Below are 60,948 nucleotides of genomic sequence, written 5' to 3'. Positions count from 1 at the left end.
AGGCTCAAATCGATCAACAAAATACCACAGTGCATACTCAATTGCTACTCTCATATAGAAGGGAACAGATCTAAACCCTCAGGGCAGTTACCAAGTGAGCACCGGACTTGCAATGGTCAAAATTCAGCAGCCCCTGTAATCACTATGCGAGATGGAAATTTCGAGCCCCAGCAGTTTACAGGTTTCTGAACAGCAGTATGGCTGTGCCCATCTTACTTTACACCCAAAATTCCACTCCCTCCTCTCCCCATAATACATCTGAATGAGTAAGCGCACACATGTCCATGCACATGCGCTCACACACACGGAGATGGACATGCATGTATGCAGGCAAACATGCATGCACGGATAGAGAAAAGCTAATGAATGCAAAACACCGTGAGAAGCTCTCAACTACTAGTTGTGCTGTATATTAAACAGTTCGTGAATGAATCTGTGTGTGGCCCGTGATCTGTTGCTAACAATCTTGCAATACTCTCGATCCATGACCATTAAGGAAACCACAAAACTCACTAAGTAACACAAGGCATGAGAGATGTCTGAATCTTGCCAGGACCCAAGTCAAGCAAGAGCTAGCTATTATGAACAAACCGGAGGTACAAACGACTGCCGGCAAAGGCAAATTTGCTCTTATAACTGTGTACCTTGTACTGCTTTTGTTTTTTACAGGCCCATTTCTGTGGAGTACAAATAGATCAACATTATGTAGCACCAACCGTTATGCATATGGCATAAGAAGGGATAGCTCACGTTGACACAAAACAAAGACTGACAATGAGGTGAAAGTCCTTTGTCAGGCATAAGCACCTTGTCAACAACTAAGCCCAGCATCCTGATGCTTCAACATCAACAAAGAGCTGACCCCTACCTGCAGCCAGCTTTTCTGTTGGATGAAGGATTACACTCTTGATCAACTGCTTTGCCTTGGAAGTACATAATTCAACGTACTAGGAGATTGATCCGCATACAAGTATCGCCGGTTTATTTATTCACGGGCCAATTTGGTATCGAAGCTGCTTAGACATATAGAAAATGCTTGAAAGGCTGATAAGGGGTACCGGTAATCCATAGTGAACGTATCCTTCCCAATTTTCCCAAATTGTAACAAAACCTTCTCCTGGTCGGTTTGCGTAGGTTCAGCAGAAGGCTCTATTGCAGCAACAAGTTGAAAGTTTTTCACTGAAGCCACCGTCACACGCCCTTTGAAGTTTAGGCACCAGCACTGAAGTTGTTCATGCCAACGAGGTGACTTGTTCTTGAGAGTCAGCGGTGCATCTTTCCCCTTCTCCTCATTGATCGCCTCAGCTTCTGTGTTGCCAACGTTGCCAACAGATGGAGCAGTTACTTGGGATTTAAGATGCGATATTGAACGAACAGCCTGATCGTTAGAACCCAAAGACTCTGTCGCAATTGTAGCACTTCCACCATCAACTACTGCAGACACCGGAATAGAGTGAAGAATACACTGCATTCGTCTAGGTCCTCTTGTTCCTAACATGTTAAGCTCATAAGATATATGAGCTACATCACAAGTTCCTGCTGGCGTCTGAGGAAGTGGGTTTTGCTTAGGCCCAACCCTCTTGCTTGGCCGACTGATCGACGCAACTGCACCACAGTGACATGGATTGCTTTCATAGATGGTGAACTTTGTGCCCAGAAAATTAGACCTGAATATCGCATTGCAGATACTCATGATCTCAAGAAACAGCTGATTAGACCCTCCGACAAAGTCAAACAGGATAGTATTTACCTCAATTTTCCCACATACGTTTCACCCCCTCGAGACATATCATCAGCATCGAGCGATATGATGTAGTCTGAGCTGGTCGCCCGCCTAAATTTCCGTGCAGCCAGGACGAATTTCCCATTATCTACCAGCGCTGGGAAAAACAACAGCTCGGAAAAATAGTCAAAACCTTAAAACTATGAATGTCCTGCAGCAAGGATGGCCCCAATGCAGTCTTAAAAATCAACAACATGTGTGTGAATGTAACAACAGGTAGAAGTAGCTAGTTGACGCAACATGTAGGAAGCATAATTGGTAAATTTTGGCAACTCTCCTTGGCACCAACCTGTTCAAAACATTCAGTACAGGTTGCAGGCAATGGAGGAAAAAATCAAAGAGAAGGATTTAGAACTTACCAATAGATGCTTCCATGGCGCACAGAATCATCGTTAGGATGACATAACAGTGGGCTACAGTTCGAGATTATACGGGCCATGCTCTAATAGCAGGAAATTTGTTTCAAAATCTAAAAATCTGATAGGAGGTGGCCATTGGAAAGTTGAGCATCAAGAGCTGTAATGTCCTAAATTGTACCTGTCAATCTTTCGTTTTTCTACCTCCTGGGTACTGAATAAGTTATCCGCTGGTCCTTAAAGGAGTGTTAGAAAAGCAGTAGTATGTACTGAAGAGTTTATATCAAGAGATCTAAAATATTCGTTTAAGCTCAAGAGCTTCTTCACAATATGATGTCCTTGACAAAATGAAGCTCTCTTTTGAAATCTAGACTCTGAGCATAGTGCTTTACGAGATATTCAGATGCTTCAGCAAGAAGTAAAAAACCATGAAAAATAAAAAAGAGCAGAGCTTCTCCACAAAATAAAGCTCTCTTAGCAAATCCAGACACCTAATATGCTTTGGGAGATATTCAGACGCTTCAGCAGGAAGTTAAAAACCATGAAAACTAAAACAGAGCTTCTTCACAATATGATGTCCTTCACAAAATGAAGCTGTCTTTCGAAGTCTAGACACCTGATATGCACTTTTTGTGCGATTCATGAGAGCATCGTGCTTTGGGGGATACTCAAGATGCTTCAGAAGGAAGTAAAAGACTATGAAAGCTAAGTGGCAGCGTACCTCACAAGCCAACACCTAAAAAGGGCATGAAAGGTGTAAAGATTGACACTTGCAAAACAGGAGGAATCTTATTGGCAGAGCCAGTAGCCTGTTTGACACAATCTCTCTTCCAAAAAGAGAAAAAATATATGCTTCATAGGGCAATTTCTGCATACTACACAAGAGTCCAAATTTTTGAAAACATTCATCATCCAATTACTGCTTATCCTCATTCTCAATAACACCCTCAACATTGAAGATCATCCTCTAAGTAAGGTTTGTCCTCATTTTCAGCAATTTATTCAACACTCAAACCACTTGAAATTATTGTAGCCAAGGATAAATAGCCCTTATTCTTACTTGAAGTTAAACTTAGATACAGGTAGTATGTTGAGGAAATCCTGTCCCGCTTTATAAAACACTGCATGGTGGTGTCTCTTGGTCCAGGCTGTGCACAAGCAAAAACAAGTTAACTCTCAGAAAGGGCAACAAGTCGTACTCCAAAAGCGTAATGCACATCAGCATATCTAAGTCAAACACACATTGCCCAATAAACCCTACTCTGTGAGTGAAACGCACTAATTTGTCTAGCTTATTGATTTCTCTTTCTCTAGACTCCTACATGATACTTGCTTTCCTTTTTTACGTATTTTCTCACAGAAATTACAGGGAAAAAAAACAATTTCAGGAACTTTCCTTGCACATGAACCTTAGACCAAGAAAACAGAAACTGCTTCGCAACCTCTATATGAAACATTAGATTGAAAGTGATGTCCCAAAACATGACCTTACAAAAAAAATCATTGGATAGATAATGGCAGAGGAAAAGGATTCCTACTAATAAAACGTACTCATAAAACTTCTCAAAATGTTGAAGTTAAGTGCGTGCTTGACAAGCCTGGTCTCTTCTTGTGCATTTATTGCTGGAAACACCCGGAGTAAATTTATCATCTAAAGAAAGACACTATTCCAGTAAGGAAGAAGTGCTTCCGCTATGCAAAATGTTTGCTACACATTGAATAACTCATGAGTAAATTTACCATCTAAAGAAGACAGAAGAAGCCCATCCATTGCTAAGTTTGCTACACATTGGATTATGATTTCTCTATTGCAGCTTCATAGATCTCCATTAGAGAAAATACCGATCTTTAACAACAAAACAAAGGGAAAAATTTGCCATCATCTTCATGATGTCCACTAATAGCATATGCCAAACAAAGCAAAACAACTATTTCTCGCTATGGATGACATTTTGGTTAGAATGGGAAACAAGCAACAAGCAGAACAAGAGCTTGGGAGGTGGAGTCATTTGTGACTGCACTCTTACCACAATTAACGCTAGCTGGGACACTAGCTTTTGCTATACTAGCAATAAGATGTCTCTATCCACATGCAATTGTTTTAAGAATTGTTCAACTTTACCTGAGCACTCAGAGACCCCAACAATACGAAGGAATGAAGAGAGGAGACACAAAAAAATTATAAATGGAAGAGAATTGACCCCAGAGCAATAACTCACTTCCTCAAAAGAGTGCTTATACAGCTGGATAATGAGTTTCAGGGGTAGAGAGAGGGTCACATTTCTATACAATATAGGTGACCTAGAGTCAGACAGAAGGTAGTAAACCAGGCTGTCGCAAGCTTGCTCTGCCAGCCAATGACAAATGCATTAAGGACCAATGGCAAAGCTTCCTCTTAATGGACTGTAAGACTGGCTCAAACTGCTACTCAAGCAATACATCAATACACACATGAAAACCACGATATATGCAGGTCTAGCCTCGTGCCAATCAAGTGAAATGCTCCTATACTCCCCACAACTGACAATCCTCACATCCCACCAAAAAACAAAAGGACTTGTGCCAGCTGATAATAGCAACCACTTGACAAGCAGAAGGTAGCGAGAGCAGCCTGAACCTGTCCAAGATATGTGGAGCATAATGAGTAAACAACGAGCATCTGCATACTCTAATCTAGAAAATCAAGTTGTGTTTACAAGGGCATACGGAGACCACATAGCTGAGAAGTCCGACCTCTCAAGTAATGGGACATGACCTCAGCAAAGAATAAGAACAAAAACAAAGCCAGCGGGCATCCCTGACATACAAAATGAGACACATGAAAACAACCTCCAATATGACCCTGAGAGTGACAGCACTAGAGGCAGACCCTATATAGCGAGAGGCAATTCCCACAATCCACTGCTCTAGAAGACCTATCCGCTGCATGGTGCCCTCTTAAGAAACCCGTGTCCACCCAATCATATGCCTTCTCAAAGTAGAGAAGTATAATAGCCATTGGCTGTCCTGGCTGTTTCTCCCACTCAATAGCCTCGTAAAAGGTGACGATATTGCCCAAGATGCATTTGTACAGAACAAAACCAGTCTAAAAGGCCTGAATGAGATCAGGAAAGAAAGATATATAAGTGTATATCCAAGTGAGAGAAATCCCTGCCCTTCGTATATGAGAAATTAGCCCGGAAACCATAGGAAACATCAGTGCATCACTCAGATAGGAAAAATATACTACCGATCCAATAGAAGTCCTCAATCACGAGAGGCCAAACATCAGACCAAACCTCTCCCTTAGCCTGGAGAATGGCATTTTGTCATCGGCTCAATAGAAAATAGTACATCAATGTAATCAAAGGCCATAGCAAGAGCCTCATCTTGGTCTATAAGCAAACGTTTGTCAAATCACGCTAAGTCTAAATCGAACTCCCAACGGGTCGCTCTCGAAAATGTGCAAAAGAGATCTTTATTCACTCTAACAACTTTGGAATTCCATGCAAATACCGAATCGTGATAGGAGAATTGGAACCGGCCCGTAGGGCGGTAGACTTTAGCTTTCACCCGATCTTTACACTATTAAACTTTATGACACACAAGAACTTTACGAATAAGCCTGTGACTGGAAACTACACTTCAAACATAACATGGCCTGAGAACTAGAGTGCTTCCAAGCAGACAGTGACACCTCATTGGCCCCAAAGATTGGCGCCCCTCTCGGTATTTCTTTACTCGGTTAAAACTTTGGGGAAAACCTGTAAATTCCTACGAGTTGTCCCACTTTTATCGGGCTGAAAAGACCGACTCTAGCCCAATTTCGGCAACATAACCGCAGTAGGAGGCTTCACAGACAAACTCCCCAAGCAAAAGGTGACTTTCCCTACGCATTCGAGCAATTTTCCAAACCTGGCGAGATTTTACAGCACGCTGAATTCTCTGTTTTCTGCCCAAAAATGCACCAAACTGCCACGTGCACATCTAACCCTATGTGTACGTGGACAAGCTACTTCATGACATGAGTTCAGTTCAGTTCAGTCAGCCTAGATTAGGAAGTGATATGGCACTTTTGTGAGTCTGTTCGCAGACCGTGCATGTCCAGACACTTAGATTAGATGTGTATCCTCTGGTTGCACACAACATGATCATCAGATTTCCATCAGGAGCATTTTTACAGTGCATAGACCAATCCTATTTTTGACATTTTTCACTTATTATTTTTAAGTGACTTTTGTTGGGAACTAGGTAGGGCAATTTTGATAGCCAAGTATATAAGAAACCCTAGCGCTAGCACTTTCTGGCAGAAGAGGCAACAGGAACCGAGTGTTCAGCAGCACCTTCTCAGAAAGACTCCCCTAGCGTTTTCATCAAGAACCAAGCCTAGCGTTTTTGCATGACAGATCAGCCCCGGCATTAGCAGAAGCAACAGATCCATAGTGTTTTTGCAGCAGAGCCCAAATCAGCCCTAGCCTTTTTGTATCAGCCTGACAAATCAGCGTTTTGCAGATTCGCCGCGACGGAACCATCAGAAGCATCAGCGTTTTCAGTTTTCACGAGTCAGACACCGCATTAGAAGTCCCGAACCTCGCAGATCTCACCTTCCCGCAACAGATCCTCGCCGCACGGTCAGATACAGCGTAGTTTGCAGTTTCAGCCCGGAAAACGCAAATTACAACATCTGCGTTTTCAGCACGTCGTCGTCGCATCGTCGCCATCAACATCATCACCGACATAGAGTCAGAATTCAGCAGACAAAGATTTGCAGATTTCAACCCTTAGCGTTTTCACATTTCAGCCTGTCTCGTCGTCATCCTCATCGTCGTCGACATCGTCGGGAAGTCCAAGCATTGTAAAGATTTGTGCAACCAATAGTAGACCGCTCTCGCAATAGAGAGTGGGGCCTTCAGAAGAGGGTTTGACAACATTCTGGTGTCGTATTCTTCTCTCTCTATCTCTCAGTCTTATGCACCTCATTCACAGTGTTCACTTTGTTTGTGTCCATTGCACTCTCTCACTAAGTAAAAGGAACCTTGAGCACAGTTCGAAGCACTCATCTTGAGCAAAGTTCAACATTCACGACTGCTGCACCTTACGTTGGTATCAGAGCTTTGGCAGTGTTCTGTATCACTCAAGGAAAGAACCATAGAATATTTTTTGCTTCTTGAGGTCGCACTAACCCAAGTCCACTTGGGCGTGTCGATTCCTGATCGTGTTTTTGAAGAGTGACAAGAAACCCAAGAAAGAAGGGCTTGTCCAACCTCCCCTTGTTCTCTTTTTACTCATTGAGAGCGGACCATGCACTTAGCGGCCGGCCAATCGACGTGAGGTGGGAAAAAGCAACTTTGGTGTGAGCGCAAGGCCGCCAAGGGGTGCGCCCGCGGAAAGAGAAGAGCTCGGGTGAAGAGAAGATCCTTCTCCAACACAGATTGCAAGCGAAAGAAGAACCTCAAGAACTGTCACGTTTACATCTAACCCTATGTGTACATGGACAAGCTACTTCATGACATGGGTTCAGTTCAGTTAGATTAGAAAGTGATCTGGCACTTTTGTGAGTCTGTTCGCAGACCGTGCATGTCCAGACACTTAGAGTAGATGCATATCCTCCAATTGCACACAGCATGATCATCAGCATTCCCATCAGAATCCATCAGGAGCATTTCCAAGTGCATTAGACCTATTTTCCCTATTTTTGACATTTTTCACTTATTTATTAAGTGACTTTTTTGGAAACTAGGTAGGGCAATTTTGCTAAGATAATATAAAAGCAAACCAGAGTTAGCACTTTCTGGCAGAAGAGGCAACGGGAGCATTGCTCAACAGGCCAATTCTCAAGCAAGACCAACACAAGGACCTGGAGTTTAATTTCAGCCCTTCCCTTGGCGATTCACCAGCAGCATACCAGCGTTTTTTATCAACCAGATCAGCGTTTTTACAGCTTGCAGTTTCAGCCATTCAGCCTGGCGTTTTTCAGCCGTGCATTTGGCGTTTTTCAGCAGCGATTTCAGCAAGGGCCTGCAACAAAATTCAGCCTTTGGATGATGCTCAGCAGCCCCACTCAGTAGCGTTTTCATGACCAGCAGGATCAGTGTTTCTTAGATAGCCACATCCAGCGTTTTTTTGCAGCAGTGAACCAGCGTTTTCAGCAGCATGACATCATCAATTTCAGCGTATAAGAAGTAGCAAAAGGAAAGTCAGTTCAGCCATCACAGTCGTCGTCCCGTCGTCTGTACAGCACTCAGTTTTCAGCCCTAGTCTTGTCCTCGTCGTCCACACCGTCGACCTCGACATCGCAAGCATTTAGAATCATCGCATCAGCCATTGTGTCAGATTGTGCAATCAATAGTAGACCACTCTCGCCAACGAGAGTGGGGCCCCTTGGAGGAGGGTTTGGCAACTTCCCGGTGTCGTATTCTCTTCTATCTCTATCTCTCAGTCTCATGCACTTCCATTCACAGTGTCCATTCACTTTGTTTGTGTTCATTGCACTCTCTAACTAAAGGGACAGACGGCTCTCCCTTCCGTAAGTAAAAGGAACCCTTGAGCACAGTTCGAAACACTCATCTTGAGCAAAGTTCAACATTCATTCTGCTGCACCTTACATTGGTATCAGAGTTTTGGCAGTGTTCTGTATCACTAAAAGAAAGAACCAAAAGAACCACAGAATTTTTTATGGTTGTTGCGGTCGCACGTAACCCAAGTCCTCTTGGGCGTGTCAATTCCTAATCGTGTTTTTGAAGAGTGACAGGAAACCAAAGAAAGAAGGACTTGTCCAACCTCCCCTTGTGCCTCTTTTCACTCATTGAGAGCGGACCGTGCACTTAGCGGCCAGCCAATCGACGTGAGGTGGGAAAAAGCAAACGTTGGTGTGAGCGCAAAGCCGCCAAGGGGTGCACCCGCGGAAAAGAGCAGAACTCGGGTGAAGAGAAGATCCTTCTCTAACATAGATTGCAAGCGAAAGAAGAACCGCAAGAACCTCAAGAACTCAAGACCCTCAAGAACCAAGCCCCCAAGTTCCTCGTGAACTTAAGAACCCAAGACCACAAGAACCCACGACATCAGTGAATGGTCATCACTTGAAGTGGAGTGGATACTTCGCTTGGAGGTGATGAGCATGCGAGAGACGAAGAAGAATTTTCCCGACCAGGAGGTTTTTCAAACCCTCCCCCTTCCCCATCTACGCCAAGGATTGCACTAACTCCTACGGAGGAGTTGGGAGCAGATGTTTATGGAAAGAAAGTTAGAACGCGAAGAAAGAAAAGCAAAAAGAGAAGTAGAAAGAAAGGCCTATGAAGAAAGAAGGGCAGCCATAGATCGTGAATACGAAGAAAGAATGGCAGCCATAGAGCGTGAGCACGAGCGCGAGAACAAAGAAAGAGAAGCAGAGTTTGATCGCAAGAACAAAGAAAGACAAGCAGCATTTGATAGCGAGAACAAAGCAAGTCAAGCAATGAACGACCAACACATGAAAGAGATGTTGTCACGTGACACATCCAACCCTATGTGTCCGTGGACAAGCTACAGCATGATCAGGGTTCAGTCAGTCCAGTAAGTCTAGATTTAGAAGTGATCTGGCACTTTTGTGAGTCTATTCGTAGACCGTGCATGCCCAATCACTTAGCATAGATGCATATCCTCTAGTTGCACATAGCATGATCATCAGTATTCCCATCAGAATCCATTAGAATCAATTAGGGGATTTTTCCAGTGCATTTAGCCTATTTTCCCTATTTTTGACATTTTTCACTTATTAATTTAAGTGACTTCCCAACAAAAGTAGGTAGAGCAATTTTGATAAGTTTGTATATAAGCAAACCAAAGTTAGCACTAAATGGCAGAAGAGGCAACAGGAGCTCCACCGCTCAACAGGCATCTTCTCAGCAAGAACCAACGCTACAAGGCACATCAGCATTTTCTATTTTCAGCCCATTTTGCCGCAGATAGTCAGTGTTTTCAGCATGCATGAACAGCAGCAGATTCAGCCATAGAGATTTGCAGAAGATCCCCATTTTCAGCCCTCAAAAACGCAGCCAAAACTGCGTTTTCAGCCACCCCGAAACAGTCCCAGATTTTCAGCCATAACGTTTTTATGGACAGCAGATAGAAGACCACAGATTTCAGCCCTTAAGTCGTCGTCGTCATCCCCGTCGTCATCACTGACATAGTCCCAGGTTGCATTAGTCTCGTGCATACAGTTTGTACCAGATTGTGCAATCATAAGTAGACCACTCTCGTCGACGAGAGTGGGGCCTTTGGAGGAGGGTTTTACAACGTCTCTGGTGTCGTATCTCTCTTCTCTCTCTATCTCTCAGTCTCATACACTTGCACGCACAATGTCCATTCACTTTGTTTGTGATCATAGCACTCTCTCATTAAGAACGGAAGGCTCTACCTTCCATAGGAACAAAAGGAACCTTGAGCACAGTTCAGAGCACTCATCTTGAGCAAAGCGCAAACAATCATTCCGCTGCACCTAACATTGGTATCAGAGCTTTGGCAGTGTTCTGTATCACTCAAGGAAAGAACCACAAGAATCGCAAGATTTTGTTTTGCTTGTTGAGGTCGCACGAACCCAAAGTTCGCTTGGGCGTGTCGATTCCTAATCGTGTTTTTGAAGAGTGAAAGGAATCCCAGGAAAGAAGGGCTTGTCCAGCCTCCCCTTATGTCTCTTTTCACTCATTGAGAGCGGACCGTGCACTTAGCGGCCGGCCAATCGACGTGAGGTAGGAAAAAGCAACCTTGGTGTGAGCGCAAGGCCGCCAAGGGGTGCGCCCGCAGAAAGGAGTAGAACTCGAGTGAAGAGAAGATCCTTCTCAAACGCGGTTCGCAAGCAAAAGAAAACCTCAAGAACCTTAAGACCCTCAAGAACCCAAGTTCCTCGTGGACTTAAGAACCAAGACCCCCAAGAACCCAAGTTCCTCATGAACTTAAGAACCCAAGACCCACAAGAACCCACGACTTCAGTGGATGGTCATCACTCGAAGCGGAATGGATACTTCGCTTGGAGGTGATGAGCATGAGAGAGGCGAAGAAGAATTTTCCCCACCATAAGGTTTTTCCGACCCTCCCCCTTCCACATCTACGTCAAGAATTGCACTAACTCCTATGGAGGCTTTGGAGGAGTTGTTTCTGAAACAGAATTTAGAACGCGAAACAAGAAATGCAGAAAGAATGGCAGAATTTGATCGTGAATGCAAAGAAAGAAAAGCAGAAATGGAACGCGGACACGCAGAAGACAAAGCAGAAAGAGAAGCCGAAAGACAGGCAAGACAAGAAAGGCGCGACCGACACATGCAAGAGTTCTTGCGACTCTTGTCTCAAGTGCCGGCACAGATGCAAGAGATTCGGGAAAAGGAGACTCTCTCAGTCTCTTCTTCTCCCAAGCATGACACACAGGATTTGCATGATTATAAGAAGCATGATGATTTGAATGATAATGTTGAGCATGATGATTGGGATGATAAAGACAAGCATGATGATTTGCCTAATCAAGATGTGAATTTCTCACAAGCATGATGAGTTGCATGAAGAAGATGTGATTGTTCACAAGGATGATGTGTTAGTTGATGCTTTTTCTAGCGAAGCTAACCTCGTTGCAGATAATGTTAGGTGCAGCGGAATGATTGTCTGCGTTTTGCTCAAGATGAGTGCTCCGAACTGTGCTCAAGGTTCCTTTTGTTCTTATGGAAGGTAGAGCCTTCCGTTCTTAGTGAGAGAATGCTATGATCACAAACAAAGTGAATGGACACTATGCGTGCAAGTGTATGAGACTGAGAGATAGAGAGAGAAGAGAAATACGACACCAGAGACGTAAAACCCTCCTTTGAAGGCCCCACTCTCGTCGGCGAGAGTGGTCTACTTATGATTGCACAATCTGGTACAAATGGTATGCATGAGACTGATGCAAGTCTAGGCTATGTCGACGATGACGACGGTGATGACGAAGTCAACCTACGGGCTGAAATCTGCAATCTTTCTACTACTGTCCAAAAACGCTATGGGCTGAAATCTGCGATTGAAAACGCTGATTCGGGGGCTGTTTTCGGTGGATCTTTTCGGTTTAGGGCTGAAAACTGAGGTTCCCAAATGCTGAAAACTGATGTCTTTACGGCTGAATCTGCTACTTCTTGTGGGCTGAATCTGCAAGTCTTCTATTGCTGAAAACGCTGCTAAAATTGCAGCCTTCGGATGGTAATGGAAACCCTGCAAAGCTAGGGCTGAATTCCAAAAACGCTAGGTGTGCTGAGAACCAAAAACGCTAGCAAGCTGAGGTTGACCAAAAACGCCAAGCATGTGATAGTCTTTCCGGCGACGATCTGATGCAAAAACGCCAAGGGCTTGGCTTGCCAGCGATGAAGGCTGTTGAAAACGCTAGGGATATGAATCTGCTGCTTGGAGAAAACGCCAAGGCTTGGGACCTTGCTTGGAGGGAATCCACCAAGGTTCTGCTGAGAAGTTGCCTGTTGAGCAAGGTGCTCCTACTGCTAGATGCATATCCTCTGGTTGCACACAGCATGATCATCAGTATTCCCATCAAAATCCATTAGAATCAGTTAGGGGATTTTTCCAGTGCATTTAGCCTATTTTCCCTATTTTTGACATTTTTCACTTATTAATTTAAGTGACTTCCCAACAAAAGTAGGTAGGGCAACTTTGCTAAGTTTGTATATAAGCAAACCAAAGTTAGCACTAAATGGCAGAAAAGGCAACAGGAGCTCCACCGCTCAACAGGCATCTTCTCAGCAAGAACCCCGCAGCACCCACAAGCACTTGGCGTTTTCAGCTTTGCCGTCATTGCCAACATCAAGCCTAGCGTTTTGGTATCAACAACAGTCCCCCTAGCCCTTGGCGTTTTCAGCCTGGCTATCATTGCCAACAGTCCCCAGAAACCCAACGTTTTTCACTAACGCTACAAGGCACATCAGCGTTTTCTATTTTCAGCCCATTTTGCCGCAGATAGTCAGCGTTTTCAGCATGCATGAACAGCAGCAGATTCAGCCATAGAGATTTGCAGAAGATCCCCATTTTCAGCCCTCAAAAACGCAGCCAAAACAGCGTTTCAGCCACCCCGAAACAGTCCCAGATTTTCATCCATAGCGTTTTTATGGACAGCAGATAGAAGACCGCAGATTTCAACCCTTAAGTCGTCGTCGTCATCCCCATCGTCGTCACAGACATAGTCCCAGGTTGCATTAGTCTCGTGCATACAGTTTGTACCAGATTGTGCAATCATAAGTAGACCACTCTCGTCGACGAGAGTGGGCCCTTTGGAGGAGGGTTTTACGTCTCTTGTGTCGTATCTCTCTTCTCTCTCTATCTCTCAGTCTCATACACTTGCACGCACAATGTCCCTTCACTTTGTTTGTGATCATAGCACTCTCTCATTAAGAACGGAAGGATCTACCTTCCATAAGAACAAAAGGAACCTTGAGCACAGTTCGGAGCACTCATCTTGAGCAAAGCGCAAACAATCATTCCGCTGCACCTAGCAGATGTTGCGACTCTTTTCTCAAGTGCAAGCACAGATGCAAGAGATTCGGAAAAAGGAGACTCATTCGGAAAAAGGAGACTCTCTCAGTCTCTTCTTCTCTAAAGCATGACACACGGGATTTGCATGATGACAAGCATGATGGATTGCATGATGATCAAGATGTGATTTCTCACAAGCATGATGATTTGCATGAAGATGATGTCACATGTGATTGTTGATGTGTTAGTTGATACTTTCTCTAGTGAAGCTAACCTCATTGCAGATTCAATCCCTCAGGAAGAACCGATCTTGGCTCTCGAGCCTAGGTCTAAAGAACCCTTACAGGAAGTACTATGAGTTCGAATGATTAGTCAGAGGCATTGTTCGAGTGTTTCATTCGTGATCGTTTTCTGTATTTTAGTCAGCGTCTTTACATGATCCCTTTTCCTAGGCATGTCATATTGTATGTTGAGCACGATTCACTCATGAATGAGCACGGATGTATGCGGATTTCTCATGAAAAGCTAAAAAGTATGCATTCAAGCAAGTCACATGTCTCTTCCTTGGCACGACATAGTCGTAGAAAGAGCACGAAGAAAGTATGAGCACCAAGCATGGACATTTCCATTGTGAATTGCCACAGTTGATTGATTTCGATCAGAAAGAAAAGATTCAATCTCATTGTTTGCGTGTGTGTGATGAACGGTTTGGCACTCCGTCTATTTGTTCATCGACATTGCAAGCAAAGTCTTTAAGGAAGACTAGAATTTTTCCAGTCACTTTACATGGAATGGGTATGTTCATGTTTTTTGTGTTGGAAGTGGTTTCAGGAATTTTCAGCCTCAGAGATTCTTGAAGAAGTTAGACACATGACTCTAGACGAAGTGGAAGCATTGAAGGTGACTTTGTGTTGCTTTCGGCACGGCCCAAAGAAGCAAGCGTTGCAAACCTTTATGAAATTCAAGTATCGCATGACCCACGCATCAGAGTGGGCCGGCGAAGAGTCCTTTGCAGGATTCCAGACGCTGTTGGCGATCTCCCTCGACGCAATACAGTTCGGTATTAGTACCTCGCTTTGAAAAGGAGGGGATGTCACGTGCACATCTAACCCCATGTGTACGTGGACAAGCTACTTCATGACATGGGTTCAGTTCAGTTAGATTAGAAAGTGATCTAGCACTTTTGTGAGCCTGTTCGCAGACTGTGCATGTCCAGACACTTAAAGTAGATGCATATCCTCCGGTTGCACACAGCATGATCATCAGTATTCCCATCAGAATCCATCAGGAGCATTTCCCAGTGCATTAGACCTATTTTCCCTATTTACATTTTTCACTTATTTATTAAGTGACTTTGGTTGGAAACTAGGTCGAGCAATTTTGCTAAGATAATATAAAAGCAAACCAGAGTTAGCACTTTCTGGCAGAAGAGGCGACCGGAGCATTGCTGAACAGGCCAATTCTCAAGCAAGATCAACACAAGGACCTTGCGTTTTCAACAAGGGAAACTCCCCTTGGCGATTCACCAGCAGCATACCAGCGTTTTTGATCAACCAGATCAGCATTTTTACAGCTTTCCAATTCACCCATTCAGCTTGGCGTTTTTCAGCCCTTAGCCTGGCGTTTTTCATCCCTGCATTTGGCGTTTTTCAGCAGCGATTTCAGCAAGGACCTGCAACAAAATTCAGCCTTTGGATGATGCTCAACAGCCCCACTCAATAGCCTTTTCATGACCAGCAGGATCAGTGTTTCTTAGACAGCCACATCCAGCGTTTTTTTGCAGCAGTGAACCAGCGTTTTCAACAGCATGACATCATCGATTTCAGCCTATAAGAAGTAGCAGAAGAAAAGTCAGTTCAGTCATCACAGTCGTCGTCCCGTCGTCTATACAGCACTCAGTTTTCAGCCCTAGTCTAGTCCTCGTTGTCCACACCGTCGACCTCGACATAGCAAGCATTTAGAATCATCGCATCAGCCATTGTATCAGATTGTGCAATCAATAGTAGACCACTCTCGCCAACGAGAGTTGGGCCCTTGGAGGAGGGTTTGGCAACTTCCCAGTGTCGTATTCTCTTCTCTCTCTCTATTTCTCAGTCTCAATCTGCGTTTTCCAAGCTAAAACTGCAAACTGCGCTAGATCTAACCGTGCGGAGAGGATCTGCTGCGGGACGGTGAGATCTGTGAGGTTTGGGGGTGCTACTGCGGAGTCTGACTACTGGAAACTGAAAACGCCGAGTCTACTGTGATTTTGTCGCGAAGATCTGCAAAAACGCTAAGTCTCTTGCAGATGCAAAAACGCTAGGCTGATTTGGGATCCTGCTGCAAAAACGCGAGGTCCCTTGCTGTGCAATCTGCTAACGCTAGGGCTGATATGTCTTCTATTGGTTCTGCTACCGCCGATTTGGATCTGCAAAAGCAAAACGCTGGCTGATCTGCTTGCAAATGAAAATACTGACTGATCTTTGGTCCTTGGCTGAAAACACTAGGTTTACCGCCGGTGGGGAGGTCTTGTTGAGAGGTGTCTGTTCAACAAGTTGTTCCTGCTGCCTCTTCTGCCAAAAAGTGCTAGCGTTGGGTTTTCTTATATACTTGCTTGCTAAATTTGCCCTAACCAATTCCCAACAAAAGTCACTTAAAAATAATAAGTGAAAAATGTCAAAAATAGGAAAAATAGGTCTATGCACTGTAGAAATGCTCCTGATGGGTTTTGATGGAAATTTGATGATCATGCTGTGTGCAACCAGAGGATATGCATCTACTCTAAGTACCTGGGCATGCACGGTCTACGAACAGACTCATAAAAATGTCAAAACACTTCCTAAGCTAGGCTAACTGAACTGAATTGAACCCAACCCAGGTCTTGTAGTAGCTTGTCCACGTACACATAGGGTTAGAAGTGTCACGTGACATCCTCTCCTTTTCAAAGTGAGGTACTGATACCAAACTGTATGGCGTCGAGGGAGATCGCCAACAGCGTCTGGAATCCTGGGAAGGACTCTTCACCGGCCCACTCTGATGTGTGGGTCATGCGATACTTGAACTTCATAAAGTTCTACAACACTTGCTTCTTTGGGCCGCGTCGAAAGCGACAAAGTCTTCTGAGGCTCCTTCAATGCTTCAACTTCGTCTATAGTCATGCGTCTACCATCTTCAAGAATCTCTGAGGCGGAAAATTCCTGAAACCACTTCCAACACAAAAACATGAACATACCCATTCCATGTAAAGTGACTAGAAAAATCCTAGTCTTCCTAAAAGACTGTGCATGCAATGCAGATGAACAAAGGGACGGAGTGTCAAACCGTTCATCAAACATACGTAAACAAAATGGGGTCGTGTTAGGTGCAGCGGAATGAAGTTGTATTTTCTCAAGATTAGTGATCTTTATTGCTTAAGGTTCCTTTTAGTTCTTAGGGAAGGAGAGAGCCTTCCATCTATGGAGAGTGCTATGATCACGAACAAAGTGAGTGGATATTGTGCGTGCAAGTGAATGAGACTGAGAGAAGGAGAGAAAAGAGATTCGACACCCGAGAGGTTGTAAAACCCTCCTTCGAAGGCCCCACTCTCGTCGGCGAGTGGTCTACTTTGATTGCACAAAGGTGTAAATGCATATGCAATGGACTGATGCGACTTGGACTATGCCGATGACGACGACTTAGGCTGAAATCTGTGATCTTCTATTGGCTGAATTTCGTGGACTGTTTTGGGGCTGAAATCGACCGTTTTACTGCTATCTTAAGGGCTGAAAATGGTGGGGTTGTCGGGGGTCATGCTGATGGTAAAAACGCTGATGATAAAGCAGGTTCATGCTGCATTTTGCTGATATGGCTGAAGGCTGCAAAAACGCTGATTGTGGCAATGGGTTCCATGCTGAAAAACGCTGAATGACACGCTTCTGCTAGCGTTAGTAAATCCCTGCATTGGCTGCATTTTACCAAGGCTGAAAGCTCCAATAAAAACGCTGAATCTGCTCCTTGGCTGGCGATCAGAAAAACGCAAGTGAATGGGGTTGTTGGTCGCGGGTTGTCACAAACGGGAGCGCATAACAATATAAAATATACTCGGATAAATAGAATTTATCACTTAATACTGAAGCCAAAGGATATAGAGAGAAATAAATAGAGAGAGAGAGAGAGAAGATCGACACAGTACTGGGGACCAGAAGATGGGCTAGTCCCCCCCCTTAAAGAGTATTCTTTATTAGGGAGAATCTTTTTACAAGCACATGAACCGGAGAAAACCCCTCCGTTCTAATTCTTTGACTCGATGGTCGTTCCTTCCCGTAAGGGAAATCCGAGATACAAGCTCTCAATCCTTTTTCTGTCTGTACTCGAAGTTGAGACTCCGCAGACAATTTCCGAATTCCGTTTCCAGAATCGGAATTCCGGAATTCCCAAGCGTAGGCCGAAGCCTTCTCGCTTCTCCTTCGCGATGAAGTATCTACAAACACACACGCAAACACACGACAACAATTCGTATGGCGAATCCACAATAGGTACCTATCGCTCTTGCGCGAGAAAAGCGACTTCCGTGCTTCGTAGTCTCGCGATCTCTCGCGTCTTCTGGCGACAGAGTCTTCTCTTCCTCGCGCTGGCAACCTCTCTTCAGTGAGGGCATGTGGTGCTTTTATAGCTCCTTCACCACGGCACGAATAGCTGCTCGCGGAGAGATCGCAACCGTTTTTTTTTTTTTCTTTTCTTTTTTTTTTTTTTTTTTCTTTTTTTTTCTTTTTTTTTCTGTTCTACCCGAAATAGAGAGAGGTTTTGTTACTTTATTTTCTAAGTGGCTGCCCACTTATTAAGTGGACGACTGGCATATTTTTAAAATTGATCTGAACCTGCCCACAAACTCAATAAAACCTTATAAGTTAAAATCAATGCTTTCACAACACTTCCCAGGCGTCCCTGGATGCAACCACATGCACGAATGCAATGCAAACATAGATTCCTCGCGAGAAAGCGACTGCTCTTCCCGAAAAACTCGTTAAAATATTCCGCTTTTTAAGAAAAGCTTCTCAGAACCCATCTTTATTCTTGTGCTTGCATCTTTACGCGTATTCCTCTTTCCAGTTCAGATTTCCTCTTGACTATGGATATCCCCTTTCTGATGCACCTGTCACCCACCTTGTGACGCATCAGGAATACCCATCACCTAGTCCTTTCCTACCAAACTTACGGTACAATCCCCTTCACGATGCTCTATGTCACCCATCCTATGACGCATCAGAGATGTCCGTTCCCGGATGGTCGGATACTTCTTCCCGATGCTCCCTGTCACCCATCCGATGTGACGCATCAGAAGTATCCGTTCCTGGTGGCCTTACAAATATTCCCGTTCACAGTGCTCCCGTCATTACTTTGAATGACGCACTAGGAATACTCTGTACTCGGATGTCTCCAGTGAGAAAAACCCTCTCACTTAAAATTCCAATAATTCATTTAGAATTAGTTTCTTGGTGTTCCAAGCGAGAAAACCCTCACTTATAAATCCAATAATTCATTTAGAATTATTTTTCTGTCAGATAAAGCTAATTTAGCAACACGAGGAAAACACCAGGAAACGGGAGTTTGCTGGCGATGGCCTGCTGTGGTAGAAAACGCCAAAGGAAGGGGGAGGTTGGCGATGGTAATCTGCTGGGGGTGCTGAGGGGAGGGTACTGCTCAGAAGTTGCCTGTTGAGCGGGAAGCTCCTACAGCCTCTTCTACCAATTACTGCTAACTTGGGTTGCTTATATATTAACTAGCAAAATTGCCCTACCTACTTTTGTTGGAAAGTCACTTAAAAATAATAAGTGAAAATACCAAAAATAGGAAAAATAGGCTAAATGCACTGGAAAATTCTCCTGACTGAATCTGATGGATTCTGAAGGGAATACTGATGATCATGCTGTGTGCAACCGGAGGATATGCATCTATGCTAAGTGACTGGGCATGCACGGTCTACGAATAGACTCACAAAAGTGCCAAATCACTGCTAATCTAGACTGACTGGACTGATTGAACCCTGCTGTGGTGTAGCTTGTCCACGGACACATAGGGTTGGGATGTGTCACGTGACATCCCCTCCTTTTCAAAGGGAGGTATTGGTACGGAACTGTATGGCGTCGAGGGAGATCGCCAACAGCATCCGGAATCCTGGAAGGGACTCTTCGTCGGCCCACTCTGATGTGTGGGTCGTGCGGTACTTGAACTTTATAAAGGTCTGCAATGCTTGCTTCTTTGGGCCGCGCCGAAAGCGACTCAAAGTCTTATGTGGCTCCTTTGATGCTTCAACTTCGTCTAGAGTTCTGCTTCTTCCGTTTTCAAGAATCTCCATGGCTGAAAATTCCTGAAACCATCTCCAATCCAAAACCATGAACATACCCATTCCATGTAAAGTGAAGGAAAAAAATCTTGTCTTTCTCAAAGACTGTGCATGCAATGTAGATGAACAATTAGACGGAGTGCGAAACCGTTCACCATATACACGCAAACAATGAGATCTAATCTTTCTCTTATGATCTAGAGCAATCAAATGTGGCAAAACATAATGGAAATGCCCATGCTTGGTGCTCATACTATCATGTGCTCGTTCAGAAACTGTGTCATGCCAAGGAAGAGACATGAAATGTGACTTTCTGACATACAAACTTTTCAGCTTTTCATGAACAATCCGCATACATTCGTGCTCATCCATGAGAGAAACGTGCTCAACATGCAATATGTCATGCCTAGGAAAAGGGATCACATAACGATGTTGACTAAAATACAGGAAACCGTCACGAATGAAACACTCGAACAATGCGTGCGTATCAATCATGCGAACACATAATACTTCCTGTGAGGGTTCTTTGGACCAACGCTCGAGAGCCAAGATCAATCCTTCGTGATTGATCGAATCTGCAACGAGGTTAGCTTCGCTAGAAAAAGCATTCACAGATACCTCATCCGTATGAACAATCACATCATCTTCATGCAACTCATCATGCTTGTGAGAAATCACATCTTGATCATGCAAATCATCATGCTCGTGAGAAATCACTTCTTGATCATGCAAAGCATCATGCTTGTCATTGGCATTGGCATCCAAATCATCATGCTTGTCATTGGCATCCAAATCATCATGCTTAGCAATATCATTCAAATCATCATGCTTATCTTTGTCATCCAAATCATCATGCAAGTCATTGTCAATCAAATCATCATCATGCTTCACACAATCATGCAAATCTTGTGTGTCATGCTTTGGAGAAGAAGAGACTGAAAGAGTCTCCTTTCCCCAAATCTCTTGCATCTGTGCCTGAACTTGAGAATAGAGTCGCCAAAACTCTTTGTTGTGGTGGTCGCTCTTTTCTTTGAGGGCTTTGTTCTTGCGATCAAATTCTGCTTGTCTTGCTTTGTTCGCTCGATCAAATTCTGCTTCTCTTGCTTTGGCTTCCAAGCGTGCTTGCTCGCTCTCACGCACTATGGCTGCCATTCTTTCTTTGTACTGGCGCTCTATGGTTGCCATGTCTTCTTCGTACGCTTTTCTTTCTGCTTCTCGTTCGGCATCTCTTGCTTTGTCTTCTAACTTCGTGTCCATCATTCTCTTGTCGAAAGCCTTCATAGGAGTTAGTGCAATCCTTGTCGTAGATGGAAAAGGGTCGGAAAAACCTCTTGGTGGGGAATATTCTTCTTAGCCTCTCTCATGCTCATTACCTCCAAGCGAAGTATCCATTCCGCTTCGAGTGATGATCATTTTGAAGTCGTGGGTTCTTGTGGGTTCTTAAGTTCACAAGGAACTTGGGTTCTTGAGGGTCTTGGTTCTTGGGTTCTTGAGGTCTTGAGGATCTTGAGGTTTTCTTTCGCTTGCAAATCGCGTTTGAGAAGGATCTTCTCTTCACCCGAGTTCTACTCTTTTCCGCGGGCGCACCCCTTGGTAGCCTTGCGCTCACACCAAGGTTGCTTTTTCCCACCTCACATCGATTGGCCGGCCGCTAAGTGTACGGTCCGCTCTCAATGAGTGAAAAGAGACACAAGGGGAGGCTGGACAAGCCCTTCTTTCTTGGGATTCCTGTCACTCTTCAACAAAACACGATTAGGAATCGACACGAGCAAGCGAACTTGAGTTCGTGCGACCTCAACAAGCAAAAAAAATTCTTGTGATTCTTTCCTTGAGTGATACAGAACACTGCCAAAGCTCTGATACCAATGTAATGTGCAGCGGAATGAATGTTGTATTTTCTCAAGATTAGTGATCTTTATCGCTTAAGGTTCCTTTTAGTTCTTAGGGAAGGAGAGAGCCTTCCGTCTATGGAGAGTGCTATGATCACGAACAAAGTGAGTGGATATTGTGCGTGCAAGTGAATGAGACTGAGAGAAGGAGAGAAAAGAGATACGACACCCGAGAGGTTGTAAAACCCTCCTCCAAAGGCCCCACTCTCGTCAGCGAGTGGTCTACTTTGATTGCACAAAGGTGTACAATGCGTATGCAATGGACTGATGCAATTTGGACTCTGCCAATGACGACGACGGTGATGACGACGACTTAGGCTGAAATCTGTGATCTTCTATTGGCTGAATTTCGTGGACTGTTTCGGGGCTGAAATTGACTGTTTTACTGCTATCTTAAGGGCTGAAAATGGTGGGGTTATCGGGGGTCATGCTGATGGTAAAAACGCTGATGATGAAGCAGGTTCATGCTGCGTTTTGCTGCTATGGCTGAAGGCTACAAAAACGCTGATTGTGGCAATGGGTTCCATGCTGAAAAACGCTGAATGACAGGCTTCTGCTAGCGTTAGTAAATCCCTGCATTGGTTGCGTTTTACCAAGGCTGAAAGCTCCAATAAAAACGCTGAATCTGCTGCTTGGCTGGCGATAAAAAAAACGCAAGTGAATGAGGTTGTTGGTCGCGGGAAAACACCAGGAAACGGGAGTTTGCTGGCGATGGCCTGCTGTGGTAGAAAACGCCAAAGGAAGGGGGAGGTTGGCGATGGTAATCTGTTGGGGGTGCTGAGGGGGGGTACTACTGAGAAGTTGCCTGTTGAGCGGGAAGCTCCTACTGCCTCTTCTACCAATTATTGCTAACTTGGGTTTGCAAAATTGCCCTACCTACTTTTGTTGGAAAGTCACTTAAAAATAATAAGTGAAAATACCAAAAATAGGGAAAATAGGCTAAATGCACTAGAAAATTCCCCTGACTGAATCTGATGGATTCTGAAGGGAGTACTGATGATCATGTTGTGTGCAACCGGAGGATATGCATCTATGCTAAGTGACTGGGCATGCACGGTCTACGAATAGACTCACAAAAGTGCCAAATCACTGCTAATCTAGACTGACTAGACTGACTGAACCCTGCTGTGGTGTAGCTTGTCCACGGACACATAGGGTTGGGATGTGTCACGTGACAGGTCGAATCTTGACTTTCTGATCTAAATCAATCAACTGTGGCAAATCATAATGGAAATGCTGATGCTTGATGCTCAATCCTTCTTGTGCTCTTTTGGATATTGTGTCATGCCAAGGAAGAGACGTAGAATGTGAATTTCTTGAATGCAAACATTTCATCTATTCATGAGAATCCGCATACATCTGTGCTCATTCATGAGCGAATCGTGCTCAACGTACAATATGGCACGCCTATGAAAAGGGATCACATAAGGACGGTGACTAAAATACAGGAAAGCATCACGAATGAAACACTCGAACAATGCGTGCTATCTAATTATTCGTACACACAATACTTCCTATGGGGGTTCTTTGGACCTCGACTCGAGAGCCAAGATCGGTTCTCCGTGATCGATCGAATCTGCAATGAGGTTAGCTGCACTAGACAAAGTATCAACTAAACCATCATCCTTGTGAACAATCACATCATCTACCTGCAAATCATCATGCTTGTGAGTAATCACATCGTGATCATGCAAATCATCATGCTTATCATTATCATTCAAATCATCATGCTTATCATAATCATGCAAATCATGTGTGTCATGCTTGGGAAAAGGAGAGACTGAGAGAGTCTCCTTCTCCTGATCCTTTACAATCTGTGCATGCACATTAGAGAAGAGTCGGAACAACTCTTGCATGTGTTGGGCTCTATGTTCGGCCGCTAAGCGCGCTTGCTCATGCTCACACTTCAAGGCTACCCTTCTGTCTTCGGCCGCCATGCGCGCATGCTCGCGCTCACGCTCAAAGGCTAACCATCTTTCTTCACGCTCGCGAGCCAATTCTGCTTTTCTTTCTTGATGCTCGTGATCCATTTCTGCTCGCTTGCGCTCACGCTTTCTGGTTGCCATTCTTTCTTCGTGTTCTGCTTTTCTTGCTTCGCGTTCTAACTTCCTGTCCATCATCATCTTGTCGAAAAGCTCCATAGGAGTTAGTGCAATCCTTGGCGTAGATGGGGAAGAGGGAGGGTCGGAAAAACCTCCTCGTGGGGAAAACTCTTCTTCGCCACTTCCATGCTCACCACCTCCATGCGAAGTATCCATTCCGCTTAAGGCGATGACCATCCACTGAAGTCTTGGGTTCTTAAGTTCACGAAGAACTTACTTTCTTGTGGTTCTTGGTTCTGGGGTTCGTGAGGGTCTTGAGGTTCTTCTTTAGCTTGCAATCTATGTTAGAAGGATCTTCTCTTCACCCGAGCTATACCCTTCCTTGCGGGCGCACCCCTTGGCGGCCTTGCACTCACACCAAGGTTGCTTTTTCCCACCTCACGTCGATTGGCAGGCCGCTAAGTGTACGGTCCGCTCTCAATGAGTGAAAAGAGGCACAAGGGGAGGCTGGACAAGCCCTTCTTTCTTGGGTTTCCTGTCACTCTTCAAAAACACGATTAGGAATCGACACGACCAAGACGCGACCGCAACAAGCAAAAAATTCTTGTGATTCTTTCCTTGAGGGATACAGAACACTGTCAAAGCTCTGATACCAATGTAAGGTGCAGTGGAAGTGAATGTTGAACTTTGCTCAAGATGAGTGCTCCGGACTGTGCTCAAGGTTCCTTTTACTTACGGAAGGGAGAGCCTTCCGTTTCTTTAGTGAGAGAGTGCAATGGACACAAACAAAGTGGATAAACACTATGAATGAAGGTACTGAGACTAAGAGAGAGAGAGAGAGAGAGAAGAATACAACACCAGAATGTTGTCAAACCCTCCTCCGAAGGCCCCACTCTCTATGGCGAGAGCGGTCTCAAATTGATTGCACAAATCTCTACAATGCTTGGACTTGCCGACGATGTCGACGACGATGAGGACGACGACGAGACGGGCTGAAAATCTGAAAACGCTAAGGGCTGAAATCTGCAATCCTTGTATCTGTTGAATTCTGACTCTATGTCGGTGATAACGGTGATGACGACGATGCAACGACGACGCGCTGAAAACACAGATGCTGAAATCTGCGTTTTCCGGGCTGAAACTGCAAACTGCGCTGGATCTGACCGTGCGGCGAAGATCTGCTATGGGAAGGTGAGATCTGCGAGGTTTGGGGATGCTACTGCGGAGTCTAATTGCTGAAAACTGAAAACGCTGAGTCTACTGTGGTTCTGTCACGAAGATCTGTAAAAACACTAGGCTGATTTGGGATCCAGGGCTGATCTATCTTCTGAAGGTTTTGCTACCGTCGGTTTGAATCTACAGAAGCAAAACGCTGGCCGATCTGCTTGCAAATGAAAACGCTAGCTGATCTTTCGTCCTTGGCTGAAAATGCTAGGTTTACCGCCGGTGGGGGGGTCTTGTTGAGAAGGTGCCTGTTGAACAAGTTGTTCCTGCTGCCTCTTCTGCCAGAAAGTGCTAGCGCTGGGTTTTCTTATATACTTGCTTGCTAAATTTGCCCTACCCAATTCCCAGCAAAAGTCACTTAAAAATAATAAGTGAAAAATGTCAAAAATAGGGAAAATAGGTCTATGCACTGTAAAAAGCTCCTGATGGGTTCTAATGGAAATTTGATGATCATGTTGTGTGCAACCAAAGGATATGCATCTACTCTAAGTGCCTGGGCATGCACAGTCTGCGAACAGACTCACAAAATTGCCAGAACACTTCCTAAGCTAGGCTAATTGAACTGAACTGAACTGAACCCATGTCTTGAAGTAGCTTGTCCACGTACACATAGGGTTAGATGTGTCACATGACATGACGAGCATGTAGTTTTAGGTTAGAAAAACCTGATGTGCCAATCCGCGCGTCAATCAAATTCCCAGATCGGTAGTTGTGCGCAGTTTGCACCTAGTTTTGAACCCCGTTCCAGTTTATTATTTTGTTGGAATTGGTGGACGGTTTGCCCAACCCAAGTACTAACCAATTCTTAAGCAGCATGAGCCTAGCCTTTTGAAGTAAGTGAAGGAAGCTTAGAGCAGATCACCTGGCGTTTTTTGGACTCCCATCAGCCAGCATTTTCAGATTGCACCATCGCCACCAGCCAGCATTTCTTGCCTTCAACCCTAGCGTTTTCTGGACAGCAGCGAATCAGCCAGCGTTTCTTGCTTCCAACCCTAGCACAAGCACAGATCTGCAAATCAAGCCACCGTTTTCAGCTTTTTCAGCCCGTCCTCTCGTGACAGAATGTCTCGAACACTTGCCTACGCGCGTTTCCCATTGCGATCCGGTACTTCGGCAACCCATCGACCCTCCCCTCAACCCATCGACCCTCCCCTTAGCCTTTCCCTCGCCGGCATCGAGTGCTCCATTGTTGTCCATCATCGGCATCGTCGAGATGTGCGTTTTTAGCGCTTCATCCCTCTCACATTAGGAGTGCAAACCAGCCCATGGTGGTCATCCGTCATTCCCACATCGAGGAAGATACAAGCGCATCAAATCAGCCCCGGAGGTGCCTCTTTCGGAGGAGTTACTGAGGCAACAGTCATCTCTTGAGTTAGTAGAGTCTACATTGAGGTATTGCATCGTGTATACATTCCATTTACGCAATCTAAAGCAAATACCACATTGGCAATGGTGTGGGGGCCCTTGAGAGGGTTGGTTGGGACCCCATTCGGTGTCGCTCTTCTCTACTCTTCTCTCTCTCTCTCTCTCTCTCTCTCTCTCTCTCTCTCTCTCTATTGCATTCTCTCAGTCCCTCTCTTCAAGGGAAAGTAAAAAGAATCATCATTCAAGTATAAAGCATTCACTAACGCAAGGAAAAAGAAACGATTTTGTGAAAGTGTAAAACTAGATCTTCACCATTTCAAATCCGTTGCACCTGACATCATGTCAAAGGTGCATGCGTCATAGTCACTCTTCAAATGGCATAGTTCTTGCAATAACAAAGACTATGCACAAGATTCATTCTCTAGACGACCAATCTGGCATGTGTTATGGAAATTCCAATTGGTGGTTTTTTGAGAGACTTAATCATGGCTATTGTGCATGCATACATGAAACCACTTGTAAAGTGTTGGCAATGTCCTCTACTAAAGCATTTGTGTGTGCACATGTGCATGTGTGTGTGTGTGTGTGCGTGCACGCGGGCACGCGTGCACATGGGGGAATCTACATCCTTGTGCTGTAAAGAATTGAGGTACAAGACCATTACTTGAAAATCAACAACTTTCTGTGAGGATGCTACTGCGTCAAGAATCTGAAGGAGGAGGAGTGCATCTTCCCTAAACGCATTTGTGCTGAAATCTCGTAGCTTTCTATTTGAAAACTCAAGACTAGCCACCTTAGGATGCTTCTTCCATGTCTCTCCATGCTACTTGGGGATGGCACACTCTCTCTCCCTTCCAACACCATCTTTCAACAACAAAAATTAAATTTTGAGTAAAACTGAAGCAGTGTTTGGCTGGAACACATATGCCAAAAGAAAGAGGCTCAGGTGCACACACAAGGGAAAAGGAGGAGAAAGAAGAAAGCAGAGAGGAGTACCTCATTCTCTCTCTCTATATAAATATTATTAAATTTTTATTGTTTTTTCAAAGCTCCCTCTCACCTACTCAACTCGTGGCACCCAGCATTTGAAAGACGAGGTACCGATTTATTGAAACTACTTGGTTGAGTGGAATCCATGCAATTATCAATTAATATGAGAGGTGGGCAGGGTAGGAATCTCGATCGGTTGATCACCTATGCCGAAGGACAACTAGGACCAATCTCCCCACTCCTCATCATAAGATGCTCCATCATTGGCAACCTCTTAGCGTACTTTATAGTGGACCAAGTCTATATTAGATCCTTCACCCCGCTCCACGGTCAATGAAAACTTGGGCAAGTGAAATGCTAGGACAAGTTGGGATAGAGAGGGTTCTGCAAATCAGCCACAAACAACACCAAATCAGCCCCAAGAGGGTGAAAAACAGTAAAAACCAGCAGTACATTTTCTCTATGTCGCGAAAAATCAGCACCACAAACTCACACAGATCACTAATCCAACTCATGAGCGTGAATACCGTGTCAAAGGTGCAACCGGAAAGGTGAATTGGATAGCGCAAGTTTGCAACTGCAAGCAACCCTCCTCTCGAACATGAGCAGCTGCCAGGTCTCCAATCCGTTGCGATAGAACTCTACCAAACAGGCCTTTGATACCGGGCAGCCCATCGCATGGTGTCTTGGGCAGCTTAAACCTACAAGGAAGCACCTACACACGAGGGTAGAGAGGAGAGGAGAGATCACTAGAAGAGGGGAAGGGGGGACACCGGGGGGGGGGGGGGGGTTAGAGAGAGAGAGAGAGAGAGAGAGAGAGAGAGAGAGAGAGTCAAATACATTAGAGTAAGAGAAAACGCTAGAGAGAGAATCCCCAAAACGCTATATGCAATGATTGAATCGATGTGCAAAATACAAGGGGCAAGGGATCCCTTTCGCACTCAAAAACCCACAAGCCATAAAATGGAGGGGTGTCAATGCCACATCAGCATAAGCGCTAGTAAGCTGGCCTAGGGGACCAAATCTGGTCCGCAATCGAGCAAAACCAAGGGACAACTGTAAAACACTCAAGCCTGCCCGTAGGAAACCTAAGAACAATGGTCCTGTCTCATGCCAACAACTAGGTGGGCAAACACATGGATCCTACTACTGGAAAATACCTCAAATACGATAGGGCACGACCACAAATCAGCCCCCAATATCTAAATTGTTCTTGGGAGATACTGGAGCCACCACCAAACAAAAGATGAAACTCACAACGGTCTCACCAAAGAAGGAAAAAAGGTACAGTTCCAGTGGACAACCTTGCTACACAGTGTGACATCTTAAAAAACTATGTGTCCAATCCATGCCAGCAAGATTTGTTTCAGAAACAAGTAAATGGTCCTTAGACACAATGAAGAGGCTATAGACTTTTCCGAATATTGGAGGGGGATGCATTACTCTTGAGTACTTTATGTATGTCCATCATCTTGATTTCTCATAGTTTTCACTTATTGTCAGTGCATGAGATTTGCAAGCCTAGCAAGGAAGCAGTATTTGATGAGCATATGGTGTTGATTCAAGCAAGGACGAAAGGAGTATGGTGAAGAATGGACTCTACAAACTACTTCCTCTTTCTTCAATTCGAAACCATGGCAATAGATGATGTCTCAAGTAAAACAATGTTTGATGGTGTCTGACAAAACAAGTTGCATTTGTGAGAAGAAACAATCACCTTCATACAATAGCCAATATTTAGGCAATCAAAAATAAGTAGATATGCCAACACCCCAAATCCACTCGTTGACACCAGGTACCAAGTAAAAAAGTTGATGGAAAATTGTTGGAGGCACATCACGCCTTGTTATCCTCTCGAGCTCAAGATAGAAAAATAGCTTCTTATTCATTAGTTCGCTAGAAGCTCCGTATCATCCTAGAGTTCAGAGGGGGTGTTAAAGAGTTTATCACCTTTTAAATAGAGCTACATTGCGTCCTGGTTTCTCCTAGGGATCAGTCATACAACATGAGAGTTGTTCTATGTTGCTTGTGCCCACCTGCAATGAGATATTGTTCTCTCCATAGCCATGTTGTGCTATGTGTTGCCCAACGTATGTGCTAGCGGTCAGTTTTGCCTATTTTGAAGTCACCCTATTGTGGTCTTCATTTTTGAGGCGCCGTTTATTAGATCTTCTTGCCATTTTCTAGAAATCTTGGCATATTGTGGTTTTGACTTTAAAGACATCATTTATCAGCTCTTCTTGTGATTTTTTGCAGAATGCTTGGCCCCTCTAAACACAATATTTGAAAGAAACAGAGAGACAAAATTTCATAATTGCGTGTCAAACTTAATTCTTATCTTTAGTATACATGTTTGAGAGCCCAATGTTTAGATGCAATTATCTACCACGTTTTGACATTTCCCAAACCATCCTGGTTTGACCTTGGGTATGGTAAATTATTCTATTTCGCATTGGCTTGCATGGGGGCCAACTGTGAGAGTTGCACAAGACAAAAAGCAACCTTCTCTATTTAAAGAGGTTTGTCTATATCACAAATGAACAAGTGTTGATCATGGCATAGCATCAAAGCTGAAGATCAGATTTTATTACCCATACTAGGTCTGCCTCATTGAATGTGCAAAACCATCCTGAGTTCAAAAGAACACACACCCCACTCGTAACAAACTAGCATAAAGCATTGCCTGTGCGTGAATCTTGCAAATGCACATGATCATCATGAAAAAGGTGTTTATGGCCAAATAATTACCTGCTTTACTGATGTGGGAAAGGTCAATTTTCCAGAAAATTCTGGAGCTCTGACAACATCTTTAGTAATCTCCCGCCACGCTTTACAGACACTTGCACAAGCAACAACATCCTTTCTAGATGGCCAAGAGCTCTCTCGTTCCTCAATCCTTTGGATGATGTCACGCAAGAGCTCTGGTGGCATAGTAGCCCAGCAGCTTTGCTCTTGAGGCGGACTACACACAGCATCAACTCTCTCCCCCTTATGCACCCTTTCAGTATGAACCCCACTGTATGACCATGTCCGTTGAAAATGAAAAGCCTTGGCATCAAAGCTCCGCCTTGATATACTTCCAAGACCATCTTTCATGTCCTGAAACTCACGGATGAATCCCTTGATAGGCATTTCACAAACCACCTGTAACACAGAATGATCATGAATTTTATGAAGGAATTTGGAACAAATCTGTAGCCAAGCACCTCCCACATTAACCGAACTTGGTATGAGAGTATAAACTGTAGCCACAATCCCATTGACAAGTAAGCCATACACATGGTTATCTCGCACCTGCTTATAATTCAGTTAAAAATTCATTTGACAACCGCCAAAAGAACCAGAGCTCACATTTACTGGTAATAACAGGGAAACAAATACCACGTAAATACAAGCAACAATTAATGAGTATCTGTGAAAAACATTCAGCATCAGTACGAGTAGCAACGACCTAGAAAAGTTCCAAAAATATATTTTTTGCACCATTTCAACAATTGTTAACTTTACATCAAGAGAACAAAACATTGAGAACTCATACAGGGGCTGATCAGAAATCAGATATTCATATTTCTGTAAGAAAATCAAGCAAAAGGGCCAAAATCTCCGCATCACCGAGGATGTGCTAGAGAGACTTGGATGCCTTGGTAACTAAGCCAATTATCAATCATGTTGGCCTGTTGAAGATCCAAATTGACGAGTACTTCAACTTTTGACCCAACGCTAATTTCGTTATTTTGTTGCCAGCAGTCTAAAGGCCCTTGCCTGGAGAATCTGCTCTAACGAGATCAAGATACCAAAAAGAACAGGACTTCAAAAAAAACAAAACTTCCCATTACTCAGAATGTTGCGAGAAATGAAAAGAGGCACTGCGTGCTTGAGGTCCATATCCACTGTTAGAAAAGTCCCAACAGACATACCCTGATCCAGCCCATAATGTGTTTATGGTCACCCTGATCTACAGAATCGGGAAAGGAGATACCAGGAAGAGGTGAAAAATCAAAACAGAAAAGCGAGATGGAGGAGGAAGACACCAGTGGGCTAATTACGGCAAATGGGGAGATGATACCTGTCAAAGACCTCCGATCTGCTCGCTCTTCATCTGTAGAGAGCATTAGAAGTCATACCTCTCCATAGTTGGTCCTCTCCCTCTCCCCTCTCTCTCTCTTTCTCTCTCTGCCAGCACGCACAATGCTCTCAAGATACTGGGCCTAAGTTCTCTCTCATTCACGAGTCACATTGCTTCTCACTCTCTCTCACCCCGCATTGCTTGTTAAAGTAACCTATCTGTGAGCATCTAAAAGCGAAGGCTCCAAATCCTTCGTATGTCCGCTCTGTTTTACTTCTCCCACACTTTAAAAGCAACTCCTCCCTCTCTCATTCACTTCAAACGCAAAAAGTCTTAATTTTATCTTTAAGCTATTCTAGCTTCACATCAACCTTATAAAGAAGTCTTTTAAAAAGCTAGAGTAAGATAAGGTCAATCAAACAAAGCTGCCTTATGAGCCCCTCTCCTCTTTGCACCCGGCTCTCATCCCTAGCTACCATGCTCGAGACAAAAGCTCAGAAAGGGGGTCTCTCTCTCTCTCTCTCTCTCTCTCTCTCTCTCTCTCTCTCTTAGGTCACTTTTGGGCCTCATAGGTCATTATGGCCTTTTGAAGACTTTAATATAACATTTCATTTCATTTCTAACCCCCCCCCACTCCGCCCCCTCCCCTTCACTTTTGTTTTCGAGATACACACACACACACATAGCTGAGCATATTGAGGGCACCTGGCCACACCGCCTCGCTCTCCACCACTCGTCGCGATCACCGCCAATGTGGGTGCACACGTACACCCAGTGACCCTCAGCCGCCGCGCTCGTTGCTAGGGTGGGTGCACACGTACACCTAACTCCCTTGCGGACGACGATCAAGCATGAGGAAGATGAAGGATAAAGCCGACCCCCTAGAGAATGCCATTCAAAAATGCAAAGAGGAGATGACGGAGATCATGACCAAGATGAACCGCAACCTCTGGGGCACAATAAACATGCTCGAAGGACGCGTGTTGATCCAAGAGAGCAAGATAAGCACGCTGGAAGACCGAGTGACGACCCAAGAGGAAGAGATCGCGTCACTCAAAAAAGAGTTCGCCGAAGCACGATCGAGAAACACACTGAAAGAGGGCGAACTGCAACCCTCAGTAATCGAAGAAATCAACACGATCAAGGAGCAAGTACGGGCCATCAAAGAAGGAGAAGAGCAGCATAAAGAAATGACGACCTCTTGGGTGGATGTTCTTACCAAAACTCAACAGAAGGCGGACGAAGCCGAGAAATGGATCAAGGTGGCCAAGAAAGGAAAAGACAATGAGATAACGTCCACACCCAACAACATCATTAATCAGACATTAGAGGAGGAGTAGAGGAGAAGGGTGCGCGCTTTACATGTGAGAATTTGCGGTCTTAAAGACAAAGGCAATGTGGACAAAGAAGTAAAAGAACTCACAACCTTGATGGGGATTCATGAGCCGACGCACACAAGGGCATGGAGAGTGGGCAACATAAAGAAAAATGGAAGCAGTGGAGAAACCTCAAAAGAAAGAGCACTCATCCTCCGTTTTCCCTCCATGGAAGCAAAGAAGTCATTTTTGAAGAAAAGACCAACTCTTAAAGAGACTGGCATCTTCCTCGGGGATGATCTCACCCTCTCGCAGATCGCTCATATGCAGGAAGTAATGCTGGAGATTAGAGCGGCAAGGGAAAAAGGCAAGATCACTTTTTACCGAGACGGAAAAGTGGTAATACTAGAACGACGCTCCACATGACGGTGCGAGACTTCTGGGACCACACTCAAAGTAGCTGCCTGGAACTGCAATGGATCTATGCGTCTTGATGTGGGTGCCTTTGAGGGTAGCTTTACTGGAAGAGACATCATCTTTTACTTTGAGACACACCAGGCCCTAGGGCAGTCCATGCCTCACATCAGTGGATACAGGTGGGAGACAGCCTATAGACAAGAGACACACTCAGAGCACAGAGGGCGGGGCTCGGGGGGAGTGGCAGTGTTATTTAGAGAGGATCTACAGCCAGTGATACATATAGCCCGCAGGGATGAGCAGGCTAGGTACATGTGGGTGAGACTGAAAGCAGAGACAGGTAGATACCTCTATCTAGCTATTTGCTACTTTCCCCTGAGTACATCAGTTTATGCAGCACCCAGAGGACAGTCCCCTTTCTCTATTTTGGATGATGACATATGGGAGTTCTCTAGGGACGGTGACATTATCATCCTAGGGGACTTCAATGCCAGGACTGCCCATCACCAGGCAGTGTTTTATGATACTTCAGAGGAGACGCTAAGAGAGCTAGATATTGTAGAGACGGGCCTTTCCAGACTATCACACGATGTGGAATGTACTGAGTATGGGCGACACCTGATAGACATGGGCACTGCACATGGATTGACCATCTTGAACGGCCTACAGAGATTTCTTGCTTCGGGAGGTTTTACGTGCTTCCCACACAGACATGGAGCCAGCACAGTAGACTATGTCATGGCACAGCCGAATCTCATCTCTAGTATCCAGGATCTCACAGTTGAAGTCTGTAATCCGTCTTTGAGACTAGTTAGCCTCGCCATTCATCAGGCTCTCTCTGTGTCTGCGCAGCTCGAGCAAGAACAAACCCGGGCATCTTTGATCTTCATATCCCATTACTCTTGAGAGTGGTCCAAAACCCTCTCTGAACAAGCAATGGAAGTGGCCTCAAATCTCGTAGTAGACGGGGCAGCAGCATGTATAATGCAGCTCTGTCTCAGGTTCCATGTCACACAAGGGGCATGTCCTGGCCTCTGCTAGTACTCCGCTATATCTCCCAGTTTCAATCCGCAGCTGGTGAGACGATGTGCGTAACTGGCCAATAGCACACCGTATCCCATGAGATAGGTGGGTATCCATGTATCTGGGTCTCATCACAAAACCATCTTCCGTAAGCTGGAGAAGGTGGTCTCTGTAGAAAGCCATCTTCGTGCCCAGTTCTTGTGCTGGTTGTATCCATGTCCTCCTGGTGTCTAGCTGGGTCAGGTCTTGGTGGATGAGCTTGGTGATTTCCGACTGTGTAAGAGTGAGAGATGGTGCATCCAATGAGTACTGGAATGGTGGTAGCCTGTCTATGCTGAAGCCATGCGCCTGAAACCATGATGTCATCTCCCCATACCAACGTGTTGTATCTCCTTGTATGGCTAACTGTCGAGAGGACTCAAGTGCTATGCGAGCATATCTGTATCTGGGAAGTTCCCATGTGCGGTTTATGAAGGAAACTGATCTGGTGAGCACCTCTACCACTAGTGGGGGGGCCGCTAGCTCTGCTCGGATAATGGCCCGTGGTACTGATGCCTTGGCTCTAATGAGCCACGAGATCATAGAGACGAGAGGTTTCTCCATGTTCCCCATCCGTCTAAGCGACCCGGCCTCCCGTGGTGATCCAGTGAAGGTCCCCATATCTCAGCCCCATAGAGCAATGCTGAAGCCACCAAGGTGTCAAAGAGCCAGACCTTCGTCCGGGGCTCCTGAAACTGAACCTGCGAACACATCCTCTCCAATCTACTCAATGCTGCATGGGCTCTAGTAAGTCTAGTCTCTGCTGCTCTTCTGAGTGAGAATGCAGGTCCGCTAAAAACCACTCCAAGGTAAGTGTAAGCGTCTGTGTACTCCACAGTCTGCTGGCCGTATGTGAATGTAGGTGTTGACCTCCTGATCCACTGTGGGGTGGTATTAAACACCATAACCTTGGTTTTACCCAGGTTGACAGACAAACCACTTTCGTGGGAAAACGTATGCAAAGCATCCAATTGACGTTGCATTCCTTCTGGGGATTTGGAGATCAACACTATGTCATCAGCATATAACAAAAGTGGAATCCATGTCCCTGCCAACTGAGCACCTTTATCCCCATCGTTGTCAATGTAGTCAGAAACCTCATCCACATACATACCAAAAAGAGTAGGAGAGAGCGGGCAGCCCTGCTTCACCCCAATAGTGGAGTGAACCGGTGTAGAAAGTCCCTCCAGGGTGCGTACATGCCCTACTATTGATCTGTACAATGCAATGATCCCCCAAATGAGTTCTGTGGGTACTCCCATTTCCTGTAGTCTGCGCATTAGTCTAGCTCTGGGTACCGTGTCGAAAGCTTTGCGGAAGTCCACAAAACTACAATAGATCCGTCTCCCATGAGATCTGCCTTCTTTGATGATGGCCCTGAGTGTTAGGATATGGTCGAGAGTAGAGAAGCCTCTCCTAAATCCTGCCTGCCCAGTTGCACGTATCCCTTCCCTCGCTGCCCATCTACTCAGCTGTTGCTCCAGAATGGATGCATACAACCGTGCCAGTGTGTGCCCAATCATAATAGTGCAATAATTCCCAGGCTCCATGGGGTCTCCTGATTTGAAGATAGGTACAATCGTAGATAGGATCCAAGAGTCTGGTAGGCCCTCACACATGGCCCGGTTAAACATAACTGCTAGAAGCTCTGCTAGTAGGTCTTTGGCATGCATGAAATGCTCAGCGACTAGGCCATCATGATCATATGCTCTCCCAGTCTTCATCCTGTCAATAGCTTTCTTCACCATCTCAGCGGTGAAAAAGACACATGCGTGTGGGCATGGATCGGGGGGGTTGGGAAGGGCCGGCTGTCCAGGTACTGTGTACAAAGATGATGCGTATTGCCCCCAGGTCTCTGTGGAGGAAATAGCAGGGGGGGGGGGGGGGGGGGGGGGGGGGGGGGGACTGCTCATGAAAGAGCCGCCACGCCTCACGCGAGTCCTGACTCAAGAATAGCTGATATAGATCCTGCTCGAGTCGAGCCAAAAAAGCCCTCTTCTTCCGCCGCACCAAGCGTCGGAAGTCAATCTGTGACTGTCTATGAGTGACGTCCCCCAACAACACCTCCCGTTGAAGTCTCGCTTTAGTCTGGCGGCACTCCTCATCGTACCAGTTGTTTTGAGGCATGCTCCCTGATCGGCGGTTATGCTCAGGCTGGGTGTGTGGGTATGCTTCTGCTGTCTGTTGCCTCATGTAATGTCTGTGTCAGTATAGTAGTTAGCTCTTCTAGAGGTCGCCCCGGGTCCTCAGTGCATAGGCGTCTGTAGATTCCGTCCATGTATACAGAATCTGTCTCCCGTGTGAATGTGTAGCGAGTAGGGGCTCCTACTCGTGGCCTGTGTGCTACACTGAACTGGAAGGAGATGGTCATCGACACCAGAGCATGATCCACTGCCACCCCGATCAGTCTAGGCTCGTCAAAGTGGACCATAGTGGCAAGTAACATTTGGGGTTCTCCATGGCCTAGCATAACCCTCTCCATCTATTCAAAGACTGCCCAACCATGAGAGGTCTTGCAAGTAGAATCTGCAAATGGTGCAGATGACTTGGAAGATTTTCTTTTTCAAGGAAGATATAACTAGGGGGAGGAAAGGTTTTCAAAAACCAAACTATTCTAGTTTTGCACACAGATTGTCCGCATATGCTATCTCAAACAACCTTGAAAATCAAGAAACCTTCAAGTTCTTGAAAGAGACCCTACCACGGCCAAATTTGAAGAAATCGTATAGGAAAGTAGGGATTGGACTATATTGGATTATCTCTATTAGGAAAAACAAGGACTCTGATGACTAAAAGCAAACAATTTTTTATATTAGTTACTCAAAAAGTGTTAACTACGGGCTTCCTAATACCAATCGAATCACATCTGGAATCACTTTTTGTCAACTACAGGCTTCTAGATACCAATTGAATCACATTTGGAATCAAAACTATGTAAGTGGCTATGAAAAGGAAAAGGTATACAGCCTTTTGTCTCTTTTGGCTCCTTGAAGCACAAAAAGTTTTGAAGGCATATTGTACATTCATTTTTGAGATAATTTAACTCTACCATTCACAATTGTGAGTATGGTCAAAAAAGACTAGAGCAAGATTGGATCATGTGGAGAGTCGAGACCATAACAATCCCACGCTCCTCTCATGAGCCCCTTTCCTCCACCCTACCCAAACCAGTTGCGGAACATGTGCGGAATACTCCGTGATTTTTCCTTTTCCACAATCTTCAATTGGCCTTGGAGTTATAAGATTTGGCTTTCATGGTTCTATAAGTGACAGGGAAGAAAACAAGTTACATTTAGGTATCCAAATCTTATCATTACCATAGCCTTAGGCTTCCAATAGTCATTAGGAACCCAACGCAAATATCCTTGCATTTCTTGGGGCGAGTGGAGAATTTCTTGCGAGGCTTCAATTTTGATTAAGATTGAAGATAGGAAGAGGGCATTAACAAAGCTTTAGGGACTTGTTTATAAGTACCCCTTGTCAAATCACACTGAGTCTTGGGTGCAGCATTCTCTATTTTAGCCATGGAAGTTGAATCTTTAGAGGGTTGTGCCATAGGCATGGATATTTTAACCTCTCAAATCTGTTATGTTTTGTCTTGTGCTCCCTCATGAGGCGATAACTCAGGGACTATTGCTTGAGTGGTAGGGCTAAGAGTTGGTTTCTGTGTTGTAATACTCTTGATCTCCCAATTAATAGTATACTTAGTTGCAGACATCCACTTACTTCCTAGGTTTATGTTACCCTCCGTAGCAGTAACATGCATGACCAAAAAGATTTGGGCCATGACCCCATTGTTATAATTGACAGGAGGGCACCACACTCCATAGAATAGCAAATTATATTGAGCTCTCATGTCCAATAATGCATTATATAGCACTTTTCCATAGGAGTTGTTTAACTTGATTGTGTATCATAGAGGTGGGTCATAGTCTACCAAATCATCATATGTGTCAACTTGAAATGCATGTGTAACTCCAAGTTTAGCCTCTTGTTGGTGTCTAGTTTGTTGTTATCGCTCCTGAGCCTCATCTTGATCTTGTATTGTCTTCAATTTTGCTTGTGCCTTCTTTTGATGGATGGCACGTAGCTCCTCTTGGCTTAAAGTATTATAGTATCTTTTAAATTTATTCCCACTGAGAAATCCAGTGGTTTCAACTCCATCTAGAGTTTCCACACAAATGGTACCTTGTGGGGTTATTTCACCTACTCTATATGGTCCTTTTTTTGACTATTCAACTTTTTCTTCTCGTTGCCCAATCCATACATAAGGACTTTATCCCAAACTTGATCTCCTTGTTCTTTAAATGATGGTCAAACCCCTTCTTTCTCCTATCCTTCTCCACAAGTACATTTTGCACAACCAATCTTCATCTAACCTCTTTAGGATATATAAACGCTCAAATAAAGGGTTACCATCTCAACCTTCTTGCAAATCTACTCAAAGACTAGGAACGACAAACTCCCATGGCATAGCTGCTTCTTTGCCATATACCATCTTGAATGATGTACAATTAATAGCCACTTTATAAGCAGTACGATAAGCCCATAGAGCTGACGTCAGCTTTAAGTCCCAATCTGTGTGATGAGACTCTACTGTCTTGGTTAAAATGGAGATTAGAGACTTGTCGGTGCTCTAGGCTTGGTCATTCGCTTGTCACGTTAAATGATCAGTTTAATATGAGAAATTCATTTGGGTCAGTTAGATATTAGATTTTATGACACGATTATTAAGGGAGATGATGCAGGCACAAAGTTTTACACTATAGCTCATGCAAAGAGTAATCATGAGTGTTTTGTATCTTCACTAGAATCCTTTTCAGAGGAGCTATATGAGGGTGAATGGTTCTTGATAGGTCAATACTTAAGCACCTTGCAAAAACAAGATGATTGGACTGAGGAAGAATTTAAGAGGATAAGAGGAAAGGCATATGGATACTTCATGAAGGATGGCTACTTATGGAAGCATCCTAAGCGAAGAGATGGAACACCATTGCGGATAGTGTGTGATAAGGCTACTCAACAAGAGATTGTCAAGGAGTTCCATGAAAATTTATGGGCAAGACATCGAGGTGTATGGACAACATTTGCCAAAGTAAAAGAAAGGTATTGGTGGAAAGGGATGTATAAGAATGTGACTAAGTTTGTGGAGTCTTGTGTGACATTCCAAATGTATTCAAATGTACGGCATCGTGATGGGCTACATCCTACTTATCCTTTGGCCATTCATTACAAAATGGGTTGTGGACTTGGTCACAATGCCTTTGGGACTTTGACAAATGAGGTATTTGGTGCTTGCAAGAGAAGATTTGTCTAATAAAGTTGAAGGGCATGCATTGCAGACAAAGAATATAGAAACTGTATGTAAATTCCTTCTTGAAGATGTGATCTATCGTTATGGGATGTGTGGGAAAAATAACTGCAAATAGAGGAGACTTGGATGCTGACGAAGCAAGGGGATTCTTCTCTAGATGGGCATCAAACTAGCTTTAACTTGTGCTTATAACCCAGAGAGCAATGGAAAGAGTGAAAGAGGGCATCCTCCAATAATTAAAGCTTTGGCTAAGGCTTGTGAAGGTAAGCTTGGTGCATTATGGGCTGACTGTACGACACATAGTTCAGTCACTGGATATATGCCTGTTGAATTAATGTATGGTCAAAAACCTGTGATTCCAATTGAAGATGTAGTTCTTGCATGGAAGGTATTGCTATGTAAAGATGGAATGAGTAGAGAAAACCTTCTTGCATTGCGCATACGGCACTTGGAAAGAAGGCCTGAATACATTGAGCTTGCAAAATCTCAACCAAAGGATGCAAGGTTGAAAAACACCCGAAAAACAAAGACATATTTGACAAGCGACATAGGCTCATACCAAAAGCCATTAAAGAAGGTGATTGGGTATTGGTTTATGATAGTAGCCTTGAAAACCATGACTCTACAATAAGGAAGCTTGCAAAGAGATGGTTTGGACCTTATGTTGTCAAGCATGTGCATGGAAATGGAACATATACCCAACGTGTGCTGGATGTGACAGAAATGAAAATTTCCATTGCAAGAAAAAGAGTTAAATTGTTCAAAAGAAGAGGGGATGCTAATCCATTTCGTGCACAAACTAGTGAAGAGGATGATGGGTCTAATTGTATGTCAATTAAGGATGAACGTGAATATGTTTTACAGTTGGTTACATGCCTATTTTGGTTTCATAATGTACCTATTCCAAGTGTTTCATGGTGGCATACTCGTCTCACCTGTAAAGATTGATGCGGGGAAAAACTGTCGAAAATAACAGTTAATAGGTGTCGTCAAGAAAATGGAAAGTGACCCAAAAGGGAATAATGATGAAAAATGATGCATATCTATCGTTTTTATGCTTGTGCGAGTGGTCTCACAAATTTAGGATTTTTTTTTACTCCGTTTGGAATTTTTCACATCACAAATGACATTTTTGGGTAAAAAATGAGCTGAAAATGACCTCGTTTTGGTCCAAAGTGGAAAAATGGCCCAAAAATTGACACAAAAACTCATATTTCCGTGGGAAGAGAGAGGGGGCTTCTTTTAAGTGGAAACCGGCAATTATTCACTACTGTTCAATTCCTTTCATGGTTGCTCAATCTATGTGGAACGCAATCCCGCCTCTTTGCAATCTTGTATCTGAGCTTGTGAGGGAGTGAATTAGGGTTTCCCTTTATCAAAATGGTGTGTGGCTTCAATTAAGAGGCTCTTAAATCTTTGCAAAATCAGAAAATGGTCACCATGAAGGTGGAAGCTCGTGTATTCCTTTCAATTGTTTGAAGTTACGACTATGTAATTGGGTTATGGGGGAACAATAACATGAAGATAATAATGAAGAAAAATAGCCTTTACTTCCATTACATTAATAGAATCCATTAACAAATGGGGTTCAACACATACACAAGAATCAAGAATCTGTCAGGCGACTGCATATCTGAATACGAACTAAAAACTAAATACGTAGGAAAATAGGAATTCAACTTTGCACAAGACGTCAATCCTCTCCTTCTTCTTCATTCCAGACGTTCAAAACATTACAAAACATTAGGGAATAACCCGTTTTCTGACATGAAGAGGTTAGTCCCTTTTTGGACTACAATTACTGACCATCTCCTAAAAAACTACAAACACTCAACTGAAATGATAAAACTACTCCCATTTTGGGTTTAACACCTGGCACAGCCCGGTGGTAGAAATTTTTTCCCAACAAAAACTTTCGACTCGATTCCCACAAATCCCTTGTTCAAAAATTCAGTGCTAATAACTGTATAGAGTGCAAAGTGAAGTTCCTGGAACTTAATCTAAGATTCACAAACTACACACTACATAATCACTAAACACCGCCCATAAACCCCAAAGAGATTTCTAATTATGTCCTAATTTGTGTAACATTGTACCACACAACAAGGTGAACTACAAGTGCACCATTTATTGGCAACATGCCAGGGCTGGTAACCCATCAAGTAAATCATCATCCATGAGAGCTCATACAAAACAAACTTGTAGAACCATAATTCTAGGATCAAACTTTTACTCCATGAACATTCAGTAAAAATAGCCAAATTCAGGTTCAGGATCCTCTGCGTCCTTGAAAACTGCATTCTTGCAAATTGTATCTCTTTGTAAATCTGAAGTTCACCAAACATATCCTCAAAACATCTTCCCAAGTAAACAAACTGCTTTTCCAAGAACCATGGAGAATATAATTCAAATTCTCCACAAACATCTCCTCTTCAATATCCATCATTCTCAACAAATTAGAATCAAAATAGTCTTCTCTTTGCAACTCATCATTGAGAGATAATAAGATCATCCATATCTCCTTCATCCACAAAATTAAATAGAAAATGCAAAAGCATCTTCACACCAACATTATAAAGATCAGTCACGACAACACCATCATTCAAGACACCTTCCATAACATCAAGGTTTGAAGAAGACTCCATATTCATGATTTGAGTGAGTTGAAGATTCAAATCCTCAATTTGATTATTGAAATTACCAATTTTCTGTTCAAGGACTTGCATTATGGAACTCTGTAAATCAGGGACCTTCAATATCAAAACTTGCAATTCAGGGATTTGAAATTCAAGATTCTTGTTTTCATGACTTGCATGAATCATATCCACTCTTGGAAATTGGTTTCCAATCTTCAAGACTCCAAAAAACACTTCTCCATCAACACAAACACCTTTCGAACTATCACTTGTGGAATACTCCTCATTAAGATACATAAAAAATTGATTCATCACATCATCCTCATCACCAACACACATAATATCTTCGTTTATCTTCATCTCTTCCACTTCATTACACTGTAATCTGATGTCTCCCTGAAATTCAACCTCTTCAAGATTGATGTCCAATGTTGGTATAAGGGTTTTGTATGGGATATCGGTGGCTTCTTTGGCTCACCCCCACTTGGATTCCCTTCTTCTCAATCACCGGTTCTTCTTCTGGGTAACTTGCTTTCTCTTCTTGCAAAGAGGTGAGTGTCTTTGATGTGAGGTTTGGGGACAGCTGGCAATCCTCTTGGCTCCTTGGCTCATGAGCTGCTCTTGGCTTCCTCTTCTTCCTCCATCATTTTCACTCCATCTTTGTTGCTTTGAAGAATATCTCTTCTTAAACCAGCTCCTTCTCTTCAATAATTTTTGTATCGAGAACTTTAATCCCATATTCAAGAACAAAATCAGATTTGAAACATTTAGGTGCTAAAAAATCATATTCATGCTTTGAAATTTCAAGTTTTGAAACTGCAGGTGCCTAAAAAGCCATTGGTAATTGAAAACTCACAACTTGAGGTTGTTTTAGGTTGGAAAAAGTAAGAGATTGTTGAAAACACCATTGAGAATCATCATCACTGAGGTAATAATCAAACTCATCTTCATACTGCTCTGAAATACATTCACATGCTTCTTGCAACCTTGATATCTTCTTAACAGTTGAGCATGACTTCCTCTTCTTATCAACACAACTATTATGTCACTTGTATGCATCATCGAGAACATCAAAAAGACAATCTAGATCCTCTTGCACATCGCACATGTCCTGATGACATGATGCATCCTAAAAACATTGCAAAATCCGATACAACTCCTTGGACAACTTTGGCATGCAACACAAACCTCCTCCTTTAGACAAGGCTTACACATGTAAGGACAACGCTCTCTATAATGCCCATGCTTTTGACAAAGAGAGCACTTCTTCTTCTTCTTATTCTTTGCCGCCATAAGGTAAATACCAACGCGATAACGAACAACAATGACTACATACTAAACTAACCTTCATAACAGTGCATAAAGTTGTGTATTGCATAACTTGCATACTTTTAGGAAACAAAAACTGCCTGCAACAACAAATTGCAATTACCTGAAGTGAACTTCAACTAACTGCACTGAAACTGTCTGTACTGAAAATGCATAGTAATTGCCAAGAACTTGCAAACACCTGAAACTTCACGGAAACAATTTCAAAATCCTAAAACTCTTGTTTCAGTCATTCTTTGTGCTCCTTCCACGTTAACATCATGGCCCTACCATCATAACTTGTTTGTGCCCCTTCTAGGCTCACTTCTAATCATTCTCAAGGCATGAAACCACAGCATAGGATCACCAAGTGTTATGGGGGAACCATAACATGAAGATAATAATGAAGAAAAACATCCTTTACTTCCATTACATTAACGTAATTCATTGAAAACCTTGTTGGCCAAGAGATGGTTTTTGAACCTCTTTGGGTAGAGAGCATCCCCAAGGCTTCCTTTCCATTGATAGAATAATTCTTTTAGCAATAGTTGACAAACGGGCTTTCAGTGATATGTGTTGGAATTAGGGTTGCAGAGAAACGCACACAGCTTGGAGAAGACGAAGGAAGCTCAAGGCACACAATGGAGAGTGTATTACTTAGTGTGCAATGGAAAGATAGATAGCCCTAGAGTGATGGGCCTATATACAATGCACAGGGAAAAAAACCTCCTAAAGAGGGAAAAAATGCCCTGGCGGTCCTAGTGTGTTCACACACATCACTACCACATGTATATGGTACCAAATCCCCCCTGGAGTGCGGTGAACGAGAGCTGGCACATGAGTAAATGGAAGTGCCATGCCCTAAGGACATGATCAGTCCACAAAGGGGAGTAAACCCAAAGCTTTGCGGAAAGCTTCAAGCTTCTCACGAGACAATGCCTTTGTGAAAAGATCTGCAAGGTTGTCCTATGTTGGCACATAAGCCAAGCTGATCTCTCCTGCTGAGAGCCTCTCCCTGACATAGTGGTAATCCACCTCAATGTGCTTTGTACGAGCATGAAAAACTGGGTTCCTCGCAACTGCCAATGTGCTCTGACTGTCAGTGTAGATAGTGTTGGCAATGTCCTGTCCAACACCCAAATCAGCCATAAGGCGTCTGAGCCATACACACTCAACCGTAGCTGTGAAGACTGCCCTGTACTCAGCCTCACAACTCGAAGTGGCCACAGTAGGTTGCTTCTTGCTCAATCATGATATACATGAACTGCCAAGCATGAAACAAAAACCACTTGTGGACACTCTCGTGTCAAAACAACCAGCCCAATCTGAGTCCGAAAAAGCATGTAAGTCTGGCGGCAATGATCCCCCCTTGGGATAAAACAAGCCAAGATGTAAAGTGCCACTAAGGTAGCGGAAAATCCTCTTGACATCCTGCCAATGCTTAGACCCTGGGCTATGCATACATTTGCTGACCTGTGAGACTGCAAATTGAATATCCAGCCTCGTGTTGCATACATAAATGAGGCAGCCAACAACAGTTTGATAAAGAGTGACATCAGCAGGATCGCCAGCATCATGTAGACTCAACTTCAAACCTGTTTCCATGGGAGTGGCAATAGGTTTGCAATCCTCAAGTCCAAACGTACATAGCAATGTCTCTATGTAACTTTTCTGATACGAGGCAATACCACCATCACACTGCTTAAAGTGTATACCCAAGTAATGATGCCACAGCCCCAAATCTTTCATCTTGAAAGTAGCATTCAAATCAGCCTTAAATTCAGCAATATGTCTCTCATTTGGTCCAGTGATCAGCAAATCATCAACATAAAGAACCACAATGAGAAGTACATCACCCTCACGCTTTACATACAATGTGCTTTCTGTTGGACTGTTACGAAAGCCTTGTTTGACCAAATGAGTGTCAGCTTTCTCATACCAAGCACGAGGAGATTTCTTCAACCTATACAAAGCCTTGTTACATTTGCACACTTTGTCCTCTTGTCCTTTTATGACAAAACCGCGAGGCTGCGTTACATAAACTTCCTCAAATATGTCACCATTCAAGAAAGCAATAACAATGTCTGATTGACGTACATCCCAACCAAAATGAGCTGCCAATGCACATAGAAAACGCACAGTAGTCATACGACAAGTGGGAGCAAAAGTCTCTTCATAATCTATGCCTTTTTGCTGTGCATAACCCTTTGCAACAAGTCGAGCCTTATGGCGATCGATCTCACCATCCGGCTTGCGTTTCAACTTGTAAACCCACTTCGTACCAATGGCCTTTTTGCCAGGAGGCAAATCACATAAAGTCCATGTGTCATTTTCTATAAGTGCATCATATTCTGATTGCATGGCAGCCATCCAATTTTCTGAATTCTGTGCTTCATCAAAAGACAGAGGCTCCTCAACATCATGTAAGCTAGACACAGCCAAAGCATAACAATCTGATGCATAGGATGCATGGCAAGATCCTGAACGAGTACGACTAGACAAAGGTGCATCCAATTTACTGTCACGCAAAGTGTGCACCAGCCATTTTGGCATACCTCTAGCCTGCTCATTTTCAGTCCTTTCCTCATCAAGTACATCTGCATCATTAATAGGCTGTTCTAAAACATTTTCAGAAACCCCCATAGGCTGTACATTTGCCTCATTGGAACTTACATTCGTATTTCCACCACTGAAAAGAGGCAACAAAGTGTCATAAATGTCCTGTGAGCTTACATTACTGTCTCTAGTACATGATAGCAAGGGCTGAATAGAATCTTCCACAAACACTACATCCTGAGAAACCAAAATACTTTTTGTTTGCGGATGATACAACCTGTAACCTTTGCTTTCAACACTATAACCAACAAAAATACATTTGACAGCCTTATCATCCAATTTTTTGCGCTGCACTTTTGGCACCAAAGCATATGCCAAACAGCCAAAAACAGGCATGTGCTCAAATGAAGGCTTTCTATCATGCCATGCTTCATATGGAGTAATAGAGTGCAAAGCTTTCGTAGGACACCTGTTAAGTACATAAGTGGCACACATGATGGCCTCAAGCCAAAAAGAATGCGGCAAAGCTTTACTTTTGACCATACATCGTGCCATTTCCGTCAGTGAACTATTTTTCCTCTCAGCAACACCTTTTGCTGAGGTGTATAAGGCACTGTACATTGGTGTTTTATCCCACGACCAGCCAGAAATGCATTAAATTCATGAGACATATACTCCCCCCCTCGATCGTCGGAGGGTGCCCAAAGTACATTTCGAGACATTTTACCATAGCCAGAAATTGTTTGAAGCACATAAAATCTTTAGACTTTGCTTTAAGCGGAAATACCCATGCATGCCTGGAGTAATCATCAATGAAAGTCACGAAGTACAGGTAATTGCCCAAGGACGGAGTTTGCATGGGCCCACAAACATCACTATGCACAAGCTGCAACCTGCATGTGGCCCTAACTGAACCATCCTTTGGAAACTTAGAACACTGCATTTTACCCAGAATACAGCCTTCACAAACATATTTGACAGGTGCTTCAAGAGGTGGCAAAGAAGCAACCATATCAGATTTCTGCAAACATAGCAAACTGACAAAATTCAGATGACCAAAACGTGCATGCCAAAGTTTTGCATCTGAAATAGCCCTTGAATATGCAACAGCATTTGCAAAATTTTGTCCACACTTGTCATACAAAGTGAGATTATACAGCCCACGGCACAAAAGGCCAGATGCAACAATTTCATCACCAAAACTGAGATCATGAACTGTACATCTGTCATCCACAAACTTGACTACAAGTCCAAGTCTAGCAAGTGTGGATACAGACAAGAGATTCTTCTTGATCCCAGGTACATAAAGTGCATCAACAAGTGTGAAAGAACTGCCATTAGCAGCAGTAAGCACAATCTTTCCAACTCCCTGAACTGGATAAGAGGCATTGTTGGCACAAGTGGCTGAATTCCCATGAGGGACAGACTCGAGAGAGGTAAACAATTCACGATGTGAGGTAATGTGCTTTGTAGCACCACTGTCAAAATACCACACATGTGAATTTGCAGCACAACTGACAAGCATGCATCATGGACAACAAGATTGTAAGTGCACTCTGCGCTAAAAGCCCATTCTTCAACAACATTAGCATTACAGTCTCCTTTCACAGAAGACTCAACAATAGCTGCATTTGTAGTGGAACTAGGATTTGCAGTGGAACCACCCTCTTTCTTCTTAGCCTCTTTGGCCTTCAACTTAGGACACGACTTGATCAAGTGATCATTAGCTTTACAATAATGGCAACGCATCCAGAAGCATTAGGAACATAATTTTTGCCACTCGCAGCAGAACCATAAGAAGTGGCTGCATTACTGTTACCACCCTTTCTTTGAGAAGCAATAAAAGCCTGTTCAACTGCACGCTGCCTAGTCCTGTTTTTTCTGGAAAGTGACTCTTGCAACAGCAATGTGCATAATGCATCAACTTGACAACTTCTGAATTTCCTTGGGTCATAAGTCTCCAAGTACTAGCAAAAGTCTGGTAAGAATCTGGTAAGGCATCAAGAACAGTATGCACAAGGGAACTGTCTGAAATGACTTCTCCTGCAGAAATAAGTTGCTCATTGATATCCTTAACACTAGCAAGGAAAGTGTCCATATCATCTTCCTCATGCATAATCTTCGACTCCAACTCTTTACACAGCAAAGCAATTTTAGCCTCATTGCGACTTGCATAAAGACCAGCCAAAATATCCCAAGCCTATTTTGCAGATTTTGTTGAACGGATGTGAGGAACAATGGTGCGCTTCACAGACAACACAATTAATGCATGAGCCTGCGCATCCTTAACATCCCAACGAGCTTGTTCTGCCGTAGGCAAAACAACTCTAACAACAACAATCCTTGCAGCAAGACCTGCAACATCCTCAACATCGCCTAAATCTTTAGAACCAGGACGTACATCAATGCCCTGCACAATGTTCCAGACGCCCTTTGACACAAGAACATGTTGCATCATATAAGCCCACATAGGGTATTTATCCCCATCCAACCTGTCCTCAGCAACAAACATCTTGAACACATCTGTGTTGTTGTTGTCAGCCATGGTAAATGCTATACCTGATGTGAAAACTGCCCGAAAATAGGAGAAATGGAGCGGGAACAACACGTGCTATATAGCACAAACCGTATAAGACTATAAGGCACCTGTTATGCAGAAAACGGCACTGACAGAAATTCTGCACAAAATGACGAAATAGCTTGTGCAAAATTGCCTGTAGTGGAAACGGAGGCCGAAATGAGCCCAAATCGAAATTCTGAGCAGATCAAGCTCTACGAGCTTACCCAAAATATTTGTCAACCTGCGAACGCTTGCCAAAGCTCACTGAAATCGGAGAAAGTGAGCAAGTGTGTGCTGGAGCAGTTGGCGACTAAGCCCGGGAGGACGTGACCTGCTCTCATACCAATTGTTGGAATTAGGGTTGCAAAGAAACACACACAGCTTGGAGAAGACGAAGGAAGCTCAAGGCACACAATAGAGAGTGTATTACTTAGTGTGCAATGGAAAGATAGATAGCCCTAGAGTGATGGGCGTATATACAATGCACTGGGGAAAAAACCTCCTAAAGAGGGAAAAAATGCCCTGACGGTCCTAGTGTGTTCACACACATCACTACCACATGTATATGGTAACAATATGAGGGGTCTCAAGCCTAAATCTTTGAGCTCCTCTTGTAGTGCATCCATAGAGATAAAAGCTTCTACGACCCCACCTACAACTGTCAATGTCCATGAAGCACCAATGAATCTACACTTTCCATTGCATTTTTTTTGCAAGAAGAAACATTTTGAGTTAATTCATGGGAGAGTACCTTACCACCCTTACAACTTGATGAAGCACCTCAGGTGGTAGAAAACTATTGTCAAAGTCCTCACCCATTACAACTCGGAACAATTGGTTTCAAAGTGTGACGACATCTTTCCAAAAGTTATGATGTATCCCAAAAAGGGGGAGTGCTTAATGACACCCATCATTTGCTCGTTTCCCTCTCAACCTTCCTCCTTGACCCCTTAACTTCCAAATCTTAGGGAATATATATATATATATATACACACACTAAAACCAAAACAAAATGGAAAAAGTAAAACTACAAGAGCCACCGAAAAATGAGATTGAAACCTACAAGATCTGGTCCATAACCCAAAACTCATAATGACACATCATGCACAATGACACAACCCTTACATTATTTGCAAACTAGCCAAAATCTATCTGTGTGTACATATATAACTAGTTCACTAGAGTCATCCACTCCTACTTTTGGTGAGAGGTATCCTCTTTACCCTTCTACAATGTTTCACATGATCTACCTTGTACTTACCTCCAAATGGAACCTCATAGCTAGTCTAGCATGTGAGGAAAATTTTGAGAGTTACAATGGCTAATGCGTCTATTGACCATGAATGATCCCTATGCCATTGAGGATACTACCCCATTGACACAGGCTTACCCCTTCACACAAAATGATTACCCACGGATGGTGGCATTCTTGATTAGCATACATGCATAGGAATATGAAGAAGAACCAATAGATGACACTGAGAAAGCCTATGGCTCACTGAGGTTGACTATATTTATCTTAACAATGAGGATAGAGACCTAGCCTTAGGACTAATAGCCAATCTATACAATAAGCTTTGCTATTTTGTTTTGATTTTGTTCAATAAAGGGTTGGTGCCTCTTCCCAACTGATGTGCCTCCTAGAGGTATTTCCTATTTTTTACTAATTTGTATAGGAGCACAATGCAGTAGCTTGGTGTTTGAACATCATGCAATCTTTGTCATGTCCACTCTTCAAATCTAGCACGGTTACCAGTACAAAACAAGTGTTTCTTGACCATTATTATTGGTTGTTGTCTTTTCTAGCATCCATGCTTGCTTGACTTGAGCATGAAGGGTAACAAAGTATTTAACATATTTTCTTAGTATGTTACCTTAGATTCAATATAAATTTACGTTATAGTCCCTTGTCTAGGTTTATTAATCAAGAATTTAGGATAAGTTAGTTTAACCAAGGTAGAGCGTTAGAGATCTTCTTTTAATACCATAGAACATTCTTCCTAACTCTTGAAATTTAATTAGGGTTCTTAATCCAATATTATGAAGCATTGTGTGAAATTGTCAGTGCTTTATAGTGGGCTTACTCTACATTTCTCCTTAGCTTAAATATTATAAAGGGAGTTTTCCATTGTGATGAGCCTTGGGAGGGTAATAGTGTCAATATGACTCCCCAAAGATACAATCAACACGGACACTCAAAAAGAAAAGAAAAGAAAAGAAAGGAGCTAAAAAACAATTAAGGCTCTATGTGGCAACAAATCTAAACAAACATGCTTTGGGGGGTTCAACAAAAGGGAATATATTCAAGCAATGATTTCATGAGTAACTTCCTTTATTGTACCGAAGCTTGAAGGTCTTCTAAAAATAGCCTTGAGTCAGCCTTGGGACATGAAACTCTCGCGATTAAAAAACTTTAACTTGATTATAAAGAATTAGGAAGATTACCCAGGCGATTAACAATTAACCTTTAATGCCTATTGATAGTTAAACTAATGACGCTAGACTTTTTGATTCGTTCACCTCTACAAGTGCTCAGGAGTTTAACTATACTGCATTTTAAGGTTTAATTCTCAAAAAAGTTTGTTCGATATTTTTCTACCAATCACTCTTTGTGATTATTCACTGTGTATGATTTTTAATTATCCATGTTCTTATGAGAATGCAGTTATTGTGCTATTTCTTGTTGATTTTGCTACGTTCGAGTGAAGCTAAAGATTCGTGCTCTTGCAGAGGACAAGTGCACCCACTTGTAGTATTAAACTTCTTGATTGAGGGCATGTCCATGGGCCGTTACTCTCATCAAGATGTTTAACTACTATAAGACCCATGCAAGTGAATCCAAGGAGTTCCTCCTTTTTGAATATAGGATGGAATTTACATCAGAAAGGGGGCATGTTAACTTCAAGCGTCATTCTTATTTATTTGTATTGAGTGATGGGTTGGTCTTGTCGATTCCACATGTGCAATCATGGGTAATCACCGATGATAGGCGCACACCAGATTTAATAGAGAGAGATAACATGTTTTGATTGTCGATCGAGTGTGGGCACCCATATGTGAATGGGACGACCCACATGAGGGTTTGTAACCTAATTTTTGGTTATTCTTGAATATATTGAGATTTCTCTTTCTCTCTTGCATTATCTCTTTACTGTGTGTGAGAGTGAGACAGTGTGTGTGTGCGTGCGCGCGAGCGAGTGTGAGCAGTGATACGACATGGGCGAGGTGGTTGAGCAGTCCCTCTTCACTGCGACACGAGTTCCCTTCATCGACAGCTACAAAGAGGTGAGTGACACACCAAATGCATTTGTTGAGCTTGCTTGTATCCAATTTATGTAAAATAAGGAAAATTTGAGAAAATGTTGTTTTCGTCATTTTTGTAGAAATTGAAAACTTGTAGGTTAATTTTCAGAGGATCCGGATAGGATGTGACTTTTTCGTGTTACAGAATTATCAAAGAGCGGGATAAGACAACAGTTATTGTGAGACAGTCCTGGATAGATTTGGAGCCATTTGGGAGATATGGGCCATTGAAAATGGCTAAAAATTTAGGACAAAGAATTTTTTTTCTAATTTTTATAGATTTGCATGTGTGGGATATTCTTAGTGTCATTTTTGTAGTCATGTGCAGGATGCCTCTTTTTTATTCTATTTTTTCCCAACTTTGCTAAGTTCGACTTAAAAAAACTGCATTTTGGCTAGCTATTCTAGGAGACGACCTCTATCATCGGGATGGCCTTGCAAATGTGTTTGTGATTGAGAGTGTGATCGTGATTGTGATTGCAAGTGTACATGAGACTGGGATTGTGATTGAGAGTGAGACATGATTGAGACTGAGATAGCTCGAGGGTGGTCGGGAGGCTATGATACGAGCGATGCTCTTCTTGTAATCATCATATACATCAACCTATTTTGTTTGTCTATTCTACACACTCTACCAAGTTTTTGTTATCAATTTGTTTTACTCTGTTGTGTCGCATCACAAGTGGTATCAGAGTAGTTTCGATTCTACTGGTGACAAAGATGGAAGCATATGAGGAGAGATTGAGGGAACAAGCTAAGCTTATTCAAAAACTCATTGAAGATCTTAATAGGCGTGAGAAAGCTGACAAAGGAATACTTGATGTAGAAGGTTGAAGTGGAGGAGAAGGGTAGAAGTGGAAGTGGAGGAGAAGGTGGAGGTAGAATTTGGGTGGAGTTGCCAGGCAGCGGAAATGGTCCATCACCACCTCCACAAGGTGAAGGACCGAAGAGAAGAAGTGGAAGAGAAATGATGAAGATGATTATCCGGGGGAAGCAACAATCAAACAAGTCTTCAAGAAAGCTAAGCTTAATGAATTCGAAGGCATAGGAAAGACGGACAAAGATTTAGAAGCATGGATTGAGAAAAAAATACTTCTTTGCCTTACATAGATTTTTTAAAGAATCAAAGGTAAACATTGCTATCATGTAGCTTTGTAGCATTGCAAAGCTATGATGGAAATTGTACATGCAGACTTGTACTGATGAAAGCATAATTTCATGGAAGAAATTTCATGCACAAGCTGAAGAAAGGTATTATTTTTCTCACTACATTATGGAGAAGAAGGTGGAATTTTATGGTTTCAAGCAGCATGAAGCTAAGAAACCAGTTCTGATCGTGGATGAGTACAAGATAAATTTCTACGTCTACATAAATATGCTCCAGATGTAACGGGCGATGCATTAAAGATGATGTTTATTGAGGGCTTGTGAGACATGTTGAAGTTTCAAGTGAAGGGTGTAGGCTGTGTTGATTTCTCAGATTTTGTGGCAAAGGCCAAAAATTATGAGAAGCGGGACAAATTCAAACAGACTAGAAGGATGACTTCAACGAGCCATCGTTCAAATAAGGATGTAGCAAATCCTTGGAACCTGCCAGATTAGTCTTTCCCTAATTGGCAAGGTAACAATGGATAGAAGCAATGAAGGTTGTTCCCAAATGGAGGAACTGGAAATGGAAACAAAAACCAGATGAAGCAAGCATTGGTAGCAAGGCTAGGAGTTCCTCAAAAGAGCTCAAAGACTTGATATGCTTTCAATTTAGAGAGCAAGGGCACCAAAATTTTGAATGCCCGAACAAAGTGATTGATAAGGCAGTACATGCCAAGATGGATGAAGTGGAAACTACTGCTGACGCAAAAGAAAGGGATTCCAAGTTTACTTTGATTTCAACCATGAAGATGATAATGGGACTTTGATAGGGGTGTGACGCCTTTATAATTTTTGCAAATGAATTAAAAGATGAACTTGAAAAAAAAGCCATTGTATGTGGAAAATCTTCTTGATGAGTTCAAAGACGTTTTATTTGATCACCTGCCAGATATGCCTCCTCCTAGATCAAGAGACCATGGGATAAACCTATATCCAGGAACCGAACCATACTTATGAGCTCCATATAGATTCAACAAAGATGGGTTAAAAAAAGTAAAACTAAACTCGATGAGTTGTTAAAGAAAGGGTTAATTAGACCTAGTGTATCTCATTGGGACAACCTTGTTCTTTTGCAGAGGTAAAATGATGGGATATATAGGTTGTGTTTTGATTACAGGGATTTGAATAAATAAATGTCCCGTATCCCTTCTCACACATCGATGAGTTGTTAAGTCAACTTGGCGGTGCAAAAGTGTTTTCAAAGAACTAGTACAATTTAAAAGTACAATTTTGGCTTTGGTTTGAGTAATGCACCTACAAAATTCATGCGTTTGATGAACAATATATTTTATCCATATCTTGATTATTCCATTTTGATGTTTTTGGATGATATTTTTGTTTTTTCTAAAAATGGAAAGGATCACGAACTGCATTCAAGGAAAACTCTTGAAGTACTTTGTGAATGTCGCTTCTATGCCAAATTGAGTAAGTGCTTCTTTGCTAAGGAAGAAATTGTATATTTGGGAAGGGTAATTTCTAAAGAGGTCATTTATATCGATCTTGATGAGGTGGTCGACACCAAGAACTGTGAGAGATACAAGGAGTTTCATGGAGTTGGCACAGTATGAGCAAGCACATATTAAGAAATTTTCTTAGATTGCGAGTCCTCTAATTGAACTAACAAAGAAAAACAAGGGTTTTGTATGGTTTGAAGCATGTCAAGCTGCATTTGAAACACTTAAAGGAAAGGTGGCTAAAAATTTTATCATAAAATTTTTAGAGTTATAGAAACCTTTTGTGGTAACATGTGATGCAAGTGGAAAACAAATGGCATGTGTTTTATGTCAAGAGGAAAGAGTTGTTGCATATGAATCTAGGAAGTTGAGAAGGCATGAAGTGAATTATCATGTACATGATTTGGAATTAAGAGTTGTTGTTCATGCTTTAAAACATTGGTGCCATTGTTGCTTCATGTGAAATTTGAATCAAGGACTAATTATTGGAATTTAAAATATATTTTCACTCAGCCATTACTCAAGAAGCAACGTGTGTGAGATTGACTTTGATTTTGAATATTTGGCTAGGAAAGAGACTAAGGTGTTTAAAGCCTATGTATAATCTGATTTGTGTTGTACATAGTGATTTGATTGATCAAGTTTGAAGTAAAGTGAATAATAATCCTTTCTACTCTAACATTATCTCCATTCTAAATTCTCATGGGGGAGAGATGTTTGAGGGTTATTTTATTTGGATACAAGTAGCTTGTACTATCATGATTGCTTGTATGTGTCTACAAATTCCTCTTTGAAACATCAAATTTTGTGGGAAAGTCATAATACTCCATTTGCAAGACATCTTGGTTTTAATAAAACATATGCTAAAGTGAAGAGTTCATTTTTTGGCCAAGCATGCAAGCTGATATCTTTTTGTATGTACATAAAATGCTTAGAATGTCAACACGCGAAGGTTGAGCATAAATGCTTACCTCATGAGTTACAACCTCTAGATGTTCTTGATAAAAAGTGGGAATCCATATCAATAGACTCATCACAATATTACCTACAACTAGAGGGAATTTTGACACTATCTTTATTGTGCTTGATAGATTAACAAAAATGACACATTTCTTTCTAATGAAGAAGATCGATACTGCCTTGCATGTTGCTAAATTCTTTGTTAAAGAGTTTTTTAATTGCATGGTATGCCCAAGATCATAGTGTCTAACCGTGACTCTAAATTCACCTCTAACTTTTGGAAGGATACTTTTTAAGCCATAGGAACATAACTAAGAATGAGCACTGCTTTTCATCGTCAAATGGATGGGAAAACAGAACGAGCAAATTGGGTATTGAAATACATGCTTAGGATGTATATGAGTGAGAGGAAAACTAATTGGATAGATTACTTGCCTTTAGTTGATGTTTCTTATAACAGGCTCTTGGCATGTGTCTATCCAAATGGCATCTTTTGAGGCAATGTATGGCGGTAACTATTCGACTCCTCTGAAATTTTTAGATCATGAGAAGGTAGAAGTCTCTAAGAAAATGCTTGAGAGAATGGACTTAGAACTTTTCAAGATTAGGTGTTACATTTAGGAAGCCGAGAAAAAGAATAAATTTGTTACCATATACATGTGGTAGTGATGTGTGTGAACACACCTAGGACCACCGGGGCATTTTTTCCCTCACTAGGAGTTTTTTTCCCCTGTGCATTGTATATATGCCCATCACTCTAGGGCTATCTTATCTTTCCATTGCACATTAAGTAATACACTCTCTATTGTGTGCCTCGAGATTCCTTTGTCTTCTCCAAGCTGTGTGTGTTTCCTTGCAACCCTAATTCCAACAATTGGTATCAGAGCAGGTTGCATCCTCTTGGGCTTAGTCTCCAGCACCTCCAACACACGCTTGCTCACTTTCTCCAATTTTTGTGAACTTTGGTGAGCATCAGCAGGTTGATAATACTTCAGAGGAGCTCATAGAGCTCACGGTCTACTTAGATTTTTCATTTGGGCTCATTTCAGCCTTCGTTTTCACTACATGCTATTTTGTCATTTTGTGTAAAATTTTTGTCAGTGCCTTTCTTTGCATAACATGTACTTTATAGTCTTCTACGGTTTGTGCTAGATAGCACGTGTTGCTCCCGCTTTGTTTCTCCTCTTTTGGAGCAGTTTTCACATCAGATGCAACATTTGCCATGGTTGACAACAACATAGATGTGTTCAAGATGTTAGCTACTGAGAACAGATTGGATGGGGACAATTACCCTATGTTGGCTTACATGATGCAACATGTACTTGTGTCAAAGGGTGTGTGGAATATTGTGCAAGGTATTGATGTATGTCCTGGTTCTGTGGATACATGCAATGATGAGGATGTTGTAGGTTTTGTTGGGCAGGATTGCTACTGTCAGAACTATTTTGCCTATGGCTGATCAAGCTCGTTGGGATGTAAGAGATGCACAGGCTCATGCACTAATTGTATTGTCTGTGAAACACACTATTACTCCTCATATTCATTCAACAAAATCTACAAAAAAGGCTTGGGATATTTTGGCTGGTCTTTATGAAGTCTCAATGAGGCTAAAATTGCATTGCTGCTTAAAGAGCTGAAGTCAAAGATTATGCAAGAGGAAGATGAAATGGACACTTTCCTTGCTGGTGTCAAGGATATAAATGAGCAACTTATTTCTATAGGTGAAGTCATTTTTGATAATTTTCTTGTGTAGACTATTCTTGATGCTTTGCCAAATTCTTGCTAGACTTTTGCTAGTACTTGGAGACGTATGACGTATGGAAATCCTGAAGTTGTCAAGTTTGATGCGTTATGAACATTACTGTGAAAGATTCACTTTCCAAAAGAAAAAGGAGCTAAATAGCATGCAGTTGAACATGCCTTTATTGCTGCTTAAAGAAAAGGTGGTAACAGCAATGTAGCCACTTCTCTTAGTTCTTCTGCGAGTAGAAAATCACATGTTCCTAATGCTTCTGCTGGTAGAAATTCATTTGGGAATTCTGGTGATAAGGGCAAAAAGAAGATGCGTTGCCATTATTGTAAGGCTAATGACCACTTGATCAAGTAGTGTCCGAAATTGAAGGCAAAAGAGGCTTAGAAGAAAGAGGATGGTTCCACTACAAATACAGCTATTGTTGAGTCTCCTATGAAATGAGATTGTGATGTTGATGTTGATGCAGAATGGGATTTTAGTGCAGAATGCACTTATGATCCTTCTATCCATGGTGCATGTATGCCAATTGTTGCAGATGCTCATGTGTGGTACTTTGACAATGGTGCTACAAAGCACATTACCTCTCATCGTGACTTGTTTACCTCTCTCGAGGATGTCCCTCATGGGAATTCAGTCACTTGTGCCAACACTGCCTCTTATCTAGTTAAGGGACTTTGAAAGATTGTGCTTACTGCTACGAATGGTAGTTCTTTCACACTTGTTGATGCATTGTATGTACCTGGGATTAAAAAGAACGTTTTGTCTATATCTGCACCTGCTAATTGTAGTCAAATTTGTGGATGACAAATGTACAATACATGATCTCAATTTTGATGATGAAATTGTTGCATCTGGCATTTTATGCTGTGGACTGTATAAGCTCACTTTGTATGACAAGTGTGGGCAAAATTTTGCAAATGCAATCGTGTATTCAAAGGCTGTTTTAGATGTAAAATTTTGGCATGCACCTTTTGGGCATTTGAATTTCACTTGTTTGCTACGTTTGTAGAAATGATGGTTGCTTCTTTGCCGTCTCTTGAAGTACTTGTCAAACATGTTTGTGAAGGCTGTATATTGGGTAAAATGCAACATGCAAAGTTTCCAAAGGATGGTTCAATTAGAGCCACATGCAGGTTGTAGCTTGTGCAAACTCCATCTTTGGGCAATTACCTTTACTTTGTCACTTTCATTGATGATTACTCTAGGCATACATGGGTAAATCCGCTTAAAGCGAAGTTCGAAGTGTTTATGTGCTTCAAACAATTTTTGGCTATGACTGAAAATGTCTTGAAATGCACTATGGACACCCTCCGTTCCGATCGAGGGGGGAGTATATGTCTCATGAATTTAATGCATTTCTGGCTACTCATGGGATAAAATATTAATATATAGTGCCATATACACCTCAACAAAATGATGTTGCTGAGAGAAAAAACAGATCACTTACAAAAATGGCACGATGTATGGTAAAAAGTCAAGCTTTGCCGCACTCATTTTGGCTTGAGGCCACACGTGTGCCACCTATGTACTTAACAGGTGTCCTACAAAGATTTGGAGTCTATACTCCATATGAAGCATGACATAATAGAAAGCCTTCTATTGAGCACATGCGTGTTTTTGGCTGTTTGGCCTATGCTTTGGTGCCACAAACACAATGTAAAAAATTGGATGATAAGGCTATCAAGTGCATTTTTGTTAGTTATAGTGCTGAAAGCAAAGGTTACAGGTTATACCATCCACAAACAAAGCGTATCTTGGTTTCACGGGATGTTGTGTTTGTGGAAGATTCTGTTTAGCCCTTGCTATCATGTACTAGAGACTATAATGTAAGCTCACATGACATTTATGACAGTTTGTTGCCTCTTTTCAGTGGTGGAAGTTCGAATGTAAATTCAAATGAGGCAAATGTATAGCCTATGGGGGTTTCGGAAAATGTTATAGATCAGCCTATTACTGATGCAGATGTACATGATGTACTTGATGAGGAAAGGGCTGAGAATGAGCAGGCTAGAGGAATGCCAAAATGTATGGTGCATACTTTGCGTGATAGTAAATTGGATGCACCTTTGTCGAGGCATACTCATTCAAGTTCTCACCATGCATCATATTGTTATGCTTTGGTTGTTTCTAGCTTATGTGATGTTGAGGAACCTTTGTCTTTTGATGCACAAAATTCAAAAAATTGGATGACTACCATGCAATATGAAAATGATGCACTTATAGAAAATGATACATGGACTTTATGTGATTTGCCTCCTAGAAAAAAGGCCATTGGTACGAAGTGGGTTTACAAGTTGAAATGCAAGTCGGATGGTGAGATTGATTGCTATAAGGCTTGACTTGTTGCATAGGGTGCATATCCTGCTGATGTCACTCTTTACCAAACTGATGTTGGCTGCCTCATTTATGTATGCAACACGGGGCCAAATATTCAGTTTGCAGTCTCACATGTCAATAGATTTATGCATAGCCCAGGGTCTAAGCATTGGCAGGCTGTCAAGAGGATTTTTTGCTACTTGAGTGGCGCTTTGCATCTTGGATTGTTTTATCCCAAGGGGGATCATTGCCGCCAGAGTTATATGCTTTTTTGGACTCAGATTGGGCTGGTTTTTGTTGACTTAAAGATAGAACCAAAAACCAATCTTGGTCGTAGAGTTAGGCAAGTTAAAAGTAGAACCCTTGTTGAAGTTTTGGTCAAGTGGGATATGTATCCTGTAGAAGATGCCTCTTGGGCTGACTTAGATGTTTTACATGTTGAATACCATTCCTTCCAACTCTAAGGACATAGTTACTTTTGATAAGGAAAGAATGTAATAGGACTTATTTTTTAAATTTTTAGTAATAACTTTTGTTTGAAGCAAAATTTGGTCGTTAGAAAGTTTTTCTATAGTTTAGGAGTTTGTTCTGATTGTTTTTCTTCAGTTTCAACTTTTGATCCAGGGTACACTTAGGGAGCCACTTTTAAGGGTGCTACGGTCAAATTTTGGAAAATTTTTGTATGTAGGAAACTTAGCCCTAAACACAAGGAATTTTTTTGTTCTTTGAGTATTTTTAGATTTTATTGTTATGATGCTCATTTCAATCCATAAATTTAGGAAAATTTGAGAAAATGCAGTTTTATGTCGTTTTTGTAGAAATTGCGAACTTGTAGGTTAAGTTTTGGAGGATCCGAAGGGGATGTGACTTTTTTGCGCTACACAATTATCAAAGAGCGCGACAAGATAAAGAAATGATTGTGGATAGATTTGGAGCCGTTTGGGAGATACGGGCCATTGAAAATAGCTAAAAATTTAGAACAAAGAAAAAGTTTTCTAATTTTTGCAGATTTTCACGTGTGGGATGTTCTGAGTGTCATTTTTGTGGTCATGTGTAGGATGCCTCTTTTTGATCCTATTTTTGTCCTACTTTGCTAACGATAGGAGTTCGACTACAAAAATAGCTGCTATTTGGCTAGCCATTCTAGGAGATGACCTCTATCATCGGGATGGCCCTGCAAGTGTGATTGTGATTGAGAGCGTGATCATGATTGTGATTGCGAGTGTGTGCGAGACTGGGACTGTAATTGAGAGTGAGGCATGATTGAGAGTGAGATAGCTCAAGGGTGGTTGGGAGGTTATGATACGAGTTATACTCTTCTTGTAATTATCATATACATCAACCTATTTTGTCTGTCTATTCTGCACCCTCTATCAA

At 42.7% G+C, this 60,948-nt stretch overlaps 1 protein-coding gene across 1 annotated transcript; it reads right to left on the bottom strand.

The window, feature by feature from the left end:
- Positions 1-536: 536 nt before the first annotated feature.
- Positions 537-31,741, bottom strand: LOC147460178 (tubby-like F-box protein 6). The gene is made up of 5 exons (XM_086511277.1): positions 31,468-31,741; positions 30,150-30,545; positions 3,200-3,287; positions 1,751-1,880; positions 537-1,667 (listed from the first exon to the last, which is right to left on the bottom strand). The coding sequence occupies exons 2-5, from the start codon at positions 30,531-30,533 to the stop codon at positions 986-988; spliced, it is 1,284 nt and encodes a 427-aa protein (XP_086367403.1). The 5' UTR covers positions 30,534-30,545; positions 31,468-31,741; the 3' UTR covers positions 537-985.
- Positions 31,742-60,948: the final 29,207 nt, after the last annotated feature.

Source organism: Adiantum capillus-veneris, chromosome 4 (genome assembly GCF_014529385.1).
Source record: "Adiantum capillus-veneris isolate H3 chromosome 4, ASM1452938v2, whole genome shotgun sequence".
Classification (NCBI taxonomy): domain Eukaryota; kingdom Viridiplantae; phylum Streptophyta; class Polypodiopsida; order Polypodiales; family Pteridaceae; genus Adiantum; species Adiantum capillus-veneris.
The sequence above is the reverse complement of the archived record's forward strand: the minus strand, read 5'-3'. Positions and strand labels throughout refer to the sequence as shown.

Bases quoted from the DNA above. Each gene is read 5' to 3' on its own strand.
- LOC147460178 (XM_086511277.1), bottom strand. From the start codon at position 30,533: ATGCCTATCAAGGGATTCATCCGTGAGTTTCAGGACATGAAAGATGGT. The intron at 3,288-30,149 runs GTAATTATTTGG...GCTTGTGCACAG, and splicing joins TTCCCACATCAGTAAAGCAG to CCTGGACCAAGAGACACCAC. The intron at 1,668-1,750 runs GTAAATACTATC...TGCGATATTCAG, and splicing joins ACGTATGTGGGAAAATTGAG to GTCTAATTTTCTGGGCACAA.